This window comes from Triticum aestivum, chromosome 3B (genome assembly GCF_018294505.1).
Source record: "Triticum aestivum cultivar Chinese Spring chromosome 3B, IWGSC CS RefSeq v2.1, whole genome shotgun sequence".
Lineage (NCBI taxonomy): Eukaryota > Viridiplantae > Streptophyta > Magnoliopsida > Poales > Poaceae > Triticum > Triticum aestivum.
Window position 1 is genome coordinate 725,524,667 of NC_057801.1, and position 72,089 is coordinate 725,596,755.

Below are 72,089 nucleotides of genomic sequence, written 5' to 3' on the forward strand. Positions count from 1 at the left end.
GAGCCCATTGACAACATCCTTATCTCCATAATTTTGCTGAACATTAAGCTAGTGTTGGAAACTTTTGAAGCATTTCCTTCATGCTAGCTCATGAAGTATTTGTTTGATGAAAGGAGTGACTTCCTCTTATACACGTGCATTTGGTGAAAGTTGCCGCCGTGAATTTGAGAAAGCTAGTTTTGTTTCCTTGGAATCATCCCAAATCAGTCATGTACACGTGCGAAGTATTCTGTGGTCTGGAGACTTGCAACCTTCATTCCATATGTGTCCCGAGCACACCAAGCCACTGATTGATTTGTTCAAGGAGAAGAAGTTCCTTCATAAGAGCTAATCATATGACTTATGCAAGGACTTCGTTATCCACGGTGATGGTTCCCAACCAGAACTCGGTAGTGTTTTATTATAAGACTACTTTGTGGTCGTGCTTGTCTGGGATCACGTGTTCACATGTTTGTAGCAGAACCAGCTCATGTTTTGGAGCTTGCTATCGTAGTTCATCTCTCGAGAATCCCGCAACGTCATCTCGTCGATTTGTGTTGCAAATTTCCGTTTTTCTTCCTAGACTCGATGAGTCTGGAATATCCTGACACCAACCAGATCTGAATCTCAGGCAGATATGATGGTTGGAATATTTCCCAAGAATTATAATATTGGTCGCGCGATAACCGGTAAAGTGGATGTCATGGCCAACACACCCAGCCGGAAGACCTGTTATTATAATATCTTGATTGATGAAGTTGGCCACCTTCCCATAAGGACTTCGTAGGATTTACTCTCTAGTTGTGCCTTATGATTTGTTGTGTTCCCGAAGTCCGACCTTTACTTGATGTTCTAGTTATCAAACCGTATCTATGAATGGGATATACTAGCACATCAAGGAGAACATTAGAAGCGGAGTGCTAAATGTCTCTCGATCGATCATCCAGATTTTATTTCCTTGGCCCCGCCAAGGGTGTAATCTGAGAAGTGTTATCTTCCTTTGCATCTGCATCATCCATCATCATTCATCATGGTAGCAAGTTGTGTTGCCAGGATCCTTGACACGGATATTGGTAGAATCTTGATGATTGTGGAAATGCTCAAGTTCTTGAGAGCACGCACAAGCGCTACGTCTTATCATCGGCACTAGCTGGGTTTGCTCTCAGTTCCCTCGGCAATGATGTGACCTTCTCAAACAGTGAATTCACTCTCTATTGTTGGGTTCTTCCCCAGTTACTAGAATCATTCCCAGCATTTGCATTTTGTTCCCAGCTTGCACCGCCAATGTGCCATCCTACCATGGGTCTCTTCCACCTCCGGTGATAAGCAAATTCATCCATTACGTTGTCTTCAACAAGGTAATCCACATCATCCAAGTCCGAGTATGCCATTCTACAGACCCCCTCCAAACGATCGTTGTGAATTGCCTTATGCTGGTATGAAGAGTTTCAATGATCTCTGAATCAAAAGTAATTCTTTTTGCCACTTAAGGTAATACTCTACGATCACCTTCCTCCAGGATGTTTCGTCGTGGTGTCATGGCAACTCAACTCTTCGCTACGTTGGCAATCGTTTACCACCTTCTTAAGCGTGGAATCGTTGTCTACCTAGTGAACCTTCGTCATCTGCTCCACTCCATTTCTTCAAATCTGTGCTTCGTCTCCCAGCTCAAGAGATGTTGCTATGTCTCATTCCGTGAGTTGTTCGATCTTCGAGAAGATCGACCCTTCTAGAGTCTCTTTCCCTCCAGGTCATGTTGGCAGGATTCTCAGAGCAAGACGACAAGACAAAGATGGTGATCGAATCAACGTTTCTATGAAGTGCAACCTGGATCGTGAAGATTATACTAGTTGCGTTTCCCCTTCACCTTACCCTACGCTTGAATCTCGAGACGAGATTGTTGCTTAGTGGGGGTGAGTTGTCACATCCCTAGTTCTGACAATGCCTAGTGCATGCATTAGAGTGTTGCACCATGTTTAAATTTCATTTAAATTTGAAATGGGGATTGTTGAAACCCTAGCACCAAATGAAATTTAACTAGGTTCAATAAAAAAAATATTTTCAATAACCCAGAATGCCCTTTGGAAATGTTCATAATTTCTGTTAGAGGTGAAAACCTCTTCCAAAAATGATGAACATACTTATAGGCTATTCCTGGATTTTTGAATTAAATTATATAGTATTTGCATTTGGGCATTTAATTGCTAATAATATTTTAAATGCTCAAATAATCACAAACTGAAATGTTTACTGTTGGAAATATTCCAAACAGTGGCCACAGTCAGTTGCATGAATTTTGGAAATGCTCTGGCATTTTTAATAAATCCAAACACAATTACAGAAAATAGAAAACAGTAACTAAAATAGAAATAAGAGAGGAGAGAAACCTTACCTGGCGCTCACCTGGTAGCCCACCTGGCCCAGCAGCACGGCCCAGCCCGCCACCGCTACTCCCCTGTCGTCTTCCTCCTCGCCAGAAGGACGCGGACACCGCGACGCCGCCGTGCGCGCCACCTCCTCCCTGCCTGCGTGCTTCCTTGACGCCCTGGCTTTCTCTGGAGACGCCACGCGCGTTCCCGAACCCAACCGCTCACTCCCGTCCTCTCTCCCCTCCTCTGTTTCTCTCCCTCGCGACCACCGAGCGTGCCCGTCGCCGCCGTTCGCTGCCACCTTGGCCACCGACCACCCCTCGCCTTGCCGATGAGTCCAGAGGCTCCGCCTCGACGCCCTCACCCTCTCCATTGAGCTACACCCCGCCGGGAGGCCTGCTCCACCGTCACTGCCATCGTCTTCAACCTCGGGCATCCGAGATGCCGCCGGCCGATTCGTCTGCCCCAGGTCGTCAACGAGCAAGCCGAACCCCTCCTCGTGATCACTGTGAGCTCCTACGTCGATTACCCCTCTTCCCCGGCCTCTCCACGCTCCCTAGCCACGGCTCCACCTCCGGCCGAAGCTCTGCTCCGCCATGGCCGCAGCTCGCGCGCTCCCCGTGCTCCGCTCGTTACTCCCCTGCAATAGGCGTGCTCCGGAGCGCCTCCCCTCGTCGCTGCCTTGCTCAGACCCCTCGCCTGTGAGCCCTAGCCGCAACGCCGCACCTCACCGAGCTCCGGCCGTCGTGCTTGCCATCGCCGCCGTCACTACGGTCCACCCCAGCGCGAGCTGATGGCTCCGTTGGATGCGGACGAGCACTAGCGTCTCACAGGACTAAACCGCGCTCGAAACCGCGGCCTACAGCTCGATCCCGAGCGTCGCCGCCGCGAGCCGTGGTCGCCGCCGTTTAATCGCCGGCGCGTCCGACGTGGCTATGTCATTAGGGCTTAATTACATTTAGTTTAATCACACTAGTCACTGACATCAGGGCCCCACCAGCTAAATAACCACCGGTTATTCTTTTAATCAGTTTTAGTCAAACCAAGCGGGACCCACACGTCAGCGTTGACCTTGCTGACGTGGCCTTGACTGGCCCCGCACGTCAGTGACCAACGCCAGCCCTATGACACTGACCAGTGGACCCCACTGGTCAGGTTTGACCAGCAACAGCGTCTGTTGACCTGCTGACGTCATAGTGATGCAGTGCTGACGCAGTAACTCTTTTTCTGTATTTATTCTTATATAGGAAATTCCAGAAATTGTTGCAAACTTCTAAAATTCATATAAAATCAACCATAGCTCCAAATCAAACAAATTATATATGAAAAATTATCAGAAAAATTTAAGGAATCCATCTGTACCATTTTCATGCATGTTAGAACAACTTATCACTACTGTTTAGGGCAAATGAAGTGAATGGCATTTGAATAATCACATATGGAGTTTGAATTTGAATCTTGTATTCAAACCAACTTCATTTAATCTGTTGCTAGTTGCATTAGCTCAAACACATTCATTTTGCCATGTCATGAGCATGCATCATATTGTGCATTGCATTGATTGTATTTCTTCTTTGTTGCCGGTATTTGTCCCCTCTCGATAGACGTGATACCGATGATGTGATCGTTGACACTGATGAAGACTCAATGTTATCTTCAGAAGTGCCAGGCAAGCAAAACCCCCTTGTTCATTCCGATACAATCCTACCCTCTCGCTCCTGCTCTCTTTTACTGCATTAGGACAACACCGATTCATCTGTTACTTGCTGCGGTAGCTGAACCCCTTTATCCTTTGCATGACCTGTCATTCCACAGTAAATAGATGAAACCCACTAGTATGAGTAGGAGTTGTTTGAGCCCTGTTATGCCTACTCATTCATGCTTGTTTGTCATGCCTGCTACTGCTTAGAGTTGAGTCAGGTCTGATTCATCGAGGATGAATCAGAGGCGTGTGAACATGTCCTACTGTGTGTGAGCTAAGTGTGTGAACACGATTTGGTAAAGGTAGCGGTGAGAGGCCATGTAGGAGTACATGGTGGGTTGTCTCATTGCAGCCGTCCTCAGGAACTGAGTTCTGTGTTCGTGATCCATGATTCAGCTACTACCATACATTGGGCCCTGAAATATGACCCCGCTCGACTTCTCATTCACCCTCGTCCTCTGTCCAGGAGTTGCAAGTAGTTTCTGGTGTTTGTAGTATGCTGGAGGCCGTGGACAGCGCTGACCGTAGGGGTGTGCTGTGATGCGGTAGGCACGTGGCCGGGTAAACCGGGCGCCCGTTTGGTGTCACGGAACCCTGTTCACATCGTTTGGGGCTGTGAGCGAAACTCCGGCCGGATCTCCTCATGGATGGAACCCGAATAGGCGATAAACCTGGACTAGAGACTTGAGTGTTTAGGTAGGTCGTGGTCTACACCCACGTCGGCTTTCGCTTGAAGTCTGCCGAGCACATGTCGTGTGCAGACGCTAAGTGGTGGAAACATGTATGAAGAAGTACACCCCTGCAGGGTTAACATCATCTATTCGAATAGCCGTGTCCGCGGAAAAGGACTTCTGGATTACTTATATCAGTTCATAGACAAGTGAAAGTGGATACTTTAAAATGCGCAAGATAAGCGTGAGTGCTATGGATGGCGTTCTCGTAGGGAGACGGGAGCGGATCCATAGTGGTGTATTGATATGGTGAATATGTGGACTCGTGTGCGCCACCTCAAAAGAGTCGCTTGCAGTCATAGTTTAGGATAGCCACCGAGTCAAAGCTGGCTTGCTGCAGTCAAACCCTACCATCCCCTTTGTTGATAATGATGCATATGTAGATAGCTCTGATGTAAGTCTTGCTGGGTACATTTGTACTCACGTTTGCCTATTTTATGTTTTTGCAGAGAGACTTCGGTCTCGCTAGTAGTTTCACGTGGACTTCGACGTTTAGCTTGATACCTCAGCTACGATCTTGTGCCCTCGGCAGGATCTGGTAGATAGTCAGGCTTCTCAGCCTTTTCATTTATAGTTGTCTGTACTCAGACATGATAGCTTCCGCTTGTGCTTTGACTTGTATGCTCTGAGTGTTGGGTCACGAGACCCATGTTTGTAATATCTCGCTCCTCGGAGCCTATTGAATAAACTACTTGAGTAGTAGAGTCATTTTGTGATGCCATGTTGTATTGCACATATCGAGCATATTGTGTGTATGTTATTGAAATGCTTGGTATGTGTGGGATCTGACCATCTAGTTGTTTATCTTTAGTAGCCTCTCTTACCGGGAAATGTCTCCTAGTGTTTCCACTGAGCCATGGTAGCTTGCTACTGCTCCGGAACACTTAGGCTGGCCGGCATGTGTCCTTCTTCGTTCCTGTGTCTGTCCCTTCGGGGAAATGTCACGCTTTGAGTACCGGAGTCCTGTTAGCCCGCTACAGCCCGGTTTACCGGAGTCCTGCTAGCCCAGTGCTACAGCCCGGACCCACTTGCTGATGACCGACACGTTCGAAGCTGGGTCATGGATGCCTGTCCCTGTAAGTCTGTGCCACTTTGGGTTTACGACTAGTCATGTCAGCCCGGGCTCCTTATCATATGGATGCTAGCGACACTATCATATACGTGAGCCAAAAGGCGCAAACGGTCCCGGGCAAAGGTAAGGCGACACCCGTGGGGATACCGTGCATGAGGCCGCAAAGTGATATGAGGTGTTACCGGCTAGATCGATGTGACATCGAGTCGGGGTCCTGACAGTGGCGAATTAGATCATTTGGGGTGATAATCTTCCTTCTTCTTTTGCTCCTATGTTTCATCTTTTGCTTCGGGTGTTTTGCCGCACGTGTCACGTTCTCTATGAGGCATGAATAGAACAATGCTTTTTTTGAGGGAATGAATAGAACAATGCTAACAATGAGATGACTAGCAAATTAGATCATTTTTTATCGCCATATGGCATTGGGCTGCCGTGTTTCGTGCTCCTCCGTCGTAGTACTACTCCAGTGGAAAACTTGAGTATACCGCATGGTTCTTTGCTCCTCCTCAGGTCGTCGGCGCATTTATACGAGCAGTCAAATCACAAGGCCCCGCCTTCCAGCAGTAATGAGCCGTCAAATCACAAAGGCCCTCGCCTCTCGTGAAACCAACCAAGCTAGACTGCCCCGCCCTAAAAAAAAAAAAAAAAATGTATACTTTTGTATAGTAGTGGTATCGATGGATTGTGCCATGGAGCAAAACTTGAAATTAAAAAAAAGTGGTACATATATAGAGCGCTCGTCGCCAAATTATGCATATAGTATTATTAAAAAGACTAGTCACAATAATGGTGTCTAGCACAACCCACCCCTAAAATAAAACTAAGCACCCTAGAATTCTTTGACAAAACTAAGCACCCTGAAATTCTTTGAGAACTAAACTACTGGCTATATGGTGTTGGCCATATATATTGTACGTATAGGATGTGAAGAAATGAGTGGTAGTACTACACCAACTAAAAGATGAAATGTAAGAAATACTAGTATGTACGTACTGAAGAGTTAAAGTAACGAGAAGAAACATAGCATAGTTCTGCTGGGGGCTCAACACAACACACCCCTCAAATTAAATTATGCACACCTGAAATTAAACTTTGCAACTATTCCGGTAGACACTGCATTAGAACCATCATGAGCAACGACACTACCACCTTACTCGGAGTCCTCATCCACGTCCTCGACTTTGTCCTTGTCCCTCTTCCTCTTGGCCGATACTTCTTTGCTTGAACCGCACACTTGGCTCTTGCTCTTCATCCAACCCTTGTAGATATTGAAACAAAGGTAGCCATCCATTGCAGCGTAGTGGATGTGGTCTATATCTAGTACATTCTTCCATGCATAACAATGAAACGTGTATGGAGGTTTCTCCAGTTTATCATACGAAGGACGAACCATGGCTCCTGCCATGGTCAGCATTGAAGGTTGACGAGAGGACACCAGCCGATTCTTCTGGAGGTCGAAGGGGTTGCCTATAACGAGGCGTATCCGACCTAGGACTTCTTTGTCGTTCTTAAAGTCTACAGTAATGAATTTCTCTCTTTTGTCCTTGAGGAAGTTCTTAAAATCCTGGCAATCAATGTCGGCATGGCATATGTGGTAGACCAAGCAAACTTTATGTACACAAACCTGGATCACAGCGGGCTTCTTCCTCTCTTCGTCCTTTAGATCCTTCTCTCGTCCCAGGACTGTGGTGTACTCAACATCTAGCCCAGCAACCCACTCATCATCTGAGTCTTCGAACGTGCGTCTGAAGCGAGAAAGGCATCCTTTCACTGTCGAAGAAGAATGGGTGTAGATGACATCGAACTCATCGCCGGTGATGGTTCTAACCTTATACTCACTGCCGATCGTGGATATTTGGGATGCCATGGATTTGGGAGGAGGGTTAGGATTAGTGGAACTGCTATAATGTGAAAGGACGGGACGACTAGGAGCGAACCGCCGTAGTATTGAAGGACGTGCGGGGACGAGTAGGAGCGAACTTCCAGCGTGCGAATGGCAGGGTAGTGGCTTTCCATTCTCCCATGATACGGGCTTCCGAGAGCCCTTGGATCTGAGATCGAATGGTTGCATGGCGTGAGTCTAGACCTATGGGTGAATATCCTATCTTGGAGGGTTATTCTGCAAATTTTTAGCAACTTAGCATGCAATCGTTTGATCTCAGATCCAAGGGCTGCCAGCAGCCCGTATCATGGTCGCGCCTACCATGACCATCACGTCGCTCGCGCGTCGCGCCCTTGGAGATTTAATAGGGTGCGTTAGGCTATCTGATGTTGGCATGTCATACATAGTCATCACTTAGTCACTCATACTACAACAAGGTTGGCTATAAGTGTACTTATTTTTTTACTCCTCTCTATCTCTCTGTACGGAGTATCTAACTGGTTGGAAAGGCATGCAAATTCCCAAACCGCTTCCTACACCCTGAATCGAATTTTTTGCCTAAAAAGTTGTGCCGTGCAATTGGAATTCCAACTTGAGTACTACTACTAGTAGGAGTACCAGGGGCCAGTTCTTTTAGGCTTCTAGATTAGTAATCCCATAACTACTACCTCCATCCTGGTTTATTGGTCCCCATTGTAATTTGTGTCAAATTTTGATCATAAATTTAACTAAGGAAATTTTAGTGCATGTCACATGCACTAACATTTTATCAGTTAAATGTTTGGTCAAAATTTAGCACAAATTACAATGGTGAGGAATAAACCAGGACGGAGGTACTATACTACTAGTACTAGTTTAGAAGCCCAAATAAATGAGTCAGGCGCCTTATTGTTTTGGCCCTTCCCAGTGCTCCACGGTGTACATGTGCTAAGGGTGCCACATAGGCAAGAAAATGATGTGGCAAAGCAATTAAAGAAGAGAGAGAGAGCATTAGTGTGACCCTAGGAGGAAACAGTGCTAAGCGCGTGAACCTATGCAAAATGACTATCAACCAATGAATGATGCAGTTTAATTGTTAAACAATTCAATGAGGGAGGCTTAACTACAAAAGCTAAGCACTAATGCACTGGGGAGACTAGTTGCTAAGGTTTTAAATGCGCTTAGCACCTCACGTAAGCACCAATGCATTGGAATCATTACTCTCCACTGTGACTAGTCTTATGGGAAAAGCTGGGGAAGCCGCCAAAAGAACTGGCCCTAGGAGTAGTATCTAGGGATCGAGTGTGCGAGATGAACCGGAAAAAGTAAATGCAGAGAGATGAAATGCAAAAAAGACGAAGGGATGTGATGGTTTCTTGTCCGTTTATTTTACCAGGCCACTTGTTACTGGGAGTGGTTGGGTTTTGTGATATGACGGCTTTACTGCGGCGCCACGAGCGGGGTGAGAGGTGAGACTCTCGTGCAGCGCCGCCCTCTACACTAGTACTACTACATCGGTCGTGGTTTATCCCCCATTGAATTTTACTGAAGATTTAATTGACAAAATGTCAGTGCATTTCAACAAAAACAATATCATATTTGAACATAGTTTTCAATGATATAATTTTAGGTGACATGCATCATGATTTATCATACTATATATAATGTTAGTTCAATTTTTGGTCGTACTAATCTATTGTAGTAAGGTGCCCCTGCGTTGCACGGAAGAGTGAAATGCATTGATCGGGGTGTTGTTTAGGATGTGGGGGTCATCTCATGTGTAACAGGTATCGATAGGTTTCTTCGGATATTATTTCATCTCTAGAGCTCAGAAGCATCCGGGTGAAATATATAAAAAAATATCTTTTCCAAACAAAAGCGTTCAACTGTTCAACCTGCATCCAAAACTTGTGAAGAAATAACTCTTATTGTGATTTGTAGGAAATGGTTCATCATAAGTCTTTCACCAGTACTATAGTAAAAATTCATACATGGAAGATTCTAGACTAAACCATAAATGGATACACTTTTATTCATGCGCGATACTCCAATAGAGCAAGATCATGTATGGAAGTCTCCACATGCTTAGACATGGGATTACATTGAGCGAAGACTAATGATCAACATTTAACTTAGTAATGCAGATGTCCAGGTGAACCTCCTTGGAGTCTCCATGCACATTGTTGGGGGTCAAATAATACCATGCGTCTTCCATGTCCACATCGGCGGGAAGGTCCCAGCTCGGCAGAGTCCAAGTCAGCTTGACGTAGCCAGTGTCGCCGCCCACGTACCTCCAAGGGGTAGTAATAGTGAGCACACACCCGTACATCGGCCTCGTGTCAGTGTCAGCGTCAGTGGCATCATCCCTGACGCACACTATAGAGATGTGGCGGCGGCCTGTGCGGGCATCGCCTGTGGCCACGATCAAGAGGAAGACGCTATCGTCCTCCTCCGAGACTAGCAAGCGGCGCTGATCCTCCAGTGACTCCGGCATAGTGAACGGGTAGCACGTCTTGTACTTGATGTTCTTTGCTAAGGGCCAGTAGTGATCGCGGCATGCCTGCGTTAGGTGATGCACGATGTCCGCCGGCGAGCCCCAAAACGGCACCGGGCACTCATAGCAGTAGACGAAGGGCTCCTTGGAGGCATCAACCAGGCCGTCCATGAAACATGAGTGGCTGTAGGGGACGTTCCGCTAGTTGAATATATGAGCAAGTTACTACGAGATTTACTACAAAATAAATCATGACGGCTATAATGGAGATTAAACTAATCATGTGGACTAGCATAGTAGATGAACAGATCGAGTCTAGGACACAGACTAGAAACATGAATTCTACCACGATTTCGAACAGGAAGGACATAAACACATACGGTGCAACGGGAGCAACACCATTGGCGTTGAGGTTGTTGCCCATGTCATTGATGAAGAGGTTCCCGAGGTCGGGGAGGAAGTCGTTGTCGGTGAAGTCGTCGCTGCTAGCAGTCACGAGAGTGCGCTCCCCAAATGTCAACAATGCCTGCCGAATGGAGCGCGGGAGGGAGTGGATGTAGGGAATGTTGCAGCCGCCGAATGGAGCGCAGGAGTAGCCCACGAAGCAGTAGATGGTGCTCCTCCCTAGTCTCTATTCTTATCTCTATCTCTACTACTCTTCTTTGTTTTTTATAATATACTAGTTGTAGTTGTCAAATCAAATAGTACTGCGCCGTCCACTACACGCCCGGCTGAACACACCTCCTCGCCTCCATCAAACCCCTCCGTTAAACCCGCATGCAAACCGAGAAACCTACTCTGGCCCGCGGGAGGAAATTTGCCATTTGCCGCGGGAGGGTTATTCTGCAAATTTTTAGCAACTTATCATGCAGCCGTTTGATCTCAGATCCAAAGGTTGCCAGCAGCCCGCATCATGGTCGCGCCTACCACGACCGTCGAGTCGCACGCGCGGTCGCACCCTTGGAGATTTAACATGGTGCGTTAGGCTATTTGATGTTGGCATGTCATACATAGTCATCACTTAGTCACTCATACTACAACAAGGTTAGCTATAAGGTTGGCTATCAGTGTATTTTTTTACTTCTCTCTATCTCTTTCTTCGTATTCCGTGTAGTGCCAAAAATGTTCTTATATTATGGGACACAGGGAGTACTAGTCTTTATTGCATTTGCCAATGAGTGAACTCTTCCAATGAAATGGTGTGCTTATTAGTTTTTTGTTGCTAAGTTTGCTTCATTTAATTAGCTATAGACTCAAAATTGTCTTTTCACCTAGGTACACACGCTTAGCACCGTTTCTTCCTTGGGTGACCAAACTAGTCTCTCTCTCTTCTTGATTAACTTGCCACATCAGACTTTATGCCTATGTGGCAAGCTTAGCACCTGTAGGAGCAAGTAAGGCTGCTTGTAAGGCTGGTCGTAATGATAGTATCATAGCTAGTATCATGCATGCCAAGTAGACAATTTTGATGAGGTGTCATATAATTAAATGAAGAAAGAGATGGTTGAGTATCATATCATGATACCGTATCATAATAAATGCTAGGCTACTATGTGTCATGCATGCCAATAAATAAAGTACTATATGATACTATGCATTAGGGATGTAGTATCATATGCATGATACTAGCACATGATACTCCCCATTACAACCATCCTAATGGGAGTAGTATCATGCGTGCCAACAATGCAATCTTGATGAGGTGACATCAAATTAAATGAAGAAAAGAGAGAGTTGAGTATCATAATATGATACTGTAGTATCATATTAAATGATGTGCTACTATGTGTCATGCATGATAATAAATAAACTATCCTATGATACCAACACATGATACTATGCATTACGGATGTAGTATCATACAAAAGTATCATATGCATGATACTAGTATATGATACTCTCCATTACGACCAACCTAAGTACAATAGTGCGCTTTACATGGCATTTTTGCATATGTGGAGGAAAGAGAGGCAAGGAAAAATTAGAGAAGTGGGCTCTCATGCAAGAGCCAGCCTCTACTACAGTCTACATGGTGGAGCATCAGGAGAGGCACCTGTATGGAGGTGGTCAAGAATCAGGAGACTCACGCCGGTCATAGCGTCGCAGTTAAAATGATAATGGCAAGTCAAATCATGTGGCCCCACCTATCCAGTAGTAACTCGCTGTCAAATCACACATCCCTACGTTTGCAGCAGCCTACTCCCTCGTCTTCTCGCGTCTCTGTCGAACCGACTAGGCGGAACTGCCCCGCCGCCTACCGCGCAGGAAAAGCCCCGCCCTCGACTTTTAAATAGTACAGTATACAAATTTTGTATCCATGGATTGCACCATGGAGAAAAGCCTCTAGAAAACGGCGGTACACATGTACGGAGTATACAACACACCCGTCGCGTTCACGTCGCACCCCAGAGGTCGGTCGGTCTGGCGTGCTGCTCTCCGAATGGAACGTGCGTCATATTGCGTTTGCACACACATGTGGGACCGCAATTGAGAACCGACCATAGGCACACTCCCCGGCCCCGCAAGTCGGGTGACTTAATAGAAGAGGGAGACGAGCGATAGTACTAGAGAAGTGTTGTACTATGTTGGTGCCTGGACGATCCCTGCAAGACACGGAAGATTAGTTTGTCCATGCATGTGACCAGACTCCAGCAGACATGCCTGGATTGGCTTGTCACATCCCTAGCTTCTGGTTTGCTCTGAGCTAGCTAGTCATGTGTTGCATCATGTTTAAATTTCAGTTAAACCTGAAATGGGGATTGTTTAAACCCTAGCACCAAATGAATTCAAATAGGCTCAAATAAAATCATTTTCAATAAACCCAAAATGCCTTTGAAAATGTTCATGATTTCTGATAAAGGTGAAAACCTCTGCCAAAAATGATGAACATATTTATAGGTCATTTCTGGATTTTTGAATTAACTCGTATTGTATTTGAATTGGGGCATTTAAATCTTATAAATATTTTTAAATGCTCTAATAATTCTGAAACTAGTTGAGGGTTGTTGGAAATAATTTCAATAGTGCCACAAATATTTTCAGGATTTTAATAATGCTCTGGCATTTTTAATAAAGCCAAAACAATTGCAGAAAATAGAAAAGGGATTTAAAAGAGACGGAGAGAGACTTACTGGCTTACCTGCGCAGCCCACCTGGCGGCCCAAGTGGCCGACCCAGCCCACTGCCTGGAACTATTGGCCAGCCCACCAGGAGCCCCACCGTCTTCAACCTCTGCCAGTAGGCAGAGGCGTGTCGACGCGCGCGCGCCCGATGCTCCACCTCCTGCTTCCACCTCCTGCTGCCCCCTCATCGCCCTGGACTCCCTCCGCGATGCCACGCGACCCCCGACGCTCTCTCGCTCTCTGGTTCTCTCTCCCCCGACCTCGTCCCCTCCTCTGTCCTGCTCCTCTCTCCACCGAACGGAGCCGTCGCCACCGTCGCTGTTCGTCGTGGCCACCGACCTCCCCACGCCAAGCCAGCTAGCCCACGAGCACCGCCTCACTGCGGCACACCTCTACGCCCAGTCCCATGAGCCCGGACGCCTTGAAGAGACGCCTTCGAGCTCGTCTCCTAGCTCGGACTCGCCGGTCGCCGTCGCCCGATTTGTTGAACTCCGGTCGCCTCCGAGCTCGCTGACCACCTCTTCCTCTCCACTGTGAGATTCTACGCCTCCCCTCTCTCTCCCCGTGCTCGATTTCACCGCGTAGCCGTCGCCTCTGTCGATCCCGAGAACCCGTCGCTGCCGGCTGTGTCGCCGCCGTGGCTAGAGCTCACACACGTCGCGTCTGAGCATACCATCGTACTCAGCGCGATGCCAAAAGCCCAAAACCCCAACCCACGGCTCCTGCCGTTCGCTGTAGCGTCGTCTCCGCCGACGCCCGAACTCCGGCCGCCGCCGCGAGCCCCGTTCCGGTGAGCTCAGGCCAGCCCAGCCCCAGCTGCCGCCACCGTTGGATGCGGTGCACCTTCAGCTACCCATAGGTGCAACCCGCGCATCGAATGTTGCCCTGTAGAGCATTTTCGAGCCGCCCCGCCGTCTCTGTCGTCGCCGGCGGCTAAACACCGGCGGGCTGACCGTGTTGACCGGCGAGGTTTGACCCCGGCTAACCAGAGGTTTGACCCCTCTCTCTCACTGACATGCGGGCCCCGCCCGGCTAACTAAGTAGTTAGGGCTAATCCTATCTAGGTTAGTTAGGTTAGTTACTGACCAGTGGGCCCAGGCCCTAATTAACCTAGGTTAGTGCTAACATAACACTAACTAACCCTGTTAGTTAGTTGCTACACTGACATGTGGGCCCCAGCCGTCAGGTTTGACCTGGGCTGGCGCCTTTGACCTGATGACGTCACCCCGATGTCATGCTGACGCAGTTAATTATTTTCTGGATTTAATTTTATTCAGGAAATTCCAGAAAATGTACTAAACTTCTAAAAATCATAGAAATTCAACCGTAGCTCCAAATCAAATAATTTATATATGAAAAATGATCAGAAAAATCCAATCTATCCATCTGTACCATTTTCATGTATGTTAGAACAACTTATGACTACTCTTTAGGACAATTCAATTAAATGGCATTTAAATAATCACATATGGAGTTTGAATTTGAATCGTTGATTCAAACCAACTTCATTTAACTTGCTGCTAGTTGCATTAGCTCAAATCACAGCATATTGCCATGTCATGATCATGCACCATATTGCTGCATTGCATTGATTGTGTTCTTCCTTGTTTGCCGGTATTTGTCCCCTCTTAGTAGACGTGGTCCCGACGATGAGTTCGATGACACCGATGAAGAGTTATATCATCCTCAGAAGTGCCAGGCAAGCAAAAACCCCTTGTTCATTCCGATAAAATCCCACTCCCTCGCTCCTGCTCTCTTTACTGCATTAGGACAACAACGACATATTTGTTACTTGCTGCGGTAGCTGAACCCCTTTATCCTCTGCATGGCCTGTCATTGCCACAGTAAATAGATGAAACCCACTAGCATGAGTAGGAGTTGTTTGAGCCCTGATGTGCCTACTCATTCATGCTTGTTTGTCATGCCTGCTACTGCTTAGAGTTGAGTCAGGTCTGATTCATCGGGGATGAATCGGAGGTGTGTAAACATGTCCTGCCGTGTGTGAGCTAAGTGTGTGAACACGATTTGGTAAAGGTAGCGGTGAGAGGCCATGTAGGAGTACATGGTGGGTTGTCTCATTGCAGCCGTCCTCAGGAACTGAGTTCTGTGTTTGTGATCCATGAACAGTTACTACCACACATTGGGTTCCGGTAACTCGACCCCTCTCGACTTATTAATCAACATGATCTCTGTCCAGGAGTTGCAACTAGTTTCTGGTGTTTGTAGGTTGTGTTAGTAGTCTACCAAGTGGTACCCGGTACAGGTGGGCTTGGGACAGACTAGGCACCATGGCACGGTGTACCAAGCGTAGATCTACCTGTCGAGGTGGGCTTGGGAACCCTGCACACATCGTTTGGGGCCGTGAGCGACACCCCGGCCAGATCTCCTTGCGGATGGAACCCGAATAGGCAATAAACCTGGACGAGAGACTTGTGTGGTTATTCAGGTCGTGGCCGACACCCTCGCTGGGCTTCCGCTTGAAGGTTGCCGAGTACATGTCGTGTAAACGGCGGTAAGTGGTGAGAGCGTGTGTGAATAAGTACACCCCTGCAGGGTTAACATCATCTATTCGAATAGCCGTGTCCGCGGTAAAGGACTTCTGGGTTGCCTGTACAGTTCATAGACAAGTGAAAGTGGATACTCTAAAATACGCAAGATAAGTGTGAGTGCTATGGATGGCGTTCTCGTAGGGAGACGGGAGCGGATCCATAGTGGTGTATTGATATGGTGAATATGTGGACTCGTGTGCGCCACCTCAAAAGAGTTACTTGCAGTCATAGTTCAGGATAGCCACCGAGTCAAAGCTGGCTTGCTGCAGTCAAACCCCACCATGCCCTTGTTGATAATGATGCATATGTTGTTAGATCTGATGTAAGTCTTGCTGGGTACATTTGTACTCACGTTGCTTAACTTATGTTTTTGCAGAGAGACTTCGGTCTCGCTAGTAGTTTCACGTGGACTTCGACGTTTAGCTTGATACCTCAGCTACGATCTTGTGCCCTTGGCAGGATCTGGTAGATAGTCAGGCTTCTCAGCCTTTTCATTTATAGTTGTCTGTACTCAGACATGATAGCTTCCGCTTGTGCTTTGACTTGTATGCTCTGAGTGTTGGGTCACGAGACCCATGTTTGTAATATCTCGCTCCTCGGAGCCTATTGAATAAACTACTTGAGTAGTAGAGTCATTTTGTGATGCCATGTTGTATTGCACATATCGAGCATATTGTGTGTATGTTATTGAAATGCTTGGTATGTGTGGGATCTGACCATCTAGTTGTTTATCTTTAGTAGCCTCTCTTACCGGGAAATGTCTCCTAGTGTTTCCACTGAGCCATGGTAGCTTGCTACTGCTCCGGAACACTTAGGCTGGCCGGCATGTGTCCTTCTTCGTTCCTGTGTCTGTCCCTTCGGGGAAATGTCACGCTTTGAGTACCGGAGTCCTGTTAGCCCGCTACAGCCCGGTTTACCGGAGTCCTGCTAGCCCAGTGCTACAGCCCGGACCCACTTGCTGATGACCGACACGTTCGAAGCTGGGTCATGGATGCCTGTCCCTGTAAGTCTGTGCCACTTTGGGTTTACGACTAGTCATGTCAGCCCGGGCTCCTTATCATATGGATGCTAGCGACACTATCATATACGTGAGCCAAAAGGCGCAAACGGTCCCGGGCAAAGGTAAGGCGACACCCGTGGGGATACCGTGCATGAGGCCGCAAAGTGATATGAGGTGTTACCGGCTAGATCGATGTGACATCGAGTCGGGGTCCTGACAGTGGCGAATTAGATCATTTGGGGTGATAATCTTCCTTCTTCTTTGCTCCTATGTTTCATCTTTTGCTTCGGGTGTTTTGCCGCACGTGTCACGTTCTCTATGAGGCATGAATAGAACAATGCTTTTTTTGAGGGAATGAATAGAACAATGCTAACAATGAGATGACTAGCAAATTAGATCATTTTTTATCGCCATATGGCATTGGGCTGCCGTGTTTCGTGCTCCTCCGTCGTAGTACTACTCCAGTGGAAAACTTGAGTATACCGCATGGTTCTTTGCTCCTCCTCAGGTCGTCGGCGCATTTATACGAGCAGTCAAATCACAAGGCCCCGCCTTCCAGCAGTAATGAGCCGTCAAATCACAAAGGCCCTCGCCTCTCGTGAAACCAACCAAGCTAGACTGCCCCGCCCTCTAGCCTTTTAAAAAAATGTATACTTTTGTATAGTAGTGGTATCGATGGATTGTGCCATGGAGCAAAACTTGAAATTAAAAAAAAGTGGTACATATATAGAGCGCTCGTCGCCAAATTATGCATATAGTATTATTAAAAAGACTAGTCACAATAATGGTGTCTAGCACAACCCACCCCTAAAATAAAACTAAGCACCCTAGAATTCTTTGACAAAACTAAGCACCCTGAAATTCTTTGAGAACTAAACTACTGGCTATATGGTGTTGGCCATATATATTGTACGTATAGGATGTGAAGAAATGAGTGGTAGTACTACACCAACTAAAAGATGAAATGTAAGAAATACTAGTATGTACGTACTGAAGAGTTAAAGTAACGAGAAGAAACATAGCATAGTTCTGCTGGGGGCTCAACACAACACACCCCTCAAATTAAATTATGCACACCTGAAATTAAACTTTGCAACTATTCCGGTAGACACTGCATTAGAACCATCATGAGCAACGACACTACCACCTTACTCGGAGTCCTCATCCACGTCCTCGACTTTGTCCTTGTCCCTCTTCCTCTTGGCCGATACTTCTTTGCTTGAACCGCACACTTGGCTCTTGCTCTTCATCCAACCCTTGTAGATATTGAAACAAAGGTAGCCATCCATTGCAGCGTAGTGGATGTGGTCTATATCTAGTACATTCTTCCATGCATAACAATGAAACGTGTATGGAGGTTTCTCCAGTTTATCATACGAAGGACGAACCATGGCTCCTGCCATGGTCAGCATTGAAGGTTGACGAGAGGACACCAGCCGATTCTTCTGGAGGTCGAAGGGGTTGCCTATAACGAGGCGTATCCGACCTAGGACTTCTTTGTCGTTCTTAAAGTCTACAGTAATGAATTTCTCTCTTTTGTCCTTGAGGAAGTTCTTAAAATCCTGGCAATCAATGTCGGCATGGCATATGTGGTAGACCAAGCAAACTTTATGTACACAAACCTGGATCACAGCGGGCTTCTTCCTCTCTTCGTCCTTTAGATCCTTCTCTCGTCCCAGGACTGTGGTGTACTCAACATCTAGCCCAGCAACCCACTCATCATCTGAGTCTTCGAACATGCGTCTGAAGCGAGAAAGGCATCCTTTCACTGTCGAAGAAGAATGGGTGTAGATGACATCGAACTCATCGCCGGTGATGGTTCTAACCTTATACTCACTGCCGATCGTGGATATTTGGGATGCCATGGATTTGGGAGGAGGGTTAGGATTAGTGGAACTGCTATAATGTGAAAGGACGGGACGACTAGGAGCGAACCGCCGTAGTATTGAAGGACGTGCGGGGACGAGTAGGAGCGAACTTCCAGCGTGCGAATGGCAGGGTAGTGGCTTTCCATTCTCCCATGATACGGGCTTCCGAGAGCCCTTGGATCTGAGATCGAATGGTTGCATGGCGTGAGTCTAGACCTATGGGTGAATATCCTATCTTGGAGGGTTATTCTGCAAATTTTTAGCAACTTAGCATGCAATCGTTTGATCTCAGATCCAAGGGCTGCCAGCAGCCCGTATCATGGTCGCGCCTACCATGACCATCACGTCGCTCGCGCGTCGCGCCCTTGGAGATTTAATAGGGTGCGTTAGGCTATCTGATGTTGGCATGTCATACATAGTCATCACTTAGTCACTCATACTACAACAAGGTTGGCTATAAGTGTACTTATTTTTTTACTCCTCTCTATCTCTCTGTACGGAGTATCTAACTGGTTGGAAAGGCATGCAAATTCCCAAACCGCTTCCTACACCCTGAATCGAATTTTTTGCCTAAAAAGTTGTGCCGTGCAATTGGAATTCCAACTTGAGTACTACTACTAGTAGGAGTACCAGGGGCCAGTTCTTTTAGGCTTCTAGATTAGTAATCCCATAACTACTACCTCCATCCTGGTTTATTGGTCCCCATTGTAATTTGTGTCAAATTTTGATCATAAATTTAACTAAGGAAATTTTAGTGCATGTCACATGCACTAACATTTTATCAGTTAAATGTTTGGTCAAAATTTAGCACAAATTACAATGGTGAGGAATAAACCAGGACGGAGGTACTATACTACTAGTACTAGTTTAGAAGCCCAAATAAATGAGTCAGGCGCCTTATTGTTTTGGCCCTTCCCAGTGCTCCACGGTGTACATGTGCTAAGGGTGCCACATAGGCAAGAAAATGATGTGGCAAAGCAATTAAAGAAGAGAGAGAGAGCATTAGTGTGACCCTAGGAGGAAACAGTGCTAAGCGCGTTGAACCTATGCAAAATGACTATCAACCAATGAATGATGCAGTTTAATTGTTAAACAATTCAATGAGGGAGGCTTAACTACAAAAGCTAAGCACTAATGCACTGGGGAGACTAGTTGCTAAGGTTTTAAATGCGCTTAGCACCTCACGTAAGCACCAATGCATTGGAATCATTACTCTCCACTGTGACTAGTCTTATGGGAAAAGCTGGGGAAGCCGCCAAAAGAACTGGCCCTAGGAGTAGTATCTAGGGATCGAGTGTGCGAGATGAACCGGAAAAAGTAAATGCAGAGAGATGAAATGCAAAAAAGACGAAGGGATGTGATGGTTTCTTGTCCGTTTATTTTACCAGGCCACTTGTTACTGGGAGTGGTTGGGTTTTGTGATATGACGGCTTTACTGCGGCGCCACGAGCGGGGTGAGAGGTGAGACTCTCGTGCAGCGCCGCCCTCTACACTAGTACTACTACATCGGTCGTGGTTTATCCCCCATTGAATTTTACTGAAGATTTAATTGACAAAATGTCAGTGCATTTCAACAAAAACAATATCATATTTGAACATAGTTTTCAATGATATAATTTTAGGTGACATGCATCATGATTTATCATACTATATATAATGTTAGTTCAATTTTTGGTCGTACTAATCTATTGTAGTAAGGTGCCCCTGCGTTGCACGGAAGAGTGAAATGCATTGATCGGGGTGTTGTTTAGGATGTGGGGGTCATCTCATGTGTAACAGGTATCGATAGGTTTCTTCGGATATTATTTCATCTCTAGAGCTCAGAAGCATCCGGGTGAAATATATAAAAAAATATCTTTTCCAAACAAAAGCGTTCAACTGTTCAACCTGCATCCAAAACTTGTGAAGAAATAACTCTTATTGTGATTTGTAGGAAATGGTTCATCATAAGTCTTTCACCAGTACTATAGTAAAAATTCATACATGGAAGATTCTAGACTAAACCATAAATGGATACACTTTTATTCATGCGCGATACTCCAATAGAGCAAGATCATGTATGGAAGTCTCCACATGCTTAGACATGGGATTACATTGAGCGAAGACTAATGATCAACATTTAACTTAGTAATGCAGATGTCCAGGTGAACCTCCTTGGAGTCTCCATGCACATTGTTGGGGGTCAAATAATACCATGCGTCTTCCATGTCCACATCGGCGGGAAGGTCCCAGCTCGCAGAGTCCAAGTCAGCTTGACGTAGCCAGTGTCGCCGCCCACGTACCTCCAAGGGGTAGTAATAGTGAGCACACACCCGTACATCGGCCTCGTGTCAGTGTCAGCGTCAGTGGCATCATCCCTGACGCACACTATAGAGATGTGGCGGCGGCCTGTGCGGGCATCGCCTGTGGCCACGATCAAGAGGAAGACGCTATCGTCCTCCTCCGAGACTAGCAAGCGGCGCTGATCCTCCAGTGACTCCGGCATAGTGAACGGGTAGCACGTCTTGTACTTGATGTTCTTTGCTAAGGGCCAGTAGTGATCGCGGCATGCCTGCGTTAGGTGATGCACGATGTCCGTCGGCGAGCCCCAAAACGGCACCGGGCACTCATAGCAGTAGACGAAGGGCTCCTTGGAGGCATCAACCAGGCCGTCCATGAAACATGAGTGGCTGTAGGGGACGTTCCGCTAGTTGAATATATGAGCAAGTTACTACGAGATTTACTACAAAATAAATCATGACGGCTATAATGGAGATTAAACTAATCATGTGGACTAGCATAGTAGATGAACAGATCGAGTCTAGGACACAGACTAGAAACATGAATTCTACCACGATTTCGAACAGGAAGGACATAAACACATACGGTGCAACGGGAGCAACACCATTGGCGTTGAGGTTGTTGCCCATGTCATTGATGAAGAGGTTCCCGAGGTCGGGGAGGAAGTCGTTGTCGGTGAAGTCGTCGCTGCTAGCAGTCACGAGAGTGCGCTCCCCAAATGTCAACAATGCCTGCCGAATGGAGCGCGGGAGGGAGTGGATGTAGGGAATGTTGCAGCCGCCGAATGGAGCGCAGGAGTAGCCCACGAAGCAGTAGATGGTGCTCCTCCCTAGTCTCTATTCTTATCTCTATCTCTACTACTCTTCTTTGTTTTTTATAATATACTAGTTGTAGTTGTCAAATCAAATAGTACTGCGCCGTCCACTACACGCCCGGCTGAACACACCTCCTCGCCTCCATCAAACCCCTCCGTTAAACCCGCATGCAAACCGAGAAACCTACTCTGGCCCGCGGGAGGAAATTTGCCATTTGCCGCGGGAGGGTTATTCTGCAAATTTTTAGCAACTTATCATGCAGCCGTTTGATCTCAGATCCAAAGGTTGCCAGCAGCCCGCATCATGGTCGCGCCTACCACGACCGTCGAGTCGCACGCGCGGTCGCACCCTTGGAGATTTAACATGGTGCGTTAGGCTATTTGATGTTGGCATGTCATACATAGTCATCACTTAGTCACTCATACTACAACAAGGTTAGCTATAAGGTTGGCTATCAGTGTATTTTTTTTACTTCTCTCTATCTCTTTCTTCGTATTCCGTGTAGTGCCAAAAATGTTCTTATATTATGGGACACAGGGAGTACTAGTCTTTATTGCATTTGCCAATGAGTGAACTCTTCCAATGAAATGGTGTGCTTATTAGTTTTTTGTTGCTAAGTTTGCTTCATTTAATTAGCTATAGACTCAAAATTGTCTTTTCACCTAGGTACACACGCTTAGCACCGTTTCTTCCTTGGGTGACCAAACTAGTCTCTCTCTCTTCTTGATTAACTTGCCACATCAGACTTTATGCCTATGTGGCAAGCTTAGCACCTGTAGGAGCAAGTAAGGCTGCTTGTAAGGCTGGTCGTAATGATAGTATCATAGCTAGTATCATGCATGCCAAGTAGACAATTTTGATGAGGTGTCATATAATTAAATGAAGAAAGAGATGGTTGAGTATCATATCATGATACCGTATCATAATAAATGCTAGGCTACTATGTGTCATGCATGCCAATAAATAAAGTACTATATGATACTATGCATTAGGGATGTAGTATCATATGCATGATACTAGCACATGATACTCCCCATTACAACCATCCTAATGGGAGTAGTATCATGCGTGCCAACAATGCAATCTTGATGAGGTGACATCAAATTAAATGAAGAAAAGAGAGAGTTGAGTATCATAATATGATACTGTAGTATCATATTAAATGATGTGCTACTATGTGTCATGCATGATAATAAATAAACTATCCTATGATACCAACACATGATACTATGCATTACGGATGTAGTATCATACAAAAGTATCATATGCATGATACTAGTATATGATACTCTCCATTACGACCAACCTAAGTACAATAGTGCGCTTTACATGGCATTTTTGCATATGTGGAGGAAAGAGAGGCAAGGAAAAATTAGAGAAGTGGGCTCTCATGCAAGAGCCAGCCTCTACTACAGTCTACATGGTGGAGCATCAGGAGAGGCACCTGTATGGAGGTGGTCAAGAATCAGGAGACTCACGCCGGTCATAGCGTCGCAGTTAAAATGATAATGGCAAGTCAAATCATGTGGCCCCACCTATCCAGTAGTAACTCGCTGTCAAATCACACATCCCTACGTTTGCAGCAGCCTACTCCCTCGTCTTCTCGCGTCTCTGTCGAACCGACTAGGCGGAACTGCCCCGCCGCCTACCGCGCAGGAAAAGCCCCGCCCTCGACTTTTAAATAGTACAGTATACAAATTTTGTATCCATGGATTGCACCATGGAGAAAAGCCTCTAGAAAACGGCGGTACACATGTACGGAGTATACAACACACCCGTCGCGTTCACGTCGCACCCCAGAGGTCGGTCGGTCTGGCGTGCTGCTCTCCGAATGGAACGTGCGTCATATTGCGTTTGCACACACATGTGGGACCGCAATTGAGAACCGACCATAGGCACACTCCCCGGCCCCGCAAGTCGGGTGACTTAATAGAAGAGGGAGACGAGCGATAGTACTAGAGAAGTGTTGTACTATGTTGGTGCCTGGACGATCCCTGCAAGACACGGAAGATTAGTTTGTCCATGCATGTGACCAGACTCCAGCAGACATGCCTGGATTGGCTTGTCACATCCCTAGCTTCTGGTTTGCTCTGAGCTAGCTAGTCATGTGTTGCATCATGTTTAAATTTCAGTTAAACCTGAAATGGGGATTGTTTAAACCCTAGCACCAAATGAATTCAAATAGGCTCAAATAAAATCATTTTCAATAAACCCAAAATGCCTTTGAAAATGTTCATGATTTCTGATAAAGGTGAAAACCTCTGCCAAAAATGATGAACATATTTATAGGTCATTTCTGGATTTTTGAATTAACTCGTATTGTATTTGAATTGGGGCATTTAAATCTTATAAATATTTTTAAATGCTCTAATAATTCTGAAACTAGTTGAGGGTTGTTGGAAATAATTTCAATAGTGCCACAAATATTTTCAGGATTTTAATAATGCTCTGGCATTTTTAATAAAGCCAAAACAATTGCAGAAAATAGAAAAGGGATTTAAAAGAGACGGAGAGAGACTTACTGGCTTACCTGCGCAGCCCACCTGGCGGCCCAAGTGGCCGACCCAGCCCACTACCTGGAACTATTGGCCAGCCCACCAGGAGCCCCACCGTCTTCAACCTCTGCCAGTAGGCAGAGGCGTGTCGACGCGCGCGCGCCCGATGCTCCACCTCCTGCTTCCACCTCCTGCTGCCCCCTCATCGCCCTGGACTCCCTCCGCGATGCCACGCGACCCCCGACGCTCTCTCGCTCTCTGGTTCTCTCTCCCCCGACCTCGTCCCCTCCTCTGTCCCGCTCCTCTCTCCACCGAACGGAGCCGTCGCCACCGTCGCTGTTCGTCGTGGCCACCGACCTCCCCACGCCAAGCCAGCTAGCCCACGAGCACCGCCTCACTGCGGCACACCTCTACGCCCAGTCCCATGAGCCCGGACGCCTTGAAGAGACGCCTTCGAGCTCGTCTCCTAGCTCGGACTCGCCGGTCGCCGTCGCCCGATTTGTTGAACTCCGGTCGCCTCCGAGCTCGCTGACCACCTCTTCCTCTCCACTGTGAGATTCTACGCCTCCCCTCTCTCTCCCCGTGCTCGATTTCACCGCGTAGCCGTCGCCTCTGTCGATCCCGAGAACCCGTCGCTGCCGGCTGTGTCGCCGCCGTGGCTAGAGCTCACACACGTCGCGTCTGAGCATACCATCATACTCAGCGTGATGCCAAAAGCCCAAAACCCCAACCCACGGCTCCTGCCGTTCGCTGTAGCGTCGTCTCCGCCGACGCCCGAACTCCGGCCGCCGCCGCGAGCCCCGTTCCGGTGAGCTCAGGCCAGCCCAGCCCCAGCTGCCGCCACCGTTGGATGCGGTGCACCTTCAGCTACCCATAGGTGCAACCCGCGCATCGAATGTTGCCCTGTAGAGCATTTTCGAGCCGCCCCGCCGTCTCTGTCGTCGCCGGCGGCTAAACACCGGCGGGCTGACCGTGTTGACCGGCGAGGTTTGACCCCGGCTAACCAGAGGTTTGACCCCTCTCTCTCACTGACATGCGGGCCCCGCCCGGCTAACTAAGTAGTTAGGGCTAATCCTATCTAGGTTAGTTAGGTTAGTTACTGACCAGTGGGCCCAGGCCCTAATTAACCTAGGTTAGTGCTAACATAACACTAACTAACCCTGTTAGTTAGTTGCTACACTGACATGTGGGCCCCAGCCGTCAGGTTTGACCTGGGCTGGCGCCTTTGACCTGATGACGTCACCCCGATGTCATGCTGACGCAGTTAATTATTTTCTGGATTTAATTTTATTCAGGAAATTCCAGAAAATGTACTAAACTTCTAAAAATCATAGAAATTCAACCGTAGCTCCAAATCAAATAATTTATATATGAAAAATGATCAGAAAAATCCAATCTATCCATCTGTACCATTTTCATGTATGTTAGAACAACTTATGACTACTCTTTAGGACAATTCAATTAAATGGCATTTAAATAATCACATATGGAGTTTGAATTTGAATCGTTGATTCAAACCAACTTCATTTAACTTGCTGCTAGTTGCATTAGCTCAAATCACAGCATATTGCCATGTCATGATCATGCACCATATTGCTGCATTGCATTGATTGTGTTCTTCCTTGTTTGCCGGTATTTGTCCCCTCTTAGTAGACGTGGTCCCGACGATGAGTTCGATGACACCGATGAAGAGTTATATCATCCTCAGAAGTGCCAGGCAAGCAAAAACCCCTTGTTCATTCCGATAAAATCCCACTCCCTCGCTCCTGCTCTCTTTTACTGCATTAGGACAACAACGACATATTTGTTACTTGCTGCGGTAGCTGAACCCCTTTATCCTCTGCATGGCCTGTCATTGCCACAGTAAATAGATGAAACCCACTAGCATGAGTAGGAGTTGTTTGAGCCCTGATGTGCCTACTCATTCATGCTTGTTTGTCATGCCTGCTACTGCTTAGAGTTGAGTCAGGTCTGATTCATCGGGGATGAATCGGAGGTGTGTAAACATGTCCTGCCGTGTGTGAGCTAAGTGTGTGAACACGATTTGGTAAAGGTAGCGGTGAGAGGCCATGTAGGAGTACATGGTGGGTTGTCTCATTGCAGCCGTCCTCAGGAACTGAGTTCTGTGTTTGTGATCCATGAACAGTTACTACCACACATTGGGTTCCGGTAACTCGACCCCTCTCGACTTATTAATCAACATGATCTCTGTCCAGGAGTTGCAACTAGTTTCTGGTGTTTGTAGGTTGTGTTAGTAGTCTACCAAGTGGTACCCGGTACAGGTGGGCTTGGGACAGACTAGGCACCATGGCACGGTGTACCAAGCGTAGATCTACCTGTCGAGGTGGGCTTGGGAACCCTGCATACATCGTTTGGGGCCGTGAGCGACACCCCGGCCAGATCTCCTTGCGGATGGAACCCGAATAGGCAATAAACCTGGACGAGAGACTTGTGTGGTTATTCAGGTCGTGGCCGACACCCTCGCTGGGCTTCCGCTTGAAGGTTGCCGAGTACATGTCGTGTAAACGGCGGTAAGTGGTGAGAGCGTGTGTGAATAAGTACACCCCTGCAGGGTTAACATCATCTATTCGAATAGCCGTGTCCGCGGTAAAGGACTTCTGGGTTGCCTGTACAGTTCATAGACAAGTGAAAGTGGATACTCTAAAATACGCAAGATAAGTGTGAGTGCTATGGATGGCGTTCTCGTAGGGAGACGGGAGCGGATCCATAGTGGTGTATTGATATGGTGAATATGTGGACTCGTGTGCGCCACCTCAAAAGAGTTACTTGCAGTCATAGTTCAGGATAGCCACCGAGTCAAAGCTGGCTTGCTGCAGTCAAACCCCACCATGCCCTTGTTGATAATGATGCATATGTTGTTAGATCTGATGTAAGTCTTGCTGGGTACATTTGTACTCACGTTGCTTAACTTATGTTTTTGCAGAGAGACTTCAGTCTCGCTAGTAGTAGCGTGTGGACTTCGATGTTTAGCTTGTTACCTCAGCTACGATCTTGTGCCCTCGGCAGGATCTGGTAGATAGTCAGGCTTCTTAGCCTTTTCATTTGTAGATGTCTGTACTCAGACATGTTAAGCTTCCGCATGTGCTTTGATTTGTATGCTCTGATTGTTGGGTCTTGAGATCCATGATTGTAATATCTTGCTCCTCGGAGCCTAATGAATAAAATACTTGAGTTGTAGAGTCATGTTGTGATGCCATGTTGTATTTGCACGTATCGAGCATATTGTGTGTATGTTATTGAAATGCTTGGTATGCGTGGGATCTGACTATCTAGTTGTTTATCCTTAGTAGCCTGTCTTACCGGGAAATGTCTCCTAGTGTTTCCACTGAGCCATGGTAGCTTGCTACTGCTCCGGAAGACTTAGGCTGGCCGGCATGTGTCCTTCTTCGTTCCTGTGTCTGCCCCCTCGGGGAAATGTCACGCGATGAATTCCGGAGTCCTGTTAGCCCGCTACAGCTCGGTTCACCGGAGTCCTGCTAGCCCAGTGCTACAACCTGGATTCACTCGCCGATGACCGACACGTTCGTTGTTGGGTCATGTATGCCTGTCCCTGTAAGTTAGTGCCACTTTGGGTTCACGACTAGCCATGTCAGCCCGGGCTCCTTATCATATGGATGCTAGCGACACTATCATATACGTGTGCCAAAAGACACAAACGGTCCCGGGCAAAGGTAAGGCGACACCCGTGGGGATACCGTGCGTGAGGCCACAAAGTGATATGAGGTGTTACATGCTAGATCGATGTGGCATTGAGTCGGGGTCCTAACATGGCTATCGTCTACATATCATGCAGGCTGTGTTGTACATGGCTGTAGTTGTGGTGAGAAATCTAAAAAAAGATTTCTTGTCATCTCGCAAAATTAGGTGTCATGTGCTTCGGATCACTGCGAGGGTTAAACAGCAACAACTGAGTTGGGCTAGTCATTTGGGGCACATGCATGAAGACTACTCAGCTGCCATCTAGGTCAAGCCGGCTATGTTAATTAGGACATCTATCGACGGACCCCTTTTCTACGAGTTTATCTTTAATTTGAGCTTTGTTCCTTGTCTATTTTGTCTGTCGGGATTCATGTTGTCCCCTTTGGGCAGTGAGGTCATGATTTCTTGTCATGTGGCATTTTTCGTGTTATATGTTATAATCCGGCGCTTCAGATCAAAATGACGACAACTATGCCTCATGGACACATGCATGAAGACTTCTCGACAGTCATTGATGAGGTCAAGCCGGTTCCGGTAGACAAAAGAAAACTAGTACTATCGGATTTCGGGTTCCCGCAGACCCTTAAGGTTCGAACTCTGGGGTGCGCGCGGAGATCACTCCCTCTACCAACTCACGTCTCGTGCCTCGCAAAGGATCTAAACTACACGAAGAACAACACAAGGGACACAAGGTTTATACTAGTTCGGGCCACCATTGTGGTGTAATACCCTACTCTAGTTTGTGGTGTGGTGGATTGCCTCAGGGGTTGATGATGAACAATACAAAGGAAGAACTGCCTCGCGAGGGAGGAGTTCTTGTGGAGGTGATGCCTCTTGGGAAGGATTCAGTTCGGCCCCCTTTCTACTGTGGTGGCTAGCCCTATTTATAGAGCGTGGCCCTGGTCCTCTTCCCAAATATTGAGCGGGAAGGGAGCCAACAATTGGCCATTTTGAAGGGGAACATCTAGTACACTTATCCTGACTAAAGTTGGTCCTCGCCTACCAAAGGCTCTGATGATGACGCCGGCTTGGGCTCCACGATGATCTCCATCCTGTCGTTCTGCTGGTCTTGGTCTTGTTGCACCGAAATGGTTGCCTTTGCTTGATACCCTCGCCTGCGCTTGCCCCCTTTGCACTAAAGAGGAAACAAGGACTCTGCGCAGACCGGCACCCGCCTGGCTTCGGTCGTCATGGATTGCATCATGGGCACCTCGTGAGGTGCCCCACCTTGATCTCTCCGCCTCCTCGCGAGCCAGCCTGACGAGGTTGTGCCTGAGGAAGCTTCCTGTCATCCGCCCCGCGAGGCTTGGCCGCTCGCGAGGGTCTTGAGCATGTGTCGATGAAGATGGGCCGTACTGGGCCACTCCTTGAGCCACGCCGCAGGCCGCAGGAAGGCAAGTCTGGGTACCCCCGTTCCCAGAACACTGACAGTAGCCCCCAGGCCCAAGGCGCGCCTGGACTTGGCTTGGTAGAGAAGCGAAGGGGCAAGTGCGAAGCGCCGCGGGCCCCAATAGCCTGCGGCCTCGGGCGACGCGTGGCGGTTGATTGGACGTGGGCGTCCCCGCTTCCCCATGACGCCTCGGCAACTGCGTGACTTGACAAGTCCCTGCATGCAAAAATGGTTCATGATTACCTGTAATCGTGGAGGCCGACGGTTGGCTTCCTCCGGCTATATGTACGGAACGACGCGAGCCCTTCCAGTTCATCCCTTCCTGCTACTTTCTTCCTTCTTCTCCCTCGCCTCTCGCCATCCCCATGGTTCCGTCGAAGAGGTTCTCGGTTGTGGAGAAGGGAAAGGCTCGCCAGGAGGGGCCTGACTCTCCTCCGACAAAATGCGGCCGGGGCCGACCTCGTAAGCATCCTGGAGCCTCTGCGGTGGCTTCCCGTGGTCGTGGAGGCGGTCCTTTGCACGACGATGGGCGCCCGGCTGCTGATGGGAGGCACGCGGTGGCTGCGCGCCCCTAGGCCGCGCTTCCGCTCAGCAGAGGTGCTACCGGAGTTCGTCATGTGGTCGGCGGACCCAACCAGCACCTGGCTCCAGCTCCCCTGCTTCTTTGTAGGTGAACTTCCGGCTGGCGCTCCGGGCGGTCTCTGGCTTCAGGCGGATGGTTGCTGCAGCAGGGCCTCCTGGGCATCACTGGAGGTCTCCGTCACCGGGGAGGCGACCCTAACCCGTGGCTGGCAAATGTTTGCCCGCGCGTGCGGCCTGAGCCGGCGATGCACCCTGCACTTCAAGTTCGACGGTGATGCCACCCTCTACGTGAGGGTGTTCGGGAAAGACAGCCGCCATGCTGGGTGTTGCCCTGATGACAACGACCGTGGACATGAGCCTAGCCCCGGCGTAGATCAGGAAGAAGGCGACGACAGGCGCGTGGGCAGTGGTGCCTGGGGCCCGCCCAGCTTCGGCGATTCTCCTTCAGATGACAGCTCCTCCAGCGGTGGCCGCGACCAGCCTCCGCACCGTGGCGCCCGCCTGAGGGAAGGCAGTGGGTCGGTCCGCCGCTGCGCCCCGGTGAAGCGGGAGGTGGAATCCAGCTGAGCCCCGGAGACCGAACAAGTCCACGTCGTGAGTTGGTGCCGAGCGAGTCGCGCCTGTTTTGCTGTTCTTCCCCCCCTGCGCAAAAGAAAGAAGGTAGTCTGGGGCCCCGTGGGGGCGTGTTGAACTGTTGCTATTAATTATCGCACTGTTTCTGCTATTTCCGTGATGTGCCTTCGTGCCGCATGCTCCCGCGTGGAAGTTACTTTGCTCGAGGGGGCTTGTCGTGGTCTTGGCCTCCCGAGGCCGGGGCCTTGCCATGCGTTTTTATGTCCTGTAAGGGTTAGTTCGCAGGGGTAGTTTCCAGCCCTGGCGGCAGGGGCGACCAACCCAGGTCCCGTGCTTGGGTTCGTGATGCCCGTGGGGCATGGACTGGGAGGAGTGCTCCCGCAGCGAACTCGGATAGAAAGCTTCAGATGTCCAGGACCAGAACACACTCGCAAGGGTGCCCGCGTACGTCCCTCGCGAGACTCGTGCGAGAGAAAATGAGGAAAACGAGCGGAAAAGGCAAGGGGTCGCAAACTAGAGACGGCAACAACTTCAATAAAACTTCAAATAGGAATGAACAAGCGAACTGCAGAAAGCAAATGAAAAAGCCGCGTCCGACACCTAGTCTAGTCTTCGACGTCTTCTCACCAGCGTGGAGCTAAGTGCTGCCACTGGGCGTGGGCGGGAGCCCCCAAGGCCCGAGGGCGGCACTCCGGAGACTTCGGGGCGTGTACAGCCCCACTCATTATTACGTGAGAGTGTCACGGGCGGCTAGCTTCACAGGCATTTGCCTTCTTCACAGGCACCGGGCCTTTTTCAAAACGCAACAACTTCACAAGCATTCGCCTTCTTCACAGGCACCGGGCCTTTTCCAAAATGCGGCAGCTTCACAGGCATTCGCCTTCTTCACAGGCACCAAGCCTTTTCCAAAACGCAGCAACTTCACAGGCATTCGCCTTCTTCATAGGCACCGGGCCTTTTCCAAAATGCAGCAGCTTCACAGGCATTCACCTTCTTCACAGGCACCGGGCCTTTTCCAAAATGCGAAAGCTTCACAGGCATTCGCCTTCTTCACAGGCACCGGGCCTTGCTCAGGGATAAAATCTTCGGAGATGTTGACTGTTCCACGCGTTCTAGACTGGCACTCCCTCCTGGGTCTCCAAGCGAGCGGAGCCGGGCCTCGAAACATGAACAACCTTGAATATGCCCTCCCACATGGGAGAGAGCTTACACAGCCCCTCCCTGGAGAGAACCTGTCTAAGCACGAGGTCCCCTACCTCAAGAGTCCTGGGGCGGATGTTGCGGCAGTCGTATCGCTGCAGTGCCTGTTGGTACCTTGCCGCTTGTAGTGCGGCCTCTCGACGGTGTTCCTCCCCCAGCACGAGGTCTGCCTCCCTCATGGCGTCCTGCTGTGCCTCGTCGAACGCCAGGACCGGTGCGGAACGACGCCTAACCTCGTGAGGGAGAACGGCCTCAGCTCCGTAGACCAGGAAGAACGGGGTCTCGCCAGTCGGCTTGGTCGCGGTCGTGCGGATTTACCACAACACGGATTGGAGCTCGTCGTACCAGCCCCTGCCGTAGGCCTCCAGCTTCTTCTTGAAGGTCCTGGTTTTGAGGCCCCTCAGGACCTCCGCGTTAGCTCGTTCGGCCTGGCCGTTGCTCCGGGGGTGTGCCACTGAGGCGTAGCATATCTGCGTTCAAAGGTTAGCACAATACATTTTGAAGCGATTGTTGGTGAACTACGAACCATTGTCGGTGATAATGCGGTTAGGCACTCCAAATCGGCTCACGAGGCCCTTGAGGAATTTGACTGCTGAGCCCACGGGTATGGTGCGGACAGCTTCCACCTCAGCCCACTTGGTAAACTTGTCCACGATGACGTAGACGTAGCGGTAGCCCCCTGGCGCCCTAGGGAACGGGCCCAGAATGTCCAGCCCCCAAACAGCGAACGACCATGAGAGGGGTATGGTCTGCAGTGTCCTTGCCGACTGGTGGATCTGCTTGGCGTGGAATTGGCAGGGTTCACAAGCCTTCACCAGCTCCACGGTGTCGCTGAGTGCCGTGGGCCAGTAGAACCCGCTGCGAAACGCCTTGCCAACGAGGGTTCGCGAGGATGAGTAGTGCCCACAGTCCCCACCGTGTATGTCCACCAACAGCTCCTTCCCTTGCTCTCTGGGGATGCAACGCAGGGACACGTCGTTCGGTCGCCTCCGGTAGAGCTCCCCATCCTTGATGCTATAGGCCGTGGCCTGCCGTGCCACACGCTCTGCGTCCTCCTCCTTCTCTGGCAGAGTCCCTTGCACCAAGTAGTCCTTGAATTCTGTCATCCAGCATCCTTCCTGAGGCTCCAGCGCCAAGAGCAGGCATGCCCCTGAGGCCGGGCCGCAGGCTGTGGCTCCCGAGGCAGGCGGCCGAGGGAGTTCCTCCCTAGGTTGTGCTGTGCTTGATAACGACGGTGTCGCCGAGGGTTTGAAGAGTCGCTCCTCAAAGACGCCAGGCTCCTGAGGCAGCCGCCTGGATGCCCTCTTGGCGATGTCGTCAGCCTCTTGATTGGTGCCGCGAGGCACATGCTGCCACTCCAGCCCCCAAAACTGTTTCTCCATCTTTCGGACCTCCGCGAGGTACGCTTCCATGTGCGCATCTTTCGGTTCATACACTTTGTTGGAGAAGTTGACGAGGAGTTGCGAGTCGCCCTTGACGGTGATCCATTTTACTCCCAAGGCGATGGCTGCCCTCAAGCCCGCTATCGGCCCCTCGTACTCTGCTATGTTGTTGGAAACCTTCTCCGATGCTGGAAGCAGAGCTGCACGGCATAGTAAAGCTTGTACTGAGTGGGGGATATGAGCACTACACCAGCCCCTGCGCCCTGCCGCGCGAATGCTCCGTCGAAGTACATTACCCAACCGTCTAGCGCTTCGCTCCCCAGGGAGAGCGACCGGTCTTCACCCATTTTGAGCCCTGGCGCCTCTGTCCATTCCACCACGAAATATGCGAGCGCGGCCCCTTTAATGACCCTGGTTGTGCTGAATTCTAACTGGAATGCTTGCAGTTCGATGTTCCATTCGGCGACCCTCCCTGCTGAATTGGGGCTCCTGAGTACCCTTTCCAGGGGGTAGGCTGAGATGACCTTGATGGGATGGCCTTGAAAGTAGTGTTGCAGCTTGCGCGAGGCTACCAACAGTGCAAGGAGGAGTTTTTGAGGCATTGGGTACCACGCCCTTGCGTCTCGCAGAACCGTACTGACGAAGTAGATCGGGTGCTCAACGAGATTGAGGGCACTGGCGCGGCCCGCGTCCACTGGAGGTTGAGGTGCCTCCTGAGGCGGCGTGGCCCTTGGTCCTTGGTCACCTGAGGGAGCCTCCTCCGCTCCGGGTGCGCTCCCTTGATGAGGCTGATCCCTTTTCGCTGAGGTCGCGGTTTCTGCGAGGCTTTCCTGGCCTTGTTCCGCCTCGGCCAGGAGTGCGGCTGCCGCCGAGGTCTGGCGCTCCTTTCTGACTGCTACTAGGGCTGCGCTAGCAGAGTAAGGGGTGGCCGCAAGGTAGAGCACTAGGGGCTCTCGAGGGCGCGGGCCACCATCACGGGGGGCTGGTAAGGTACCTTTTGAGGTCTTGAAATGCTTTGTCGGCCTCTTCAGTCCATTCGAAGGGGCCTTTCTTCTTCATCAGCTTGAAGAAAGGTAGCGCCCGTTCTCCCAGCTTGGAGATGAAATGCCCTAAAGCGATTACACGCCCGGTGAGCTTCTGCATTTCCCTGAGGGTCTTTGGCGGGCTCATGTCCTCGACTGCCTTGACCTTCTCTCGGTTAGCCTCGATGCCCCTGTGAGATACGAGGAAGCCTAGGAGCTTGCCCGAGGGGACTCCAAACACACACTTCTCCGGGTTGAGCCGCAGGTCCACTTTGCTGAGGCTCGCGAAGGTTTCTTCCAAGTCCTGTATCAGGGTCTTTGCCTCCCGAGACTTCACCACAATGTCATCAACGTAAGCTTCAGCGTTCCTCCCGAGTTGTCGCCCCAGAGCAATGTGCATCAACCGCTGGAAGGTCGCGCCTGCATTGCGCAACCCGAACGGCATGCAGGTATAGCAGTATACCCCACACGGGGTTAGGAAGGTTGTTTTCTCCACGTCCTCCACCGCCATTTTCATCCGATGATAGCCCGAGAAGGCATCCAAGAAGCACAGTAGGTCACACTCGGCGGTGGAGTCAACGATCTGGTCGATGCGAGGGAGCGGGAATGGATCCTGCGGGCAGGCTTTGTTGAGGTTGGTGAAGTCGACACACATGCATTCCTTTCCCCGCTTCTTTGGCACGACGACAGGGTTGGCCGGCCAATCTGGGTAGCGAACCTCTCGAATGACCCCTGCTGCTTCTAACTTGCGGGTCTCTTGGACGATGAAGGCCTGCTTTTCAGTGGACTGCCGCCTTGCCTTCTGCTTCACGGGGCACACGTTGGGGCACACGTTGAGATGATGCTGAATTACATCCCTCGGGACTTCCGCTTGTTGATTAGGCTCCCATGCAAACACCTTCATGTTCGTGTGCAGGAAACTGACCAGGGCCTTTTCCTGCTCAGGCTCGAGGTTGGTGCCTATCGTGAAGGTAGCACCGGTGGGCTCACCCTCATCGACTGGTACCTGCTTGGTCTTCGCCTTGTCTTGGCTGAACATCTGCTTCTTCTTGGCTGGCGCAACCCTCTTGGGCTTGGGGGCGACTAAGCCGGTGGGCTGCACCACCGCCACGGTCTTGAAGGCAAGCTTGAGCGCTTGCAGTGCATCCCCGGTGTCTCCGGACACGGTGAGGATGCCGTTGCTCCCGGGCATCTTCATGAGGTTGTACGCCGGGTGAGTTGCGGCCATGAACCGGGCCAGGGCCGGGTAGCCGAGGATGGCGTTGTACGGGAGGCCGATGGGGGTGATGTTGAAGTCGATCAGCTCCGTGCGGAAGTTGTCGTAGGTGCCGAAGGTCACCGTGAGGCGGATCTGTCCAAGGGAGCCGGTGAAACCGCCTCCGACGCCCAAGAAGGGCCGGCTGGGCTGAAGCCCCTCCAGCGGCACGTGGAGGAGGCTGAATGCTTCTACCGAGAGTACACTGAGGCCTGCACCGCCGTCGATGAGGATCCTGGTGACAGCTACCTGGCAGATGGTGGGGGTGCACAACATTGGGAGCGCGCCCAAGCAGGCTGAGTTGGTGGGGTGATCATCCGAGCTGAAGGTTAGATTGGCCTTAGGCGTCGCCCAACCCGGAGGAGCCCCATGCCGCGCGAAGGCGGCACCGATCTGGCGGACGAATGGCTTGACATGGCGGCCCGAGGGTGGTGCCTGCGAGCCACCCAAGAGAGCTGCGACGACCGGGGGGCGCCGGTGCAGCATGATGGGCGAGGAAGAGGCCGCACAGCTCCTCCCAAGAGGCCATAGAAGCCGCTGGCAGGTGGAGCAGCCACATGCGCGGAACACCGGTGAGGGCCATGGGAAACCAGTTAGCCATGACCCTGTCGTCGCCCCCGGCCTTGAGGACGGCCTCCTCGTACGCCAGCAAGAAGGCCAGCGGATCCGCCATGCCGTTGTAGCGCAGTGGCATCTCTGGCTTGAACTTGTGCGGCCACCGCACCTGCCACAAGGCGGGGGCCAAGGCTCGGAGCCCCTGGCCCCAGGGCTGGCGCCGGCAGCCGAAGCGGGCGGCGCGTTGCCCGTCATGATGGCGAAGCGCGGTGCTCATGGAGAGCGGGTCGACGGAAGGGAAAGCTCCGGCGCACCCCTACCTGGCGCACCAAATGTCGGATTTTGGGTTCCGGCAGACCCTTAAGGTTCAAACTCTGGGGTGCATGCGGAGATCACTCCCTCTACCAACTCACATTTCGTCGCCTCGCAAAGGATCTAAACTACACGAAGAACAACACAAGGGACACGAGGTTTATACTAGTTCGGGCCACCATTGTGGTGTAATACCCTACTCTAGTTTGTGGTGTGGTGGATTGCCTCAGGGGCTGATGATGAACAATACAAAGGAAGAACTGCCTCGCGAGGGGAGGAGTTCTTGTGGAGGTGATGCCTCTTGGGAAGGATTCAGTCCGGCCCCCTTTCTACTGTGGTGGCTAGCCCTATTTATAGAGCGTGGCCCTAGTCCTCTTCCCAAATATTGAGCGGGAAGGGTGCCAACAATTGGCCATTTTGAAGGGGAACATCTAGTACACTTATCCTGACTAAAGTTGGTCCTCGCCTGCCAAAGGCTCTGACGATGACACCGGCTTGGGCTCCACGATGACCTCCATCCTGCCGTTCTGCTGGTCTTGGTCTTATTGCACCGAAATGGTTGCCTTTGCTTGATACCCTCGCCTGCACTTGCGCCCTTTGCACCAAAGAGGAAACAAGGACTCTGTGCAGGCCGGTGCCCGCCTGGCGCCCGCTTGGCTTCGGTCATCATGGCTTGCGTCACGGGCACCTCGTGAGGTACCCCGCCTTGATCTCTTCGCCTCCTCGCGAGCGAGCCTGACGAGGCTGTGCCTGAGGAAGCTTCCTGTCGTCCGCCCCGCGAGGCTTGGCCCCTCGCGAGGGTCTTGAGCATGTGTCGATGAAGATGGGCCGTACTGGGCCACTCCTTGAGCTACACCGCAGGCCACAGGCAGGCAAGTCTGGGTACCCCCGTTCCCAGAACGCCGACAAGTACTACTCCACTATATAGGCAGGAGCCTCCGCGCTTGCTTGCTAGTGTTGCTCTCTTCACACTGTCTCGGCATCTCCAGATCTAAACACGACAGCGATGGCCACTCTCTCTCTCTTTCTCTGCTCACCGCTGGTCACACATCCAGTCGGATCCTCTCTGCCGGGGAAGGTGAGAAGGTCCAATGTTCACGCGGTCATCCTCGGCGACGGCTCTTACCCACTGCTGGCGCATCCCGATCAGCCTACCTTGCCGTTCTCTCCCAAGTACCACTGGCGAGGGAGGGCCTCCGACCCTTTCTTCTTCGCTGCAGTAGTGTGGGCAGATCCGGCCTCCCGCCGCCCACCTAGCGACATCTCGGCGACCATCAGGTATAACTTCCTTAGAAACCGGCCTTGCTCTACTTCCCGAGCTCCTGACTTCGCTGCATTTGTATATTTTACTATTTCTCAGGCCCCCTCGTAGAAAGGATCGATCGACTGTTCGAAAACCACCTAATTTTTTTATGTTGAAGAGGTAAAACTAGTTCATGCACTCGAATCTAGTACTACTTTGTTCAAACAAGGAAGAAAGGGGGTGGGGGTGGGGGAGGATTTTTTTACCTGAATCTAGGACTTGGTCGAAAGAGGAAATAATGTGGGCGAGAAGTAGCAGAGACTGACTATCCAACCGGTCTCTATGTCTAATAGGGAAATAAAGGAAAACGCAGTACAAACTCAATATAAACCCGATCTATTGGTTGAAAAGGGAAAGAAAGTGGGGACTGGGGGACAAGTCAACAGAGTAAGTCCAGCACTAGATTTGCTAGCCTCACATAGTATAAGGTGGCTATACCGAACAAAAATGGGACCAACCCAGATATCCTGTTCTGATGTTTGTTGCCCCGAGCCACTCTTATGTAATGCCACTGGCAAAATGTAGCAGTCGCACTGTTAAAACTAAGGACGCGTTAAACCAATGTTGTTTTCAATGTAATGCCTCCAATAATATGAATCAATGGCACTTTTTTACATGTCCTGCTAAATTTCCCATTAAGATAAGTTGGTTCTTTTTGTTAGAAATGCAACTGTCCTGGTCCGCCTACTCTCCCGTGCCCAAAGTAATGTCGTATTTAACGGTTGTCATAGTTAATCCTAATGCCCACACTAATATCTAGCAATGCCATTGCTTTACAAACTGCTACTGTCCTTGTAGTTGTAGGATTGCCATTCAGATAAGGAGCATGCTTCTTTTCATTTGATGCATGTTTCATCACTTGTTAGTCACCCTCCTTTCCACCTTTTTTGTGCAAACAGAGATATACATTTCACGCTCGATCTTAGTTGAACTGCACAAATGATATCCAAATTATAGTTGAGCATTCTAGGAGCTTCACAACCAACCTTGATGTTGCTCAATTTTATTGCAACTAATGAAGAAGAAGCTCTGTGGGTTTTGTTTTCTGATGGAAATGGAACCGGGCTGGAGCCCTTTTCTTAAATTTTTTGAAGAAGAAGTTGCTAGCTCACGGGACATTGCTTCATTTTAGGTGAACTACACCAAAAGGTCCCATGAATTGAATCATCCATGTTGGTGACTGAAAGAGCCAGGTTCAGCATCCCAGTCTAAGCACCCCCCAGCCTCCATCCTTGCGACGCATGGTACACCTCGTTTGCCACCTGCTCGACCCTAGTGTCACTGATAAAATGAAGTAATAATACAGTTAAAATAGAGCGAGTGTCATCTCTATCATTTCATTTCCAATGTAGATAAAGAAAGTGCTTCTCTTTGTTAATGTATGTTTCATCAACTAGTCCCATTGTTAATGTTTAAGCGTTTCTGCAAACTTGGGTGCTTAATTTTAGTTGATCTGTAAAAAATAGAGATTTGAATTTCTCAAGGCGCCTCCTTGTACTACCGCTATATACTGATGTTCATCACTGGCAGAAGGTGTATCTGGGAGAATTGGGACGATGTCCAGTATGAGGTGTACTGTATGAGGCGTCGCAGGCCCCATCTCACCCTCGCAGCATGGCATACTATGATGCTACCGCAATATTTTCTTCTATTTATTTTGTGTGTTTCATCAACTAGTGCCACTATAATGTAATCACGCTTTTTCATTATCTGTGCAAACAGGGTTATTCAACTGCATTTTGGTGGAACTGCACAAATGTACGTATGGAACCGGCATATATGCAGAGTACGAGGTGTGCCAAGTAAAAATTACCGACACCAACCATGCTGCATGCACGCATTGGCATCCACCACCACCAGTGGGATGTGTGGCGCTCTCTGTGGACGGATCTTTTTCGGCAGCAAATCCTCTAACCAAATACTAGTAGCTTATATTGGCAGTTTTCTAGGGAGTATTCTTTTTTGAAAGAAGCACCAATCTATTTTTCTTTATTTGTACACGGTGTCACAACTTTGACCCAAAGGTCCAGAGCTATTTTAGGGTGATTGGCATAGTACTCGGAGACTGATTGTAAGCATGATTTTCATTAGCTGTCACACTGATTGTAAGCATGAGCAGGTGGAAGATTAGGTTAGTGCGAAGCTTACCTTAAACCCTACCGCCGCCGTTGAAATGAGGCAAGCGTCGAGGGAACCGTGGAGAACGGCGGGGAAGCAACGTCGCGCCATCCGGCCTCCTCTTGTGGTGGGAGAACGAATACTCCTGTGGCTCCGGCTGGCTATGCACGCTCACGAACGACACACCATACTCGATCGATTCGTTATCCTCTGGGTGCTTGAACTTCGACCTGTACGCCCACCACCTCCGCCTTACTGTCGCCTCAGGAGAATCTGTCTACTCCATCGCCCAGAGGAGATACTCGATGAACTCGGAGGACTGCGGCGTGACTGCCGCCGAGGAGTACATGTACATCGCCGCCCTCATCACCGCCGTCTCGCTCTTTCACATACATTGCCACATGCCCGCACCATCCTTGAAATCTCCCACTCATTGTCAAACCAAGTAAGGATCTCCTTCAACCTGGCTAACTTTGCCTGGTCGCCGCCGGCGATCTGCCTGATTTGCTACTGCATCCTCTCCATAGATGTCCTTCTGAGAGGTCCGGTGCTAGCTTTGGAAGATGGGAGGAGAGACGGTGGTCTTGCAATAGAGAAGAGGGAGAGGCGAGACGATGGTTTTGGAATGGAGATGATGGAGAGGAGAGGAGGTGGTTTTGCAATGGAGAAGATCAGAAGAGGGAGAGGGGAGACGGTGGTTTTGGAATGGAGTTGATGGAGAGGAGAGGAGGTGGTTTTGCAATGGAGAAGAGGGATAGGAGCGTGCGACAGCGATTTAGGATTGGACGAGAGGGCTGGCACGCTGTGACTGGATCAAAATCAAAATCAATTTACCCTTCAATTAAGAAAGTGACCCCACATTAACTAGTCTCCATTTTTTTCTGGGTCATAATTGACCATGATTTTCGCACATAAAATATATGTTATACGTCGCAAAAATAATATAATTTGAAAGTACATTCAGATAGGAACCAAACGATACAATTTTTGGTGACATGCATTCACATTTTTCTTGTCAAATACAGTATATGGTCAAACTTTGACCCAATATACGCAAAACAACAAAAAAATACTTCCAAGACCAGCGCCGCTCTTCTGCTCTTCTCCTCTTAAACCACCGCCGCTCCTCTCGTGTTCCAATCTAAATCCAGCGCCGCTTCTCTCCTCTTCCATTTCAAAACCACCGGCCCTCCTCTCATGTTCCAGTCCAAAACCAGCATCGCTCCTCTCCCATTCTCATCCAAAACCAGCGCTGCTCCTCTCCTCTTCCATTCAAAAACCACCACCGGCGAGTGAAGGTGCTGTGGAGAAGTAGATCGATGGAGGAGTACAACCGATACGTGAGGATCGCAGACGGCGACCCTGTGAAGCTAGCTAGGATGTTGGAGATATAGTCTTGGTTTGACAACAAGGACCAACTTGCGGCGACGACAACATCCATGGCCAAATATCTGCAACAGAGTGAAAAGGCAGCGATACTCCCGGAGGGAGTCGCGTCGGAGTACATAGAGCTTCTCCTCTGGGCCATGGAGCAATCAGATTCACCGAATCCGATCGTGAGGGAGCGGTGGTGGGAGTATCAATCCCAGATGGAGCATCCACCAGAGATTGAAGGACCGAGCATCTACAGGGTGCCGTTTATGAGGGTGTCCTGCCAGAGCGAGCCGATGGAGTCTTCGTTGACCGAACCCAACTTCAAGTGGAGAAAAGCAGTTGGCCGGACGATGCTTCCCCGCCATTCTCTCCCTCGCCGTTCACATCATCTCACGGGGCGGCTGTCTGCCGTCGAGGAATAGGAGGGGACTGCTCCCCCCAGCCCAATAGTCAGGTATGTTGTGAATTGTCAGGAGGAGCTTAGGGTTGTCATCATTTACAGGTTGTGAATTGTGTTTTGTGTTGTGTATTTTGAGAGTACTTTCAGATATGAATGTCTTTTGAATTTCAGATTTGCAGTATTGAGCATATGAAGTATTTTATGAATTCTCGAGATCTATTTTTAGCACTTAAAAAATGTAGTTTCATAGGAGTATAAAAGTGCAGACAATGTGATTCTCAGAGAAGAAACTGCAAGTTTCAGTTTCAGATAAGAAACTGCAACTTTCAGAGGCAGAGCATTTATATTAACACGGCCTTTTTAAACAGGGTTAACGTCATGTTGGAAGTTTTATTCATGGTCGAAAATGGAACTACCAGCCAGTTAACATCATGCTGATCAATATTCATGCATAGCACATCTTCATATGATGCACAATAAAAATGCCCACACAATGTCGAGTGTGCGAAACATAGAGAAAACGAGGGACGAAGTTTTGGCAAGTGTTGGACGTGGTGTGCGTAGATGAAAATGGGGACCCACATATCAATAAAGGCAGAGGCAAAAAGATTGGAGATATTTTCCCTCCACAAGTGTGAGGTGGAATCGAACCCGGGCGGAACAGCTATCGGGTAGTGTCACTTGGCCACTAGGCTAGTTCAGTAGTTTCGTTAATAATAAGGCACTTCCTCAGGTGGTCGGATCCCGTCCTGCGCCTTTGTGCGCTCGCCGCGACGCCGCTGTCTGTGGTTGTGAACATGCTGAACAAACGAGAGGAATCTGGAAAGGACTATACGTGGAGAGGCGGACAGTCGGGACCCACCAGGTCTATGGCCGTACGCAAGCAAGTGCCTCATCAAAAAATACTTCCTCCTAATGCTATACTGACATTGGGGCCCACGGGTTTGTCAACATAGTTACATTTTTTAGGTGCTTCAACATAGTTACTATAGGAGATAAATTCACAACGAAGCCGGGGAGGTGGAAGGTATCATTTATTATCACTGGGCCAGCAAGTATTAGCTGGGTTTTGGGTTGCCCTGTCTAGGCCCTCAAGAAAATACAAACAGGCCTATGGACCTCCCATCCAAGGTTTTATTTTTCCTGAATATCGGCAGCCCAATTTATGTATTTTTTTGAAAAAAACACAGAGGTCTGTTCTATTTTTCTATATAAGAATAGAAACACCAGGTCCAACTTATGTTTCCCTTCTAACTATATTATACTAGTCATCAACCCGTGCTGCAGCACGGGCTAGTTAATTAGGGAGACACGCAATAATAGAAGTACCAATGCTATTTAATATAAAAAATATTTTTTGAATTACAGGGAATTATAATCTCTAATATTAGTATTGAAAACATGCAAATTTTTGTTTTCTTAGCATAAAAAGTATTCATAAGAAATCTTACGAAAGAAACACAGATTTATTGGGTGCCATCCGTAAGGTGTTGGAAACCTCTTGTGGAAACACGTAAATACATCTTGGATCAAGATACATCTACTTGTGTCACCAAAGAAGCATCGATTTTCAGAGATCCATAAATCTGAGGCACGTAAAATCAGTAAATTTTGTTCTATTGACCTGCAAGCTATTTCCCACTTTTATCAATTGTTTGGAGGAAAACTCATGTCAAAGAGAGCAGAAGAGAGACCAAGCATGAGTAGAGATTAGGGGATCAACAGTCGAAGACATGCAAGTTACTGCGCAAGGACTCAGACTTTGTCGTCCATGTAAGTTGCGCCACAGACTGGCCAATACATGATCCTTGAGTATGGCTCTAAGTATACTTCTATGGTGCCGACAACATATCTGAGCTCTACCTTTTTTTTTTCAAAATCAGACGTAAACTTTCTTTTGACCATGAGGCTTGAGGTCCATATATTTTGTACGTGCATGAATTTTCTGGGGATTGAGATGTCGACTCATTTTAATGAGGCCCGACGACTTTTTATTCATCTGCCTAAGATCTTCATATTTGTACACGTATTTGTTTGGCACATTGTTCTTACTTACATAGAACTTAGTCGTGCCTGTTGGAGACTCTTTTTTTTAGCTGGAGGACTCATTCTCCTATCGTGTGGGGAAAAGGCACGCTCATTTTCTTTTATTTGAGAAATGCTCATTTTCTTTCTATAGAACATAGATGCGGATGTTGGGGACTATTTTGTAGTACGTGATGTTTTTTATTCACGCAACATCTTCTGATAGATCTACCCCTTTTCTTTTGAAAATCAGGCCTAGACTTTCTTTTTAAACCGTGTGGCTTGAGGTCCCTTTATGAACTCTTTTAACGTGAAGCTGGATGAGTTTTTTTTTACGTGCCTAATGTCTTCGTATTTGTACATGTCCTTGTTTGGTATATCCTTCTCTTATTTTAATAAAACTTAGACGTGAGAGCTTGGGAGTTGGGCACTCCTTTTTTTAAGCTGAGGACACTTTTTATACGTGGGGAAAAGGTACGCTATTTTTTTTCTATGGGAGAAGGAGCGCTAATTTTCTCTACAAAACTGAGACGTGGTCGTTTGGAAGGTACGCTATTTTTTTTATGGAAAAGGAACGCTATTTTTTTCTACAAAACTGTGACGTGGTCGTTCGGGACTCTGTTTACGTACATCCAATGGCTAAAGATTTTTGAATTACTGATCCAACGGTTAATTAGTTTGTTTTTCTAGGATTAACGTGGAGGCTCGTATGGTGCCTCCAATTAGTAATATAAGATATATTTAAATTATTTTATATGTTATTATATATTATTTTTATTATCATCATATATTTAACAGATACTTACATATGTAAGAAAACAATATCCCACATCTTATTAACTTATAAAAATAATTTCTTAACATTAAAATCCTGGATTGTTTTGGCAAGAAAATCCTAGTGATTGTGTACAAAAGCTTGGTAAGATTTAAGGACGAATGTAATAATATCACTTATTATTTAAATATATTTATAACAAAATGCTCAGCCCCTTTTTTATTTTTTGATAACATTGCTGGCCCAACCCAACATTATAATTAGAATCAGCCCAGCAAAATCGTGTATTTCGAGAAAGTGCAAATGGCCTGTAATTTTTTAGGAAATGAAATAAATGGGCCGCATGGACGCTACATTATTTGTTCACCCAGCCCAGCTAATGGCTGTAATTCAAAAAAAAAGATCAAATTGACTGTAAATTCTATCTTGCCAAAAAAAAGACTGTAAATTCTGAAAAAATCGGTTGAATACGTGCCATATTTTTTGAGGTTGAAATGTGGGCCAATAGGTCGAAGCCAATGCAAGTTGTTGTCAATTTAGTCAACAAATGATTCTGACATGTTAGCCATTGGATTTACATCCAACAACCGGCATCCATTTTCATCCTCTCGTCTTCTTCCTCCAGCACCGCCGGGACCACCTCCCGCCTCCTGCTGCTAGCAGCTCTGCTTAGCACGCTTCGCTATGAAGCGCTACTCCATCGTTGGCCAGGCCATCCCTCCACCCCTCCACACCTCCTATTCTTCTCAACCGGCTGCAGAACCACACCGCACTAGAACAAGTTAACCCTCGTACACCTCTCCGTCTGCGATTCTACTCCCGTGTCTTCCCATCTCCGACTCGTTGCTATCCGGGGCCTCGCCGTCGTCCACCACCTTGGATGCGCTCGGCGCGGCGTGGTCAACGTGATCAACGAACGACACCATCAGAAGTAGACTGTGCGTGGAGAGGCTGACAGCTGGGTCCACGACCGCACACAAGGAAATGCCTCCTTATTACACACAAAATAATGATTCCTTCACCTGACATTTGGGACCCACCAGAAGGGCCTCTGTATTCGTGAAAAAAACGTGCCCCCCGCTGACAGGTCGGACCCACCAGCTATCTTCGCACGCAAGGAAGTGTCTCCTTATTACGCACAAAAAAATGAATACTCCCCCTGCCAGCTGGAACCCAGCATAGTGGGAGGCTGACTTGTTGGCCTACCAAGTTGACGGGGACGGAAGGCTTTGTCAACTTAGTCAATATGAACGATTCTAGCTCCTGTTACCGTACGATGTTCATCCGTAGTGCTTCTTCAACCTCTTGTCTTCTTGCTCCAGCCGCCCAAACCAGCGCCGATCGTGCCGCGTGCTCCTGCCTCCCGTGGCCGGCTGTGATGCCGCGGAGGCCTCACCGCCCCTACTACTACCACCGCTGGCCAGACCATCCCTCTACTCACCACACCTCCTGTTATTCTGCGGCGATAGCAGCCTCACACTACAGCCAAACCAATGAACCCTCGTACTCCTCTTCGCGTGGGAATCCACTGCTGCGTCTTCGCCGGCTCCGCGTCGTCCCCTTCCTAGGCCTGGCCGTCGTCCACAGTCGTGGTGCTCTCGGCGTGGCGTGGTCAATGTGGTCAACAACCAAATTCCATCGGAAGAGTAGTATACGTGGAGAGGCTGACAGCTGGGTCCACGGCAGCCGCAAGGAAGTGCCTCCTTATTACGCGGAAAATAATTATTCCTCCACCTGACAGCAGGGACCCACCGGACGGGCCACCATATTTCGCGAATAAAACGTTTCACCCTTGACTGTTGGGACCTACCAGCTACACCTTTGCACGCAAGGAAGTGCGTCCATATTACAGGCAAAAAAAATGATTCGCCCCCTTACTGCTGGGACCCACCAGCTACATCTTCGCACGCAAGCAAGTGCGTCCGGGCAAAAATAAAACGATTTGCCCCCTAACTGCTAGGAACCACCAGCTACATCTTCGCACGCAAGGAATTGCCTGACAGTCGGGACCCACCTGGTCGAAGCGTACGTAGCATTGTCATTCTGGTCGTGAACGTGTACGTACATACTGGTCGATGTAGAGGCGCGCACGTGTCATAGTAGAGGGGTGCATGTGTCGTAGTAGAGGCGCACACATAGCATGTACATGTATGTACAACGGCCAGGGTGCAAGAAAGAAAATACGACCACGTACGTACATACGGGCGGGGTCTCGAACGCCTACTCGCGCATACATACGGCCAGGGCTCGTGTACATGGCTGGGTCAGAATGGAGAAACATCGTCGTCGTCGTGTTCATGGGGAGGCAACGGAATGCGTCGTGTTCATGGGGAGGCAATGGAATGCGTCGTGTTCATCGGGAGGCAACTGAACGCGTGGGAGCCAACTGGCTTGGATGGAACAGGCGATGGAAACGAGGCCTGGCGTACCGCAGAAGAGGAAACGGCCTTGTGTTCGACCGGCCACGTTTGAAATGGGCTCCTATTCATCGGGAGGTGTCTGTCGTACCGCAAAACGGAGGAAACGGACCTCCTACGATCAAAACGGGGGTCTTGTTGATCGAGAGGGGTGTGGCGTACCGCAAAATGGATGAAACAGACTTGTGTTGGAGCGCTACGGTCGAAACGGGGGTCCTGTTGATCGGGAGGGGTGTGGCGTACCGCAAAACGGACGAAACGGACTTGTGTTGGAGCGTTACGGTCGAAACGAGAGTCCTATTGATCGGGAGGGGTGTGGCGTACCACAAAACAGGACTCCACAGGATATTGTTCATCTCCACCGCCGACCTCCTCCAGCCTCCACGGGCTACCGTCGACCTCCTCCAGCCTCCACGTGCTCCTGTTCATCCAACCTCCATCGCGCGCTACTCCACCGGCTACTGTTCAACCACCCCTCCATGGGCACCCCTCTACCATCTACTATTCATCTAGCCCTCCACGGGGTCGTCCTGTTCATCCAGCCCTCCACACCATGGGGTCCTGTTCATTCAGAGGCAACGCCACCGCTCACTGTTCACCCCCCCACAATGCTCATTGTTCATCCAGAGAGGCAACATCGATCGACTTCAGTTAGCAGCAGCAGCGAAGGAATCGCTCGATCGGGTTCAGTTAACAACCATCGATCGATCGCTCGGGTTCAGTAATGTGTAGCCTGCAGTGCAATCGCTCGGGTTCAGTTAGAGCCCAACGCCTCGCTCGGGTTCAGTTAGAGCCAACGCCTCGCACACATGCGCGTACGTGTATGAGATAAACGCGCACTGCTCGGCCCTCGACCGCCCACCGTAACCGGGAACTCCCCGAAATTTTCCTCGCCCTTGCATCTATCACGGTTTTTTCCGTCATGGACGGCCCAAAGAATGTCATGCAGCTGGGTCTCCAGCCCGCCCAGGACGAAAAGTCCATTTTCTGTCATGATTTTTTATCATAGAAGTAGGAGCCCACCACATCTATGATGATACCGGGTTTTGTCACAATTATGGTCATAGAAGTGTCATATGTATGACATAATTTTTTTTCGTTCGGCCCAAAATGTCACGGATGTATCTTTTTTTGTAGTGCACCACCCGGTTTTGGATGACCTCCTCGCCGAGGAACATCGTTGAAGATCCCCTCGAGAGGTGGTGGTAGCCGAGCGCGAGGAAGAACTCGGTGAAGTTCCTTGCGATCCTTAGCCTTAATATCGCCCACATACGTAGTGTGCGATCAACGTACACGCCGGTAGGGTAGAGCCTCTCCGACACGGTGGGTGGGAAGCGGTAGGTTGGTCCGGTGTACTGCATGGCTGAGGGATCCATCAGACACTAATGGCGCACCAGGCATGTGGTGCGCCATTAGTATATACAAATGGCGCACCATGTGTTGGTGCGCCATTAGTGTCAAAATACTAATGGCGCACCACATCCACGGTGCACCATTAGTAACAATTTTTTTTATTTTTTTTCAAAACTAGTAATGGCACACCAGGGGATAGTGCACCATTACTAGTTAAACTAGTAATGGCGCACCACATCCACAGTGCGCCACTAGTAATTTTTTTTAAACTTTTTTATTTTGTTTTTCAAAGTTAGTAATGACGCACCGTGGGTCTAGTGTGCCATTAGTAGTTAAAACTAGTAATGGCGCACCACACCCACGGTGCGCCATTACTAACAATTTTTTTTATTTTTTATTTTTCTTTATTTTTTTCAAAGTTAGTAATGGTGCACCGTGGATGTGGTGCGCCATTACTAATTTTGACACAAAATTCCCCCGAATGCACCCCCCCGTGGACCGCCTTTTCAGTTTTAAAATAAAATAAAAGAAAATGATGGAAATGTCAAAAAAATGAAAGAAAATAAGTTTTCCATGTGATATGTGGTCTAGTTGTTGGGAAAATTTACAAATATGAATTTCGACTTTATTTGCAAAATCTCTCTAGAATTTGTAAAATGGGCATAACTTTTGCATACTAACTCGGATGAAAAAGTTTTTTATATGAAAAATCATCTACTCGAAAAGTTACATCCGAATTTAACCGGGGGAATCCCGTTAAACATTTTCAAAATCTTCAAAAACCTAACAGAAAAAAAAGTTACGGGGCTTTCAAGATCTAGAGGCAAAAAAATTCAAAAAATATCAAACTTACTAGTGGTGCACCGTTTGATAGGTGCACCAGTAGTAACAGAAAAAAATAAATTAGTTTCGAATTCTTTTTTGAGATTTTTTTCCAAAATATGATACGTAATATGAATGGAAGTTTGAAATAATTTTTCAAAATTTCATCACACTCATGAACATGAACAATTTCCTAAACATCAACAAGGTTTAATAGGATTGATATGCTAGATATATTAACAAGTGGCTGTGAAGTTAGCTGGTGCTTGGGCTGGAGTAGTGTGAGGATGGGTGACCTTTCGGGAAGTTTGACCATGGAGTGTGATTTGACCTGAGATTAAGCATATTGACCCGAGATTAAGAAAAAATGAAAAAAATTGAATTTTTTTTTTGGAATTTTTTTTGAAAAAAAATTGTTACTAATGGCGCACTCGTATGTGGTGCGCCATTACTAAGTGATATAGTAATGGCGCACCTCTAGGCATACTAATGGCGCACTACAGGTGCGCCATTAGTAAAAAATACTAGTGGCGTGGTACTAGTGGCGCACCAGTAGTGCGCCATTAGTAGGCAAAACTGGTGCGCCACTAGTAGGCCTTTTCCTAGTAGTGTATGTGCAGAAGACGGAGAAGGGGTCGAAGAGCAAGAAGGGAGATGGATGAGGGATGGCAGATGCAGAGGGTGGCTTAGATAGCCGTAGTGCTACGTGTTATTTGGCCGCGTGAATAGTTTGTGGCCATTTTGCATGATAGAAATAAATTGCATGCGTGACCATTTGGCAGGGGCAGAAGAAAAATAAGCTAATTGTACGCGTGGGAATCCGTGGTCATATATATTATATGAACAAAAAGAGACAATTTTTGAATAGTTTGTGGTCATTTTGCATGATAAAAATAAATTTGGCCCTTAAAAATTGGTCATTTGCTACACAATGTCAATTGATTTCAAACTATGCAAAAATACAGAGCCAGCACGTTCACAAAAAACAGAGCAGACAATGCAAAAATACAGAGCCAACATGTTCACAAAAAACAGAGCAAACGACGCAAAAAAACGACGCAATTCGACAGCCCAAGTAGAGCTTGGTTTCCTTTTGGGCCCAATAACAACATTTTTTCATGGAGTCAGTGGTGGGCGAGCAGCCGAGCACAAAAAATAGTATCGCCTCTCGTGGATCGCCCCACGATCCAACGATGCAGAGCTGTCCTTGTGAAAGAACGGCGCGGAGCCTGCACACAACCAACCCACCTAGTTCCCTCTAGACGGCCAAATCTGAGGGTTGTCGCTTGGCGCAAGGGTATGATCGGACGACTAACATTGGGAGCTAGGGTTAGGCGAAACCCCGCGGGGTTTTGAGAGGTTTTGAGCTGGTCAACGGGGTTTCGATGGCTTTGACTGAGCATAACTAATTTAAAAAAAATCGAAAAAATATGAAACCTTCGCCGTTAGAACTAACAAGGAAAAATATTAAACTTGGTCTATGGTCATTTTCGTGAAAAAACCTTAGCTGGCACGATCAAGGTCAAATGAGGAACATTAATTGTAAAAAAACAAAAAAAATATATAAAAGTTGTGCACAATGTTGTCTTATGTGACATGTTACCAACCAAAAATCATAAAATTGGTCTATGGTTGTTTTCATGAGAAAACCTTCGCACATGTGAGCTATCATGTACATGATTTCATAGAGTTCAAGGAGAGGAGGTGGTGTTACCTTCTGTTTTTGAAAAAAAATTCAAAAAAATCACTAAAGCTTTATTTTAAAGTGAATAAGAAGGATCTGAAGTTATTTTTCCATTTTCATATTTCAAAACGTGTTTTTAATAGTTTTTATATTAAAGCATATGTTTTCCAAAGAAAATGTAAAAATATGAAGATTAATTCAAAAAACAATGAGACTTCGAATCTACAGTATGGAAAGTGAATATGTGTTAATAAAAAAAACATTTGGCTCATTTAGAGTAGGTTCAAAAAAACTTGATTACAAATGGGCTGTTTACCCTAGCCTGGGAGCTCATTTGGAGCACATTTTCTCAAATTCAAATTTATTTAACCTCCTTTAAATCACTTCAAATTTTGCACACATGATCTCCTACACAAACATAGATAGTTTGCGAAGGTTCTACTTGTTTTTGCATTTTCTTGAATTTGTACTGTCCAGGTTTGCCAAGGTTTACATGATCTCATTTGGAACATGCATTTGATTTCCTACACAACATGTGTGATCATTGCAGCACCTAAGATCATAGTTCACAACATCTAACATAACTAGCCACAGATTCAGGACAGATAAATATACCACATGCAAATTTAAGGACAGACAAATATAGATAGCAACTAGATTACTAGCATAACCAACGAGAGATTCAGTTTAACAAACCATAACCAACGACATTCAGTTCAACAAACTAAAAGTAACCCAACAGCAAAAGTAACACAACATCACATCATCGATCACATCACGCCGGAGTCAGGGCCTTCACGAGTGTAAGGGCATATTTATCCCTTAGTAGTTTTGGTGATTGATGACAATATGTTTGCGGACTAATCGTGTGCATTAAGATTTTCAGGTTATCTAATATAAGAGCACTATGCGATTGTTACTCCTCGAGGACTTCACTTTAGATGGATTATTTTCCTTCGTTTCTTTTCGGTGGAATTGAGTTGTAGGGATAACCGTACTATCAAGAGGGGATCCGTTTCGGAAGAGTATGGGTGGAATCATCACGTTCACATTCTCCATGCACCCTCGCCTTCTTACTACTTCTTGGAGTTTCCGTGTTGTGCAAAACAAGGGGTGATGTGTACTAAGTGGTAGTACCACGGCCAGTGCGGTAGTACCGCCTATAGGCGGTAGTACCGCTTGTTAGTGCCGCTGGTACTACCGCCCCTGCTGTGGTTTCGATTTTTTGTGTCGGGTTTCTGTAAAGGACCGCGCAGGGGAGCGGTAGTAGGGACAACAGTAGGGCGCGGTAGTACCGCTCCTACTTCCGCCCCAACTGCCGCTCAGCTCGCTGCCCTCCCCTATTTTCCAGCGGCTGTAGGAAGCGGTAGTACCGCCCTAGTGCGTGTACTTCTCCTCCCTCAGTCCTGGTTGCCCTATGCCTACTTGCCACAGCGGTAGTACTGTTGTGGCTGCGGTACTACCACTCCAGCAACGTTAGTTCCACCCAGATGCGGGCTGCGGGCTGCATAACAGTTGGATGTGTCCCCCGACTATATAAAGGGGTCTTCTTGTCCAAGAAGACCTACCTCTTCCATCCCCAAACTCCATTGTTTCTCCAAGCTCCATTTTTGCCTGATCTCTCTCCCTAGCCAATCAAACTTGTTGATTTTCTAGGGATTGGTTGAGAACGCCCCGATCTACACTTCCACCAAGAGAACTTTGATTCCCCTCACTAATCCCTTGCGGATCTTGTTACTCGGGTGTTTGAGCACCCTAGACGGTTGAGGTCACCGTGGAGCCATAGTCCATTGTGGTGAAGCTTCATGGTGTCGTTGGGAGCCTCCAATTAAGTTGTGGAGATTGCCCCAACCTTCTTTGTAAAGGTTCGGTTGATGCCTCCAAGGGCACCAATAGTGAAATCATGACATCTCGCATTGTGTGAGGGCGTGAGGCCACCACAGTGGCCCTAGTGGATTCTTGGGGAGCATTGTGCCTCCACACCGCTCTAACGGAGACATACTTCCCCTTAAAAGGAATGAACTTCGGTAACACATCCTCGTCTCCATCGGTTCCCCTTTTGGTTATCTCTCACCTTTACTTGTGCAAGCTATATTGTGTTCTATCCTTGCTTGCTTGTGTGCTTATTGTTGTTGCATCAACTAGGTTGCTCACCGAGTTGCATATCTAGACAACCTACTTTGATGCAAAGTTAAATTTGGTAAAGAAAAGCTAAAAATTGTTAGTTGCCTATTCACCCCCTCTAGTCAACTATATCGTTCCTTTCAATTGGTATCAGAGCCTCGTCTCTTTATTAAGAACTTTGCCGTCCAAAGAGTATGGTTGACACCGCAGACGGTGAGGAGGAGCACTCCGGTGTGAAACCGATGTCGTCTACGTCCGATGGGGGAACCGCGGTCTCTCATGAGGAATTTAAAGTGGCTTTGGACACATTGAAAACCTCCATGTCGACCGAGGTTGAAAGCATGTTTAATAAATTCTTAGAAGGGCTTAAACTATCTACCGCACCGATGAAAGTGGGTGATCCCACTAACAAGGTGACGGATGCTAACTCCGACAAGGGGGAAGCTACTAGTGAAAAGGCCCCTTCTTCTAGTGGTACAAATGGCAACGACATCTTTGCCCATGTGGAACCTCCACTTACTTATGTAGGAACGATTCCCTCTACTCATTTAAATCATGCCGGCCCTCCTCCTAAGATTGTGAAAGATGAAGATTTTGATGCTTGGGTCTATCGCTTTAAGCGTCATTTAAAACACGTTAACACTAATCTTTGGAGAATTATTGAAGAAGGTTTCTATCCGCATGACCCAAGCAACTTCACCCCAAGGGAAGCCGCGGATAATCAATTCAATGAGAATGCTCTCTTCATCCTTCAAGATGCAATTCCACCCGAAGACATTGCACATCTCCGACCATTCACCGTGGCCAAGGAAGCATGGCACCATGTTGTTTCCCTCTACAAGGGAAGCGCTAGCATTCAATGTTCCAACTATGAAGTGGTGCAAGATGAAGCCGATGAGTTTGCAATGAATGAAGATGAAGAACCTCGTGTGCTTTACCAGAGATTGACCACTCTCGCGGTCTCACTCCGAGATCATGGGAGTAAGGATACAGATGACAATTGGATCAAGCGCAAGTTCCTCAAGGCCATGATGCCCTACCACAAGGCCATATCCTCCGTCATCTGTCAAAGACCGGACTTCCACACCTTGGCCTCAAATGAAGTGTTGGATGAGTTTGTGGCAATGAGGATCTTGGACAAGACCACCGACAACACAGTGTTGCGTTCTCAAAGAGCAAAGAAGCCCAACCTTGCCTCGAAGGCCAAGGTTAGTGTGGAAGAAGAGGAAGAAGAGGAAGATGAGGAGAGCAACCCCGAAGATACAAAATATGATTATCATGAGCACATGACTCTTTCTTCAAGGCAATTTTGGAGCAAGAAGAACACAAGCCCAACTTCAACAAGAACAACTCAAGTGGCTTCAAGGGCAAGCAACGTGTGAGAACATGTTACAATTGTGGCAATGTGAGCCACTTTGTTGCGGATTGCCCTTACGAGAAGCGGCAAGACAATGGTGACAAGCTCATCCGAAAAGACAAAGCCAAGACCTTCCCCAACAAGAACAACTTCACCAAGAAGACTCCAACTCTAGGGTTGGTGGTTCAAGAAGAATACCATGAGGATGATGATGATGATGAAGATGGTGAAGCCATGGCCATGGCCTCTGTTGCCATTGCCACAACTCCACGGGTGTCTCTCTTCGACTCACCCAACGAGAACATCACCGCCAAGTGCCTCATGGCTAAAGCCACCAACAAGGTAACCCCCAACATCAAAACCACCATCATTACTAATCCCTCCTTGATTGATTGCATTGATGAAAGTGAGGGGTCTAATGAGGAAGTAAATGAATGTGAGTCTTTTATGAGTAAGCTCAAGGGCAAATCCAAGAAGCACTTCGTTGCTCTCTTGGAACAACTTGGTGAAGCCAATGACATGATCGAGGCTCATGAAGAAACCATCTCTAAGATGGAAGGTCATAGTCGTGACTATGCCAATGAGATATCGGATCTCTTTAATGCTCTTGAGGAAGAGTGTGGGCGTCGTTTGTCTCTTGAGGAGTCACACAATGATGACCATGCTAAATTAAAGAAAGATCTTGATCATGCTCTTGTTGTATCTCATGTGCTAAATTCCGACAAGGCTAAACTTGGGATTGACCATGCTAGACTCAAGGAGGAGTTTGATTTACTCGACAAGGCCCACAAGGTCTTGAAGGGTTCTCATGCTAAACTCAAGGAGTCTCATGATCAACTCCAAGTGAAGCTAACCAAGGATAAAGCCACCATCCCTCACATGGTATTAATTGATAATGCAAATGCTACTAACCTGTGTTGTGAGCATGTGCATCTTGTGGAGGAGAATGTTGTCGGCATTCTGGGAACGGGGGTCCCCAGACTTGCCTGCCTGTGGCCTGCAACGTGGCCCAGCAGTGGCCCAGTACGTCCCATCTTCATCAACCCAAGTTCAAGACCCTCGCAAGGGGCCAAGCCTCACGGGGCAGACGACACAAGGCCTCCTCAGGGGCGGCCTCACCAGGCAGGCTCCCGAGGAGGCGGAGAGATCAAGGCAAGGAGTACCTCGCGAGGTGCTCGTGACACAAGCCATGACGATCAAGACCACGCGGACGCCAGCCTGCGTAGTGTCCCCGTTTTATCTTTGGTGCAAAGGGGGCAAGCGCAGGCACGGAGTACCGAGGCATCAAGCAAAGGTTTCCATATCGGTGCAATAAGACCAAGACTAGCAGGACGGCAAGACGGAGGTCACCGTGGAGCCCAAGACAATGTCATCACCAGAGCCTTTGGCAGTCGAAGACCACATTTAGTTAGGATAGCTTGTACTAGCTGTCCCCTTTCAAAATGGCCGTTGTTGGCTCCCTTCCCACTCAATATTTGGGAAGATGACCAGGGCCTCTATAAATAGAGGTAGCCACCACAGTAGAAAGGGGGATCTCATCTAGAGCCAACAGAGATGGATCAGTTCCTCTCCAAGCATTCCACCGCAAGAACACCCCTCGCGAGGCTGTTCTTCCTCTGTACTGTTCATCCTCAGCCCCAGAGGAAATCCACCACACCACACATAGGAGTAGGGTATTACACCACAACGGTGGCCCGAACCTGTATAAATCTTGTGTCCCTTGTGTTGTTCATCGTTCTAGCTTAGATTCACGGCGAGGTTTCGGGGCGTGAATTGGTAGGGAGAAGATCTTTGCACCCACCCCAGAGTTCGAACCTTAAGGGTTTTGCCAGAACCCGATATCTGACATTTTGCGCGCCAGGTAGGGGTGCGCCGGAATCTTTTCTCCGCTAATCCGCGTCCCGTCGCTTCGTTGCATCCATGGCGGATGCTCGTCGAGCTCGCGCCGAGCGTCGGGCTGCTCTCGCCGCACGCGTCGCCCAGACGGCTTCCGTCGGTGGGCCTCCTCGTCATTCTCCATCGCCTGCCGCCAACGCCGCCACCGGCCTGGTGGGGAACGAGCAGCAAGCATCTTCGCTGCATCCCTCAGTGCGGCGGGAAGGCCGCACCACCACCCCGTCGCTGACCCCAGCTGGTTCGTCGTCTCATGCTCGTTGTGCGCCCACGGACGCGCAAGCTGCGTTGCTCCTGGCACATGAGCTCCTGCACTACCGCCCCGTCAACGACCTCTACGAGGAGTGGCTCGCTCGCATCACCGAGCTCGTCAGTGCCACAGGGGGCTCTCCTGCGCCGTCCCGCTCGCTGCCTCGTCCTCCGTCCTGCATGGGCGATGCGGCTCAGGGGGTGCCTCCGCCACCTCCTCCCCAAGAAGGTGCCCTAGCTCCAAGGCGCGCGGCCCCTGGATGTTACCCACCGCATCCAGAGCCGGCGCGACAAGAAAGAAGTTGTCCAGAAATCCCTCGGCCCCAAGAAGGCGCCCACGTGCTCCCTACACCAGCACGTAAAGATCGCATCCCTGCGCCAGCACGTCAAGACCCCGTGCTGCCCCTAGCGACGGCACGCGGGAACCATCAAGAGCAAGCCCCGCGTCTGCAAAAGGCTCCAGCGGCCACCGCAGGTTGCCGCGCCATCACCACCGAACTACGCAGTGTCGCCTGACCAGGCAAGTTCAAGCCAGATCTGCCTCCTCGCTATGACGGCACTGCCGACCCCGCGGAGTTCCTGAAGCTCGATGAGCTGGGCATCGAGGCGGCCAACGGGGACGAAAAGGTCATGGCGAACTGGTTTCCCATGGCGCTCAAGGATGGTGCCCTCACCTGGCTCCTGAACCTACCTCCTGGCTCAATCTCCTCTTGGGATGAGATGCGCAGCCGTTTCATCGCCAACTTGCAGGGCACCCGCGACCGCCCTCCGGTCGTGGGTGACCTGCGCCAGATCAAGCAGCAGCCTAGAGAGACCCTGTAGAAATACATCCAGCGCTTCAACAACGCTCGCCTCAAGATTCCAAGGTGACTGAGGAAGCCATCATCTCAGCGTTCTCCGACGGCGTCCGTGATGTCAATATGAAGGAGGAGCTTGCCATCCACGAGGATCTGTGCACATCTCTGGAGCTGTTCAACCTGGCGACCAAGTGCGCGCGAGTTGAGGAGGGGCGCCTCTCCCTCCTCGAGCTTCCAGCTGCTGACCCAGAAGAGAAGAAAGCCAAGGCCAAGGACGTGAAGCACAAAGGAGCAACCGTGCTCGCAGCAGAACCAGACACGAAGCATGGCAGGGACCAGCCAGAGTCGTCCAAGGGTAGCCAATTCTGTGCCTACCACAACCTCTACACCCACAACACCAACGAATGCCAGGAGCTCAGAGCCGTTCAAGAAGGACGCATCGGCCGATGCCCCGAGCGTAATGACCGGGGCTACGACTGAGGAGGAGGAAGAGGTGGAGGACGATGGGACGACCGAAGCCCTCACCAGGAGTGGCGTGACCGACCTCGCGAGGATCGCTGGCAGGACCAGCCTCGCAAGGAGGCTTGGAGGGATCAACCTGGCAAGGATCGCCCGTAGGGCAACGCAGGCCTTCCTCCTCTGCCACCACCGCCAAGAAGGAATGATGACCACCACCAGGACGAGGGGGTTGGGGGCTTCCAAGAGCCACGCGCTATCGCTTGCATCTTGGGCGGTGCCCAGGCCCCAGCCTCTCAATGCATCTTCAAGCAATTTGCTCGCGAGGTGAATGCAGTCCTCCCCAAGCTCGAGGCCACGTGCACGCTCAGCCGGTCCACGTGCGCCATCACTTTCAGCTCAGCGGATCAACTCAAGTGTGCGGCTACAGCAGGCATCCTCCCAATGCACTGTTCCCCAGTCATCAACAACATGCAAGTTACCAGGACCCTCATCGATGGCGGCGCATGACTCAACGTTCTGTCCGTCGAGACGTTCAACAACCTTCAAGTGCCATATGATCAACTTCAACCAACCAAGCCTTTCTCAGGAGTCACTGATAGCTCCACCACTCCGATACGGCAGGTTCGCCTTCCTGTCACCTTCGGACAACGCAACAACTACCGTACCGAGCTCATCTACTTCGACGTTGCCCACATTCGCCTGCCATACAATGCTATCCTCGGGTATCCGGCCCTGGCCAAGTTCATGGCAGTGACCCACCATGGTTACAACATCCTCAAGATGTCAGGAAGCGGCGGAATCATCACAGTCCCCTGTGAAGAGAAGGATGCGGTGTGCTCCCTCGAGAACGCCTTCCAAGCTGCATCAATCGAGGACCCAAACAGCAAGAGCGAGAACCCTCCTAAGGCAGTTCCCAAGAAGAAGAAGACATCGCCCAGCTCAAGGCCTCAGGAGGTTGGCATCATAGGAGGTGTCGCATCAAGATCCGCGCCCGCGTGAGGGGCGCCTCCCTCCATCGCATAGGAAGGCGCGCCTGACGCCCTCCTCCGGCAGGGCTCGAGGGCTCTCTTCTGGAGGGCCTCATACTTTGTCGAGATCACGAGGGAGGCGCTCGGGCACCACTTGGAGGCGTGCTTTGCGGCACGTTTCCCTCAGGAAGGCACAGGGCAAGGAAGGCCCAACCCTCAGGAGTTCATCACCAAGACCACTCAGGAGCTGTATGAATCAAGAGTCATACGCGGCGATCACCGTATGCCCGGCGTAGCTCCCCATCCAGGTGAGGATGGCAGGCTGCGTGTCTGCATCGACTACCCAGGGCTCAACCGAGCCGCATCTCAGGAGCGCCTCTGGCCTTCGCGCGTGGGACGCTATGAGGGTTCGCCGCACAGCTACATTTGCATGTCTTTCGGCCTGCCGAACGCGGCTGCTACTCACCAGCGCCATCTGCAGAGCATTCTGGCGGCTCAGGAGGCCAGGCATCACGCGGTCCTGGCGGAGATGGAGATGGTCTTCGAGGAACCGCCTGGACCCCCAAAGCCTCCCGAGGCTCAGGGCTCCAGTGACTCGTGAGAGTCGGTCCCTTCACTGCGCACCTTCAGCCACTCCAACACCTCCTCTACAACGGTACCAGGTGACATCTTCCGAGTTCATTTCAGCTGGGAGCGCCCTCAGGGTTGCATCATTCCCATGTCGCGTGGGTCCGTTCCTGCAGCATGTATCCCTTTTGCTTATGTCTTTAGTTTACCTTGCTCGGGGCACCCCTCGGGCTGCATCATCCCCAAGCCGCTTTGCGTGTATCCTTTCCGCATTTATCTAAGCTGATTTGCCTTTCATGCTTAATCTGCCTATGATTATCATCTATCGCCTATCACGGGCTTTCTCTCCCTCATGCAAATCGCTTGCGCGTTAAAAGGGGGGCTCCTGAGCATCGAGACTCAGGAGCTCTTACTGACTCTCCAGCCCTCACCCCCTAGCCTTGTCCACGACATCGCGACCTGGCATACCAGCGGCGGCTGAGCTCGCTCGAGGGCCGGGACCTGAGGACGTAGAGCATTTGTATCTAACTATCTCGCAGGAACATATAGCCGCCCAAGGCTCAAGACCAGGCGCAACCCGCCTTGAGGTAGGGCCTCGTGACTCCCGCGCTGGCTCACGAGTGCCCAGATACACCTCGTCCAGCCCTGCCGTGCAAGCCATGTGTCAGGGCGGGGCTGTACACGCCCCGGGGGCTTCTCTCGGAGGGGCCCCCCGCCCACGTACCAGTGGAAGCACCATGCTCCGCGCTGGCTGACGACACTGCCGAGGAGCGGCTATGCCCGTACACATACGGAAGCGCTATGCTCCATGCTGGTGATAAACAACTGAGGGTGGCCCGCGACCGTATCAACCTGAGGGAGCCCAGAGCTTAGTGTCTTGCCTCATCGCAATGTCTCCCCTCGGGAGCGCCACGCGAGGGGGCTAGACATGGGGGCTGCGCCCGGGTCACGCTTGAGCGCATGCCACCCAGCCAGGTCCCTCGGACCTGGTCATCGCGCGCCCCTCCCCGAGCATCGCGACTCGGGAGCCTAACTGGTCACGTAGCCCCTCACTCCTTAGTTCCGCAAGGCTAACGACGGTTGATGTATGAGCGAGGCCGGGCCCTGCCGACGTAGAACGCCGGATCCACTCCTACACTCCCTCCCTATTTGCTGTTTGCGCATCAAGGGGGACTCCTGAGCATCGCGACTCAGGAGCCTAACTTGTCACGTAGCCCCTCACTCCTTGGTCCCATCCTGGTGATCCAGTCGGGGCTAACAGCGGCTGAGGTATACGCGGGGCCGGGCCCTACCGACGTAGAACACAAAGCAAATAGGAAGGAAACCGCAAAATCTCGAAGCAAATCCATAAGCAAATATTACAAACCATAATTGTTTTCACGATACCAAATGCAAGTTTAAACGCCTCCACAAGGCATGATGCATGTTGTAGGATCTAAAACAGGAAAGAAGCCACGAGAAGATCACCCTTGGGCAACGCCAACATTCGTCAGGAGCCCTGCCTCCGTGGTGGTGTTGCCCCCCTCAGCTCCACCTCCCGACGCAGCGGAATCAGCAACACCTGCCCTGGGCACGTTGGCAAAGGCGCGGAACTTCACCAGCAGGGCTCCACTCGACCCTTCATGGCTTCAGCAGCAGCGGCAGAGCACTCGGCGTCCACAGGCTCCAGCATCTCGTCGAGGTTGGCACCAAGGTCACGAAGGTAGACGTGGCTGAGGACACACGTCAACGCCGCGGAGGAAAGAACGCGAGCTTCAACCTCGGCCATGGGGCCGACGCCGGTCACGACTTCCTCAAGCGCTTCGACCAAGAAGGGAAGCAACTGGGCGGGGTCGTCCATGGCCTCAGCCAGTGGCTTCTCCAGGCCACCATCATAGAGCGTCTTCAGCGCCTTGCGAGATCTCTCCTCGAGATCCGCAAAGGCCATGCGGTCCTCAGCCAGGACCTTCGCCTTGGCGTCCAGCTCGGCCCTCTCCGTCTTCAACTTTTGCTCCAGCGTCCTCAGTCGGCCACGTTCGGCAGATAACTCGGCGTCGCGGTCCCCGATGGAATCCTCCCGAGCCTTTATCTCCTCCTCCTTTGCCTGGCGGTCGCGAGCTTCCTTGGCGAGCTCATCGCGCAGCCCCTGCAGCTCGACCTCCATCGCCTTGTAATAGTCCTGGGTGACCGCGGCGTCCTTCAGTGCCGCATCACGGGCGGCTGCGGCCTGAGTGGCGGCTTGCTTCTCCTCCTCAGTGGCGGCTTGCTCAACACCGCTCGGACAGAGGCATCAGAGTGAACCCAGCCAGAGACCAGCTCCAGGCGCCCGGCTACCAGGTGGGAACTGGCGCCCTGGAGGTCTTCTCGCAGCTGGCCCAACTCGACAAGGGCATGGTCCAAGACGGCAGAGGAGGCAGAAGAATCCGGAACCAGTGGTGCAGAGGGAGAAGGCGGCAGCGTGATCACGACTTGGGAGACTAGGAGCTCATGAGTCTTGTCCACCTCAGCGACAGCATCAGGCACAGGCATCTCCAGAGTCAGCGGGGCCATGGGGGTTGGCACCCTGTCAGAACGCTCCTCCTGGCCTTGCGAGGATGATCGGGTAGGGGAAGTGCCGACTCCATCGCCTCCCCTTCCCGCAGACGAAGGCGCAGCCACGACAGATGAGCCTGCCCCAGGCGGAGCCATCGTGTCCTCCTTCAGCCTCTTCTCCGCAAGCGGCGGCCTAACCAAGTGATGGAAGATGTCAAGCCCTAGCAGCAAAACAAGAACAAAACAGAGTCTGAGCACTTACTGGTCAATCGCAGCGTAGGCCGCCGGCCTCTAGCAAAGCTTAAAACCCATAAGCCTCTTTGTCCGGGGCGTAGACTCAAGAGGTCCAAAAGCAGAAGAGGGCACACTAGAAGGGCTGGAAGAGGCTTCGGGTGGTGCCTGGCCAGGAGTAGCCCCTCGGGAGATTGGCCCTGACCTGTCTTTCTTCAGGATCACGGGTGTGTCCTCTTCCTCTCGCCTAGCATCGGCCTCATCGTCATCCGGCAGGGTGCAGAGGATGCTGGACCTGCGCCGGGGAGAAGTCTCCCACATCCCCTCAGCGGTCGCCTCGGAGTCACGCTCCTCTTCTTCTTCGTCTTCCTCTCGAAAAAAAAATCATCAGAAGACAACTCCACCGGCACCATCACCCCCTGGCTCAGGAGGCACCGCCAGCACCAGACCACGCCCGTCAAAGGTGGGGATGGCATCAACCATCTATTGCCAGTTGGTGCGAAGGAAGAGGGGGGCAGGAGAGCCCTCCAGACCTTCCACATCTTCTCTGACCAAGAGGCAGAGAGATGCGACCAGATCCTCGTCGTCCAGGGGCACCGAGTTCAGGCGGAGATCATCATCCACACCCTCAAGCCTCCACAGCAGGCGCGAGTGCGCCTGAAGTGGAGCCACCCGCTGTGTCAGTAACTCCCTTAGGAGCGTGGCCCCGGTCAGCTTCGCAGACTTCATGTTGCCTGGCCTCAGGCCGGCGTTCATCTTCTCGAGAACCGACTTCGCCCGTATGTCATCAAGATTCACACGAGACCACGCCTCGTCAGCCTGGGGCTGCTCCGTGGGCAACACCAACCGAGAGTGGATGCATCCGACATCCATCATGACCCACTTGCTCCGGAAGCCATCAACCCTCTTCCCGGTCTTCGAGATTGCGTTGGCCTTGGAGTACATGATGAAGCTAGCGCACGCCAAGGTATGGCTGCCAGTGATTCAGAGGGAGAAGAAGTGGCGCAGCAAAGCCACGGACGGCATCACCCCAACGTGTGCCTCGCAGTAGTAGGCGAAAATCGACAGAAGGAGAACGGAGTCTGGATGGAAATGAAGGGCCTGCAACCTATAATGGCGGAGGACGACGTAGAAGAACTCGGAGAAGGGAGGCACCAGGCTAGCGAGGACGGTGGTCATGAAGAAGGGGTAGAAGGTGCTCCCCTTAGCCTCCGGCTGGGCGGAGCCGGCCTGGAGTCCGGTCTCCCCCAGCTCGCTGCCTTGCGCCGACGTCATCAGGAGCGTAGCGGCGAGATTCTTCTCCATCATGTTGGGGGGATCCTGGGCCGACGAGTACCAAACCGGCAGGGCCTCGGCCACGGCCTTGCGGGGCGCCATTGCTCGCTGAAACAGGACGGACGGAGCAGATCTGGAGATTTCGGAAGCAAGAGAGCAAGAAAGGGGATCTGAAGCAAGGCGAATGAGAGAAATGAAGGTAAGCCTAACCCAGGCTAGCCTTTTTGTCAGTCGGGCAGTTGCTGAGGCAGTGTGGGGAAGCGGAGATGCCCACGTCCAATCAACCGCCACGCGGCGACCAAGGCCGCAGACTGTTGGGGCCCGCGGCGCTCCGCACTTGCCCTTTGGCTTCGCTGCTAAGCCAAGTCCGAGCGCGCCTTGGGCCCGGGGGCTACTGTCGGCATTCTGGGAACGGGGGTCCCGAGACTTGCCTGCCTGCGGCCTGCGGCGTGGCTCAGCAGTGGCCCAGTACGGCCCGTCTTCATCAACCCAAGTTCAAGACCCTCGCGAGGGGCAAAGCCTCGCGGGGCGGACGACACAAGGCCTCCTCAGGGGCGGCCTCACCAGGTAGGCTCATGAGGAGGCGGAGAGATCAAGGCAAGGAGTAACTCGCGAGGTGCTCGTGACGCAAGCCATGACGATCAAGACCACGCGGGCGCCAGCCTGTGTAGTGTCCTCGTTTCCTCTTTGGTGCAAAGGGGGCAAGCGCAGGCGCGGAGTACCGAGGCATCAAGAAAAGGTTTCCATATCGGTGCAATGAGACCCAGACCAGTAGGACGGCAGGACGGAGGTCACCGTGGAACCCAAGACGGCGTCATCACCAGAGCCTTTGGCAGTCGAAGACCACATATAGTCAGGATAGCTTGTACTAGCTGTCCCCTTTCAAAATGGCCGTTGTTGGCTCCCTTCCCGCTCAATATTAGGGAAGAGGACCAGGGCCTCTATAAATATAGGTAGCCACCACAGTAGAAAGGGGGATCTCATCTAGAGCCAATAGAGACCGATCAGTTCCTCTCCAAGCACTCCACCACAAGAACACCCCTCGCGAGGCTGTTCTTCCTTTGTACTGTTCATCATCAGCCCCAGAGGCAATCCACCACACCACACATAGGAGTAGGGTATTACACCACAACGGTGGCCCGAACCTGTATAAATCTTGTGTCCCTTGTGTTGTTCATCGTTCTAGCTTAGATTCGTGATGAGGTTTCGGGGCGTGAATCGGTAGGGAGAAGATCTTCGCGCGCACCCCAGAGTTCAAACCTTAAGAGTTTTGTCAGAACCCGATATCCGACAAATGCCAAGTTGAAAGAGCAACTTGAGAAAGGCCTTGTGACATGGATACAAGGTGAGAAGAACCTCAATGACCTTTTGAGCAATCAAAACGAAGTTGTGGCCAAGGAGGGAGTTGGGTTCGCACCCATGTCCAAGAACAAGAAGAAGAACGACAAGACCAAACGATCTCCCCCTCTCAAGGAAACTTTTGTGAAGGAGGGAGAGGGTGCTCCTAAGGAAAAGAAGAGCAACGTGAAGGGTGGTGATGTCAAAAAGGGCAATGCCACCCCTTCCAACAAAGCCGACGACTTTAACCCTTCTTATGTTTGTGTCGTGCTAGTGATGGGCATGTTTATGCTAAATTTGTTGGTTCTCCTTATGAGTACATTGAATGGTCTATTTGGGTTCCCAAGACCCTTGTTACTAACATCAAAGGACCCATTACAAAATGGGTACCTAAAACCAAGCATTGATATCTTGTAGGTGTTTGCTTTCGGTGGGGGATCATGGTTGCTCGATAGTGGAGCCACAAATCATATGATCGGAAGCAAGGACTTGGTGGTGGACGTGCACAAGATCCCTTCTATGCCCACCAACATCGAGTGGGGTGATGCCTCGTCTTCTAAGGTACTGGGTCTTGGAAAGGCTGTCATTTCTCAAGATGTCAAGATCAAGAAAGTCACGCTTGTTGAGTCCCTTGCTTACAATCTACTTTCTGTTCATCAACTTGCACTCATGGGCTTTGCCACATTCTTTGATATTGATACCATGGCCCTCTTGTGGAGCAACACTCTTAAAGTAGCCTTTGTTGGGCATGTCGAAAACGATCTTTATGTGATTAACTTTTCGAAGCGACTCACTAAGACCGCGACATGCCTAATGGCTAAAGTTGATGTGGGATGGCTTTGGCATCGCCGTTTAGCAAAACGTCAATATGAGATCTTTGCAAAGTCTTCTCAAGGGGGACCATGTCCATGGACTAACAAATGTTAGTTTTGCCAAAGATCGTGCTTGCAGTGCTTGTATCGAAGGAAAGCTACATGAGAAGGCTCACCCTCCCATGACTATCATCTACTCGAAGAGACCCTTGGAGCTCCTTCACATGGATCTCTTTGGCCCTCCATCCTTTGATAGTCTTGGGGGTAGAAATCATTTCTTGGTGATTGTGGATGATTATTCAAGATATACTTGGGTATATTTCTTCAAGAGGAAGAGTGAGACTCAACAAACCGTCATCGACTTTGCAAATGAAGCTCAACGTCAACATGATGCAAAGATGTTGACAATAAGGAGTGACAACGGCACCGAGTTCAAGAACTACACCTTGGATGCGTTTCTTAGTGATGAGGGGATCAAACATCAATATTCTGCACCATACACCCCTCAACAAAATGGTGTCGCGGAGAGGAAGAACCGGACGTTAATGGATGCGGAAAGGACCATGATGGCGGAGTTCAAGTCTCCTTACAACTTGGCCGAAGCCATCAACACAACATGTCATGCATCCAATCGGCTCTATCTCCGCCTAAAGGCTTGAACAAGACTCCTTATGAAATACTCACCGGTAACAAGCCCAACCTCAAGTACTTCCATGTGTTCGGGTGTAAGTGTTTCATTCTCAAGAAAGGTGTTCATTTGTCTAAATTTGAGACTAGAGCTCATGAGGGCATATTTGTTGGTTATGCTACAAACTCTCATGCTTACCGTGTCCTCAACAAGTCCATGGGACTCATTGAGGAGAAGTGTAATGTGGAGTTTGACGAGAATAATGGCTCCCAAGTGGAGCAAAGTGGTACTTGTGATGTAGGTGATGAAATTCCTCCCCAAGCCATAAGAAGAATGGGTGTTGGTCATATCCTACCCATTGAGGAACCCCTTGTGGCCGAAGGAGAAGGACAATGCTCCACTCAAGTGGAGCCATCACCAACCCAAGACCCACACGCTTCCGAAGAACAAAGTGAAGGACCTCAACCTCATGAACAAGATCAAGGGAAAGATCAACCTCAAGATGGTGGTGAACCACCAAGTGATGCCCAAGGTCAAGTTCTCCCATTCGAGCAAGTTCAAGATCTAGAGCAAGCTCAAGATCAAGAACAAGCTCAAGACGACGCTCATGATGATCAAGTTACCCCTCCTCTTTTCACATTCTAGGAGGAATTAGAGCGTCGTGCCGCAAAGATCGCTTCCAAGCTCACTACCAAAGGTCATATCACGGAGAATGTGGTTGGAATCCTAAGGAAGGGGGTAAGCACTCGTAGACGATTAGCAAACTATTGTGAACACCATGCTTTTGTTTCTTGTGTCGAACCCCAAAAGGTTTATGAGGCGCCTGAGGATCCGGATTGGCTCAATGCCATGCATGAAGAACTCAACAACTTCGAGCACAACCAAGTGTGGAAACTAGTGCCGAGGCCAACCGGGAATCATAATGTCATTGGAACCAAGTGGATATTCAAGAACAAGCAAGATGCTCATGGGATCATTGTTCGCAACAAGGCTCATTTGGTGGCAGAAGGCTACTCCCAAGTTGAGGGTATCGACTACGGTGAAACCTTTGCTCCCTTCGCTCGCCTTGAATCTATTTGTTTGTTGATTGCTTATGCTTCTCATCATAATTTCAAGTTGCAACAAATGGACGTGAAGAGTGCTTTTCTTAATGGTCCCATTAATGAGTTGGTGTATGTCAAACAACCCCCGGGGTTCGAGGATCCATATTTCCCCAATCATGTATACCAACTCAACAAGGTGCTCTATGGCCTTAAACAAGCCCCACGTGCATGGTATGAGCATCTTACTGAGTTGTTACAAGATTGTGGGTTCGAAATCGGGAAAATTGACCCCACTCTTTTTACTAAGAAGGTCAAAGGGGAGTTGTTTGTGTGCCAACTATATGTTGATGATATTATCTTTGGCTCCCCTAACAAAGCTTTCAAAGAGGAATTTGCCGCTCTCATGACCTCAAAGTTCAAGATGTCCATGATGGGAGAGTTGAAGTTCTTTCTCGGGTTTGAAATCAAGCAAAGAAGAGAAGGAACCTGCATCAACCAAGCCAAATACACTCAAGACATGCTCAAGAGATTCAAGCTAAGTGATATCAAGCCGACCTCCACTTCAATGCATGTCAAATGCCAACTTGACATTGATCCCAATGGTAAAGCGGTGGATCAAAAGGTATATCGCTCCATGATTGTATCCTTGCTTTACCTTTGTGCATCTAGACTGGATATCATGTTGAGTGTGGGAATTTGTGCACGATTTCAAGCCACACCTAAGGAAAGCCACTTTGTGGCGGTCAAGCGAATCTTTTGATAATTGGCTCATACCCCAAACTTTGGATTATGGTACCCAAGAGGAGCCAAGTTTGATCTTTTGGGCTATACCGACTCAGATTGGGCGGGAGACAAAGTGGATAGGAAGTCCACATCCGGAGGGAGCCAACTGCTTGGTTACTCCTTGGTGAGTTGGTCTTCTAAGAAGCAAAGTTGTGTGTCTCTCTCGTACACCGAAGCGGAGTATGTGGCTGCCGGTAGTTGTTGTGCTCAACTTCTATGGATGAGGCAAACCTTGAAGGATTACGGTGTCACTTGTGACAAAGTGCCTCTTTGGTGTGACAATGAAAGTGCCATCAAGATCTCTCTCAACCCAGTGCAACACTTCAAGATGAAGCATATTGAGATTCAATATCACTTTATCCGGGATCACATTACGCGAGGGGAGATCAAGCTCAAGTATGTCAACACTCATGATAACCTTGCAGATATTTTGATGAAGCCCTTGGATGAAGCAAGATTTCGCGAGTTAAGGCATGAGCTAAATATCATTGATTCGAGCAATGTGGTTTGAGCTCTTGCACACCCCACCACACTCTTCATGATGTCTTGTTTAGGTGTAGGCATGCATATAGGGGGAGTGTTGTTCTCTCAATGAACTCTCCCTCCCCCCATTATGCATAAATTGATCAAGTCTTTCACATTAGCCATTTTTGATGGTACTTGTGCTTCAAAGACGAGTTATGGTCATGGGCCCAAGGATAATTCTTCACGGCGCCATACCATTTTCTCAAACATAGGTGGTCTCAGCCACCGCCCTCTCTTCTCGAGAGTTTGTCTGTGTGTTGTTTCTTGTTGTTTGTGCTTCTCTCTTTTGAGTAGTTGTGTTTTGGTGTGGTCGTGTTCGGGTTTGTCGTGGCTTGTCTTGTCTTGTGTGGTCTTTCTGTTTTTCGCTAGTCGTGCGTACGCCATCTCCCCCCCTTTGTTCCTGCTTTGGGGCGCCTGAGCGGTACTACCGCGTCGGCAGAGCGGTACTACCACCCTGCCGACACGGTACTACCGTGGAGTGGTTCATTGGGCGCGTTGTGCTTCAGATTTGCACCACAGCGGTACTACTGCGCCTCGCGTGGTACTACCGCTTAGGGCTGGGCGTGTGGGGTATGTATCGGGCAGGAGGAGTTTCTACTCCCCCATACCCGTTCAGTTTGCCCCATCCCCTCGTCCTCTCCTCTCTTAGGCGACTCCCCAAGCAGCGGAGGTCCGCCGCCGGGCCGCCAGATCCAGGCCGTCTCCATCGATCCCATCAGGTGGGATCCTTCCCCACCCTCTCCTCTTGCCATGGATGCCGGTATTGCCTCCGTTCTTCTCTCCCTTGGTTCTCTTTCTTGAATCTAGGTTTTGGGCTATACTCGTTGCATCCCTCGATTTTGTTCTTGAATCGAGGCCTAGGAAGGACTTGGGAGACTGCTGGACTAGGTTGTTTGACGATTAGGTATTGAAATATGGTCTTTTGCATCTCTGGTAGTACCAGATCTTGCCACGACAGGTGTCAGCCCGCTGACAACCGCTCCCGAGCGGTACTACCACTGTACCCTAGTGGTACTACCTCTTATAAGCGGTACTACCGCTCTGGTGTGCGGTACTACCGCCCCAAGATGCCAATGCCCATAAGTCCCTACCTAATTGTCATCTTTTGTGTTTGTCTTTCCTTGGCCTATGCTTCTCTTGCTCTTGTGGTTTTTGTGTGTTTGTGTTTTCAAGTGGTAGTAGCTCCGGGCATCAGGCTCGCCGCAAGAATCCAGACTGTGCAACAGGTTCCAAGCGCTATCGCTCTTCGGTTGCAACTGAGTCTAGTGCTACTGCTGCTGCGGGTGGCTCGTCTGAGCCGCCAAAACACAAGGCCAAGGTCCCAACATCGAAGACCTCCGCTGGGCGCAAGCCTGCTAATCAGATGTCTGCAATGGAGTTCTGTACCAAGAGGAAGCACAATCCCTACCATGTGGATCAGGAGCCTGCTCTTCAGAGGCGTCCGTTCTGGAACAGGTTTCAGCAGTCCATCTACCATTATGTCTTGAAGCAAAAGAAGAACTTGTATGTGAAGGTCAAGTCTATCGATCCCTCACACATGGAGAAGGACATGCCATACTTTGGGAATGCTCTGCAGAGGTGTGAGGAGTTGGACATCAAGAGGATCATTACCTTCAACAAACACTTTGATGCCGAGCTCGTGGCCCAGTTCTGTGCCACCGTTCACTTTGGGCATGACTAGGCCCGTACTTTGTCTTGGACGACCAATGGTCATCGTCTGTCCACCCCATGGAAGGACTTCATGGTCAGCTTGTCGTACAGTGATGAGGGTGCCCAGACCCCACTTGGGTTTCGCCCTCATAAGGAGATTGTCGCTACTCATAAGGAAAAGCTTTGGTCCTATTCTACCAAGAAGGTGTCTGAGACTGGGAAGGTTACTTATGAGCTCTGGACCTTTCTAGACATCATGCATCGGATATTCCAGAACACCCTGTTTCCTCGGATTGTCAACTTGGATCAGGTGCACTCTTACCTAGTTGACATGCTTCTATTTTGTCAAGAATAGCAGAGCTCTCAGCAGGTGCTGGATGTGTCACATGTGATGTGGTCTGAGCTTCACTCTGCTGTCATGGAGCGCAAGTGCATCATCTATTGACCCTATCTTATGCAGCTTATCGAGGACACTTGGGCAGGCAAGTTTCTAAATGAGGAGCTTGTCACAGACAACATGGTCTCACATGACACTATCGAGCTGCGTCAGAAGGAGAAGTGGAGTACGTCTACTCCGTCACCTCCAGTATAGGAGACTGTCTTATCTGATGAAGATGATGAGGATGATGATGGGTTGGAGTATGTGCCCCCATCTGAGGATCCCTCTCGGGCAAAGAAACTCAAGATGAAGCGTCTGTTCTGCTTTCAGGCCAAGGGCCAGTACAAGGATCACAAGGAAGCCAAGATGTCTCGTCGTCGTGACAAGGCCATTATGAGACACGTTAGCCTTGAGGTTGCAGATGGCTCTGAGGAGTGGATCACTGATGAGGAGACTTGGATCGGCCTGCACTGCCCGTGGTCTGACACTAAGGAGGACACCGGAGTTCACGCTTCTCCCCGTGCTGCAGAGGTCTCTGAGGAGGAGGAGGAGCATGTCGAGTGATGCCATGGAGATCTACTACCATCATGTCGTCCCTTTCCCTTTGGTGTCTTGATGCCAAAGGGGGAGAGTTAGGGATTTTCTTTGGGTCTTGTGTTGGCGTGTTCATGTTTGTTCGTGTCTCATGTCTCATGTTCGTTGTGTTCGTTCGGTTTCATTCGCTTTCTTTCGATTGTGAGTCAGACCATATGGTGTAAGACATATGTGAACTACCCTATCCTATCTATTTTAGTGTCAAGTACTCGATTATCTTGTGAGATGCTTCATTTCGAGCACTTATATTATTGCTCTAATGCTTGTCCTTGCTTAGATGTACTTGTAGTTATTCTTATATGCAAGGATGTTGCTGTTGGGAAACGTAGCAGAAATTCAAAATTTTCTACGCATCACCAAGATCAATCTATGGAGATTCTAGCAACAAGATAGAGGGGAGTGCATCTTCATACCCTTGAAGATCGCGATGTGGAAGCGTTACAAGAACGCGGTTGGAGGAGTCGTACACACAACGATTTAGATCGCGGTCGATTCTGATCTAAGCGCCGAACAACGGCACCTCCGCATTCAACACACGTGCAGCCCAGTGACATCTCCCGCACCTTGATCCAGCAAGGAGGAGGGAGAGGTTGGGGAAGACAACTCCAGCAGCAGCACGACGACATGGTGGTGGCGGAGTAGCGTGGTTTCCAGCAGGGCTTCGCCAAGCACTACGAAGGACGAGGATGTGGAGAGGTAGGGCTGCACCGAGAGAGAGAGAGAGAGATTCGTGTCTCTGGCAGCCCCAAACCCCCCACTATATATAGGAGAAGGGGAGGTGGCTGCGCCTCCTCTAGGGTTCCAACCCTAGGGGTGCGGCAGCCCTAGATGGGACTGGAGGGGGCGGCCGGGAGGGGGAGAGAGGGGGGGGGCGCCCTAGGGTGGGCCTTTAGGCCCATTTGCGCGTACGGTTACCCCTCTCTCCTCCTAGCTGCGCCTTTCGCATTGGTGGGAGGCGCACCAGCCCACTCAGGGGCTGGTTCCTTCCCACTCTTGGCCTATGCAAGCCTCCGGGGCTGGTGGCCCCTCCCGATGGACCCCCGGAACCCTTCCGATGGTCCCGGTACATTACCGGTGACGCCCGAAATACTTCCGACGTCCAAAACCTCACTTCCTATATATAATTCTTTACCTCCGGACCATTCCGGAACTCCTCGTGACATCCGGGATCTCATCCGGGACTCCGAACAACATTCGGTAACCACATACAAACTTTCCCTATAACCCTAGCGTCATCGAACCTTAAGTGTGTACATCCTACGGGTTCGGGAGGCATGTAGACATGACCGAGACATCTCTCCGGTCAA